The sequence below is a fragment of the Hirundo rustica genome, chromosome Z (assembly GCF_015227805.2).
Source record: "Hirundo rustica isolate bHirRus1 chromosome Z, bHirRus1.pri.v3, whole genome shotgun sequence".
Lineage (NCBI taxonomy): Eukaryota > Metazoa > Chordata > Aves > Passeriformes > Hirundinidae > Hirundo > Hirundo rustica.
In genome coordinates, this window is record NC_053488.1 from 73,192,466 (window position 1) to 73,264,178 (window position 71,713).

At 41.1% G+C, this 71,713-nt stretch overlaps 2 protein-coding genes across 7 annotated transcripts; one reads left to right on the plus strand and one right to left on the minus strand.

Moving 5' to 3' along the window:
* Positions 1-1,878: 1,878 nt before the first annotated feature.
* Positions 1,879-46,996, minus strand: IDUA (alpha-L-iduronidase). Of its 2 annotated transcripts, none has more exons than XM_040089509.2 (14): positions 46,852-46,996; positions 43,584-43,724; positions 15,600-15,682; positions 14,893-15,000; positions 14,153-14,248; positions 13,356-13,558; positions 12,750-12,929; positions 10,906-11,122; positions 10,088-10,303; positions 9,368-9,474; positions 7,972-8,097; positions 7,276-7,352; positions 6,393-6,493; positions 1,879-4,825 (listed from the first exon to the last, which is right to left on the minus strand). In XM_040089509.2, exons 1-14 carry the CDS (start codon positions 46,974-46,976, stop codon positions 4,725-4,727), a joined length of 1,881 nt encoding a protein of 626 aa, XP_039945443.1. In that variant the 5' UTR covers positions 46,977-46,996; the 3' UTR covers positions 1,879-4,724. The 2 variants fall into 2 exon arrangements, with proteins under 2 accessions (XP_039945443.1, XP_039945442.1); XM_040089508.2 differs by having other exon boundaries at positions 9,353-9,474.
* On the plus strand, positions 4,684-41,381 carry SLC26A1 (solute carrier family 26 member 1). 5 transcript variants are annotated; one of them, XM_040089506.1, is made up of 8 exons: positions 4,684-4,839; positions 5,197-5,297; positions 22,575-22,678; positions 23,951-24,017; positions 25,436-25,518; positions 27,570-27,649; positions 34,493-35,143; positions 36,548-41,381. In XM_040089506.1, the coding sequence occupies exons 7-8, from the start codon at positions 34,523-34,525 to the stop codon at positions 38,066-38,068; spliced, it is 2,142 nt and encodes a 713-aa protein (XP_039945440.1). In that variant the 5' UTR covers positions 4,684-4,839; positions 5,197-5,297; positions 22,575-22,678; positions 23,951-24,017; positions 25,436-25,518; positions 27,570-27,649; positions 34,493-34,522; the 3' UTR covers positions 38,069-41,381. The 5 variants fall into 5 exon arrangements, with proteins under 5 accessions (XP_039945440.1, XP_039945439.1, XP_039945441.1 ...); XM_040089505.2 differs by having other exon boundaries at positions 4,723-4,839; positions 22,497-22,678; XM_040089507.2 differs by lacking the exon at positions 23,951-24,017 and having other exon boundaries at positions 4,723-4,839.
* Positions 46,997-71,713: the final 24,717 nt, after the last annotated feature.

Consider the following 71,713-nt stretch of genomic DNA (forward strand, 5'->3'; position numbering starts at 1 on the left):
CACATTCGTGTTTCCTAATAATAAAAATACCAGTCTAGAACACCCCAGCATCCTACTGAACCCTGCAGTTTGTCAACTACACAATTTTTCACAAGTTACAATTACCAAGCACAGAGGTAAGACCAAGCTGAACAGCCCCTACTCCTGAGGCTTCCAAAAGGTGTGTGGAACAAGGCTGATGTTGATTGAAGACCTTCTGAGCACTACACTGTTAAACAGCTTCTGCAAGATGCTTGCACAATCTTACCTACAATAACCAGAAAGAGTACAGAAACCAAAGACCAGAGGTACCCTCCAAGACCAGAGACATTATTCCAGGGATGCAGTGAAGTGTCTCAAACTTGTATTTCCCAGGATTTCCTGGCAATACTCGTAAGGCTCTAAACCCGCTTGAACAAAGGTGTCCTTGCTCTTCATGTCTAGGGAAAGCCACCCTGACAGGGAATAAGACTGTGAGCTACCACATAAAGCTAATGACAGAAACAGAGGAGCACTAGCAGGGTGTGCTAACAGAACTCCACATAGACAGAAAACTACTGAGTGTGGGAAAAATATCAACCTTTTCTGCTTGACTGAGTGCAAGGTCAGTGTATCGATTGAATGTTCTCCACTTCCACCCTTCTCCCACCAGGAAGTATTGGGGTGGAATCTGTGACCTTAGGACTTGTATAACAACTGATTAGACAGCGCTAACCCTTTGCTGAAGGAGCGTGGCCTTTGGCCAAAACTGTCAGACTAATACTACAAGGCTTAGCGAAGTGGCATTTTTAATGTCCATGGTTACACTAGTTATATGACCAGAGCAGAAGAGAGTTATAGCAAGAAGAGACAATCAATATGCAGGACCCAGTGCATCCTTATTGTGCTTGGTGTAGTCTGTCCCAGATGAGATAGGCAGTGAAATTCCTCCTCAGCCACACGAGGCAAAGCCTGCATGATCATAGAAATTTAGTGGCAATTCTGGTTGAATAAGCCATAGAGTTCACATGCCCCAGGAATTGTGCTTGGGGGAGCATGTTTCCATCAGGACCACAAGCAAGCCCTCATTGTATGATGTAGTATGTTAATGAACAGATGGGAGTTACATCATATCCATTTGTCTCCAATAACTGCAGGAAATGTGAAAGACAAGCTAGGATAGGGCAGGCAGTCATGAGTGTATTCTGATGAGACTTAAACTTCTCTTGAAATTCTGTTGAGTTCAATGTGAAACATCTCAGGTGTGTCTAGAGGCAGACATCTTCTGTCTGCTGTTTGAGCTGGCTGATGAAAGGCAGTCTATTATTTCTGGGTTTTAAGTGTGTGTATAGGTCCCAAGTCATAATCTCTGTCCTGAACAAATTTTCCACTAACAAGACAAAATAAAAAAAATTGTTTATGCATTAAAAGGACTGTTGTTTTGTCCTCAAAAGGTCCTTTAGTGCTGGCAGAAAGACTATGACTGTGCAACAGCAGGGGGGACCCTGCACGGATATTGTCCTTCACACACTAGTGAACATCGTCCAGCAAGGACACTGCGAGTCCTGAGATCAGACACTGTGATATCACCTTGAGTTTGACCATTTTTCCCTGGGTTGTGGTAACTGGGGCAATCTATGTGTTTAGGTTTCTACTTCAGCCTTGACATTTTTTATGGTAAGGTTCCCTTCATGCTTCACTTTTATGTAATGTTGGAACATCCGCAAATCGAGCTACCTTTTACCCCTTGTGCTGGTAGCCACTGCGAGCAGCTGTGTGGGTACTTGGTTGCTGGCTGGAGTTAAAACACAACACTCCTTGAGAACAGTCCTTTCTTTCCAAGATTGTGTTGTCAACATAAAAATTGTAAGCAGTTTCTACAACACAATGATCAGATTCTTTTTTTACAGGGTTCAAGTGAAAGGTTAAAAACCAGTTTTATTTGCTCTCACAAAAGATGGTAACAAATGTAGCATATACACAATTAGACAATGTAAAATACTCAGTTGAAAGGTTCTTTCAGTTGCAAAATGGTTATATAGCCTCACAAGCTTTACTTTGAAGCGCAGGCAAATAATCCCATGTTGCAGTTGCAGTTACATATTCTTATTTGGATTAATGAACAGCAGAAGACATACATGAGTGCTCTGCAGCCTTGCTTTGGTTATGATACTACAGAACTACTAAGCACCTGCTATTCACACCTGGTGCTATGGGTACTTGGCACTTCTGAAAACTCAAAACGGTAATGGGGGGCTGATGACTACATGTAACAGAGAAGGTTAAAACATGCAATTTTGGAAACGCTATCGGAGTCAGTAACATATGGTTACAGAAATCTCAACTTTCAAGTACTAAATAGCGTTTTTCTGTAGATATTAAATGATTAAAAAAGAAAACGCCATTTCAAAACTTTTATATTTTGTTAGAAATAAACTCATACCTGGAAATACCAACTTCTCTTCTCTCTGTAATTGTTAATACACACTCATTTCTTAAAGGAATGAGTTTATATCATAGCAGCAAAGAAGATTTTCGGAAGAAATCTTCTATTTTTCATGGTTTGCACATCTATATATTTTTATCCCTGCATAACAAAATCAATACTATTCACTACAGCTATGTTTCTTCTTCTTCTTTTTTCTTTTTTTTTTTTTTTTTTTTTTTTTTTTTTTCGTTTTTAATAAACCTGTAACTAGTACATTGTCTTTGGTTTGATAAAGACTGCTATATTCGGATTGCCAGGGTGGGAAAATTTTAAGGTAGAAGGGCTACTCAGGTAGGACATCCTAAACTGCCCACTCAAGCTCCTACATCTTCCCCTGCTTCAGACACACTAAAATCTCTCAAAACCCTATACTTAGTATTTCTCTAAGTAATTTTATTTATGGTTCCACCTCATAGTAGCAAAACAACATGTGCTAACCGCTAGATTTTACTTAACTGTGTACACTGGTTCTTCACTCAGGGGCAATTATCACAAGTTCAAAATCTATTTTTACTATCTCCATCCAAGTAGAATGTCTCAGTAACTTTTCTTAAATTGAGAGGGTTTTCAATTCAGTAGGGCCCATGGCCCTTTTCTGTTCTGCCTGTATGGACAAGGAATTGGAATACTAGGATGTGATAAGTGCCCCTTATTAAAACTTAAAAGAGGCAAGAAATATTTCATCTAAATTCTGCGACAGAATAAATCATCTAAGGCTAATTTTCAGTACAAACACATGAACAAGTAACCAGCAAGTAAGGAGATACAAGGTCACATCTCACATGCGCTGACATTTTGCATATGTTTCTTTTCTGTGCTGTACAAATAGAGGGTATTTAAGGTAGTTCAGTTCCCTCCTACTGTGCAAACTTGGGCAATTCTTTTTTCTGAGACCTGAATGTTTCATCAAATATGCAGTTTTGTTGTTATGTTGGTGAGGTGGCTGATGTCAGCAAGAGAGCAGTAGGGGATTTGTTTGTGTGACAAAGTCACTCCTCTTATGGAAAACACTCCAGCTGTTTTCACTGGTGTTATCATTCTCTCTGCAAGCCTGTTAAAGGTACAGCTCAAACTGTGCCAGTTGCGAAAAGGGAAGAGTAAAGCAGCACCCCTGCAATTTCAGGGGACTCTGTGCTGTTTATATAAAGTGTTTGGCAGCTGCAAGCACAGCCAGTGGTGATATGTACCCTGTGATCTAGGGCTATCACACGTTTGTGCACATGCTTTGCAAAGCACAGGAGCTCAAACTGTTCTTTGTTATTTCTTAAGTGTCCTAAGTAGGCCCTGCTACATTCAAGAGTGTGCTGTCCTGTTGTATGAAAACACAAAAGGCTCTAACTAGTATTTCAGCTTTCTCCTGATCATGCAGACCTGAGTGGCCACTTACAGTCTGTGAGGGGAGGTGTTAGCTGTAAGGGCTGAAGGACACCAGGCTAGGTGACAGCAATGGAGAGAAAGAGGGACTTTCAGGGTTAGAGCCTCCAACACAAAGAAGCATCAGCTGATGGCCAAAGTGCAAACAGGTGACTTGGGCAAAAACAAAGAGAAAGGGCAGGGAAGTCTGGAGGCTAGGGCTTTCTTTGCCTTCTCCCCTTCGAGAATGGGCCGATACCTCTTCCCTTGCCTCTGGGAAATAGCTCTGGCATCCATGTAATGGTCACAAACACTGAGAGAGCTGGGTGGAAACCCCTCTGCGAGAGACTGAAAAGCCTCATACACCTGAAGACATGGCAAATGTTCTGAAATAACCCACTGTGACTAACCAGCAGGGAATCAGGGATCCTTTACTTCATGCTCTGAGAGTGTCTCGTTGCTGTGCACTTTTCCATCAAACCCTTAAGTCAAGACAGCCTGGCAGCTAGGGCAGCCAGTTCACTCTCAGACAGGTAATCCATGTGCCTTTGCTATCATCCTCACTCACACAGTAAAGCAATGGTTCTGCTCCTGCTGCAGTTTGTGACCTCTATAAGTCTTAGCTTGCTCTGGACACTAGCTCAGTGAAAAATGGAGAAAAATAAATATTTATTCCCATAATTCCTATTTACCAGGCAGAATCCTTGTCCTAAGGCAGCCTCTTACCAGTTGTGGTTGTTTGACAATGCTGTCTTTTGTGCTGTGAAGAGTTAATGGGGCAATTGCTTCTAACTTTCATTCCTAACCTCATCAGGTCATTTCCATATGCCCTCCTCAGCCTGGGAGGAGTTTATTTTTCTGGGGAGTTGTCATTTGCAAGGAACATACACCACTCTGACACCGAGCCAGGCACCACTCTTCAGCATCACTTGAAAGCTTCAACGTACCCCACAGGAAGGGAGGACAGGCCTGCCTTCCCCCAGTAGTCAATGGCACGCACTCTGTAAAAGCCGGAGACTGAGCTTCCTGCAAATGAAAAGGTTAGAAATGGTCACTGTGAAATGCAGACACCTGTGGTACTGGGAGGATGTGAAGCAGGCACTGCTCCTGTAAAATGTAGGTTTGTGGAATGGGCTGGGGAAGTCAGTTCTGCACCCTACATAGGTGTGTCTGTGCCTGTCTGGTTAAAAAGGATAAATTACTCATGGCCAAGTACTGGCTTTTTTATCTTGTTTCAGCAATGATGTCCTCTCTGCTTACTAGGATTTGCAAGTACAGCTACAAAACTGCTTTTCCAGCAGTTCCTTTGGAAGAAGGCTGTGGCATCTGCAACACACAATTAGCAATTTCCTTTTTCTCTGACTTACTTTTCTGCCTGAATTTTGCCTTTGGAACAGGTTATGTGGGGACAGGTTCAACAAAGAAGCAGAATAAGAAGCATGCAGGCTGACTGAAAACTCTCTGCTCTACTAAGGAAGCAGCACCACTTACTTTAAAGGTATGTGAGCTGATCTTCTGTGGTTCTGCTGCTTTTTACCCTTGATCCTGTTCAAAGAACAGAGCTTTCCCTAGCAGAATCTTTGAATGCACAAGCAATATAAATTTGAGGGTATTTTATCTAAAATCAATCTAGAATTGATTTTTATGTGTGTTTTAGTGTTTTTATTCTAGAAATAAAAGAATGCTAGAAATAATGGGTGAGGATGAAGTTCCTAGCAATAAGGGCTATGATATTTTTTCAAGCAGTCTTTTGTGTTGCAGTTGGTTTTGAACTATTAAAACTGGTATATAATATTATAATAATAAATTATAAATTATAATTTCAGAGATTTGTCATAGCCATGATTCACAGTTTTTGCTTGCCTGTGTAGGTTTACACTGGAATAATAGTTCTGAACTTTTATTATGCAACCACTGCTGATAAGACTTTCTCATAAGCCTTTGTTTCTGGTAAAAACATCTCTCAACTGCTTTTTAATAGTATCACTATAATGCAAAGTTTATCTGTGTTTCACGCAGTTCTCATCAGTGCTTATTATCAATATCTGTTGGATGATCATGCTGCAGACTAGACTGCATTTGCTTAAAAAAGAAAAAAACAAAGCAAACAAAGAAAAAAACAACAGCCACCACCCTCCAACTGCAGATAAACAAAAAAATATCCAAATAAAACATCACTATCTTGCTTCACTTGGATGTTTCGTCTGAGTACAAGGCCTGGTTGTAGCTTTTTTGTCTTTTTTTTTTTTTTGTCATCATTTTTTCGTATCTCTACACCAGCTGCAAAAGTGCTCCTTAACTTCTCAGGGACTTTGCCAGGCCTGCAGCTCAATGACTGGCTTTTGTGACAACGAATTACACATGGCACACTACTAATGATGTCCTCATGACTACTTTTCAATCACTGTTTGTCCTTGAGAATAAGGCTCTTACTGAGAATATGATCCTAAAGGAAGGGATGTGCTCTTATTTGTTAGGGACTGTACGTTACTAGCAAGTTACTTGCCTTCAGTAGTTACTAAACAATGGTTCACACACTCATGAGCGGCAACATCCCATGACAGATTACCTAATGCAAGTATTTTTGCCATACCTGGACTGTAGACCCAGAGAGTGAATATTGTGTCTTTCGCATTAATCCGCTGGTACTCTTTTCCATCCAATGAGAATTCCACTTCAAATGTCTTTATACACCTAAAAAAGAGAACCGAGAGGTTTCTAAATACAACTGATAGTGTGTAAACTACCAAACACTAGTCTCAGGGCTATTCCAACAAGAAGAAAAATAAGAAATGTTCAGTTGATTCATTCCTACCAAACGTAGGATGGCATGAATCACCACTATTAGGAAGAACTAGGGCTCCAACAGCCCCCAGAAAAACACCTAGACTGACTTGCTGCTTTGGGTATATGCAGCATCACAAAATGTCATGCATCTTTCACTCAGACACTGGGGTATCAAGAACAAAGAATCTAGGGAAACTGGCTTGAAAAGGAGCTAAGTCATTGCCTCCTGAGGCAATCTGGTTGTACATTGGATCACCTTTCAGAGTTCACCTACAGAGGGTTTGCAGTTGAGTCCAGCTTGCTGAAGCAAGCAACTGGAGTTTTTCTCTTCCAGTTCACATCCCTTATAGAGATGTCCAAGATCCTACTTAGGCATCAGCTGATAATGTAACTTTTACCATGAATCTTCCTGTCTGTTATGCTGAAGAGAATTCCCTCAGAAATGCCACTGAATGCTGGTGAGCAACAGGCAGATTCCTTTGAACATTCAGCAAATTAGGCAGGCTTGCTCTTCAGTCTGTGCACACAGGTTCTACAGTTCATTTTGTCAGACAAATGCACTGTATCATCTATCAAGGAGCAACAATTCATAAATTTGTGAACTTGTTTTACTCTGTAGGGCTTGTGGAAACTTAGGGAGTAGTATGTTGGTAACTTATTTGTATCCATTTTATTTTAAAGCTACTTACTTTGATTTTACACAGTCATCATCCCACAGTACAATGACCTGCCCCTTTGTGAGAGGGATCAAACGAACACCAGTCACCTGTCCAAAGACACAAGCTCATATAAGAAAACTGTACAAACCAAACAGCCAGGTCAAATTTCTGCGTTCATCCTTCCTTATTAATTACTTGCTTTGATTTTTTTTCCATTGATATCAGGTGTAAAACAAAATTCTTGGCTCTGTAGCTTTTTGCAGCCTATGTCTCCCACTCGTCAACGTTGCAGAGGACCTTCAGAGACTATGGGTATGACTATGAACCTTGGTGAGACTGAATGAACAGATACAGATGTCTAATATGGCAGCTATGATTCCATTTTAGCTTTAGCTGTCAATTATTAACTGGAGAGATGGTGTCAATCCTTGCAGCATACCATGTGAGTTTTAAAGAGACCACTGCACTTTTCAGTACTGCATTACTAATTTCCCATCATGGGAACTTCCATTCATCTCAGTGATGGCTCCTATCACTAGCTATGTAGTACTTTATCTTGAATTATATCTTTGAAAGCCTTCTCATCAAAAGAGAGAAGGACTGTTTATTTACTTATTCTTACATGGTACTTGTAACAAAAAAATAACTCAAATAGTCTTCTTCTAAGATTTAAGGCAGGAAACAGGTTCCATTTTGATGTGTCTGATGGTAGAATAAAACACATACTTGATCAGGAGCTGATGCAGGTCTTGCACAGATGTGGATAAGAAAGACTGAAGGAATGGGAAAGTCTTGCTTCATTGTCAGGATGCCAGCTTCAGGAAATGGGAATGGGCCTGTAACCAGTGGGTCCTGCAGAGCCACAGAATAGTGTTGTGAAAAATCTTTCATTATAGCACCTGAGGAGCACCTGAAGATTAACTGTTAAACCAGTGTAAAGTGCCTGTGTATTTACTTTAGGACTCTAAATTTCTTATAGAGTTGGTACTGCTAATGCCTACAGGCATCCTAGTTCTCCATGCTGGGAGACTTTATACTCACCTGTTTTCCAGCTCTTCAGGAAACAGAGGGTTTGTCCATCTCACAAACTGGGTTGATCACAAATGCCCTTAGGAACAATCTGTCACTTCTGTAACCTTCCATGGATGCCTTTCAGGCTAGAGGTCTTTACAAACCATTGCCCCATACCTTCCCAGCACGCGGAGCAAGCTACTGCTAGCTACAACAGCTACACAGCTGGTCTCTGGGAATGAGGCTGTACCAGACAGCCATGAGCATCTAAAATTTTGTTGCTGCTCTTTTCAAGGAAGAACTGATGTCTCCTACAGTATCCAGCAGGCCTTAGCAACAGTCAGTTGCGGTGACTGGGAAGAGAAGACACAGTACTGTATACCAAAGTCAGAAAGCAAGTACTCTCTGTGGGCCCTGGAGGGGATAAAGATGACCTCCTTTTTTTAACGTGGGAGTCTCAATGCATAGGGGAAACTATGGGAAGGGTAGCTAAAGTGACAGGCTGCTCAGATATGCTCACATACAATAAGTAATCTCCACATGGCTTTCATCCATAGGGAGGAGAGTGGCTCTCAGAGAAGACTTACTCCTTAATTACCTCTACGGTGCACTCAGCACTAGAGAGGATGAGGGAAAACTATCGGTCTTCCTGTGAGCCTCTCACAGTTTTCTGAACTTGCATTGGGTAGTTTTCACCTCAGGGAAGTGTTTGTTTTCTATTATTAAGAGGATTCATTGCAGCACTCTAATGCAGCAATTTGGCCATTCTGTAATATACACAGGGCCGTGTGACTTACTAGAACACAAAGAGCCTCAACGCTCATTGAAGATTCAGAGAGAAGGCAGTACTTCCCCAGGAGCAACTGTGCCTCCTTATTTTATGGGTAGGCCCAGAGCAAAGAGGTTGTATGACAAAAACACAAAGGCATAAGTTGTGTATGAACTACACTTTTCTGCAGGACTGCAAGTAAATTTTTGTGTGTATATGAAAAGTGAATGACCGTGGGCTAAGGAAATTTTAACTATGGGCCTGATTTCTTATCTTTTTCACAAGCACTTTACTTATACAACACTTCAAGCAAACACATAATCATACCTCAGCATCCCTTACTTGCTGGAGCTGTTCTGGAGAAGGAAAGTCAGGGCTTCCTAGGTTTTTCCACTTCAGATAGGGATTGGTTTGGTTGTTATCCATGTAATATGTCACATACACCAGCTCTGTAGGAACACAAACAAGAGAAAGTAAACTCTTTACTTGGATTTAAAGATTACCAAGAATAAATTTAGCAGGTGTGTAACCTTTTCAAAAGTGATTTCAGCACTTTGGAGCCTGACTTCCACTGGAAAGTCCCATGGCTAGCACTCTCATGAGGCTCTACAATTTACATTTGACAAATTTACGTTTCAAATTATTACTTCCGCAACAAGAACTGAAATCCTCTTTTTGCACAGGTGCTGCACGCATTTGTTGGCTAATTGCATCATCTGTGCAGTTGTGTATTCATGTTGGCTGTCACGGAGTCATCTCATCACCATTACGGGAACTGATGCCTGGCAATATCCAGCCAAGTACACTGAGATCAATAGTCGTCCAAAAAGGCCACACTTGGCAGTTGCCATTAAAGGCAGGATCAAAGTGTAGGTATTAGGAATGAAACTTTTAAAGAAGAACACCATTATACCTCAGAAAATCTAGGAGTGCACAAAAGATGAGAGAGGAAGTTAGGAAATTAAATTCACTCTTGCAATGAAAGGCAACTCAGTAGAAGTCTTCCAGCTGATATTCTGTCTTAAGGATCACTTAACATGAGCTATCTATATATTTCTTTACCTTTAAGTTTAGGGAAATCGGTGGCATTCACTGTGACAGTGCTGATGTTGGATGAAGTCCTGATATCCTCACTTGAATATATCAGTACTGTAGCTTGCCAGCTGTCTGAGGGCTGTGTCTCACTTGGGGTGTGCACAGATGCCAGCACGCCAACTGTGCTGTTTTGAGCACTTTCATCTCCACTAATCTTCACTTCTGCAAAAATCTGCTTTTCTCCTTTAAAAAACATGACAACTGTAAGCATCACTGTTAGTCAGTCCTGTGGCAGAAGTTGAAGGGTCAAAGGATGCAAATAGACTGAGCAAAGGTTGAGCTGTTCTGCCTTATTTTACCGGTTACAGCCTTCAGTCAGATTTATTTTACATCAGCAGAGTATGTACGTACTACAGCAGCTCTTATGCTTAGCAGTTCAGCTAGCAACATGCAAACAGGTGACAGTGAATGAGGTTCCCCCTGTAATATGTTGAACAAGTCTTCCAGCTGCAGGGAATTCTTAAAGACAGTTGCAGCCTGAGGGGATGTACCCCTTCCATCATAAGGGGGAAGTACCAGTCAACAAAAAATGAGCGGTTGGCACACAAGGGGTATAAACAAAGCAGTAGGTTAAATCAAATGGATAACAGACTCTCAGGAATATTTTCTGAGCTAAAATCTCTCTGAGGAAATGAAGTTTCATTTTCTTAACAGAGCTAGTAAACAGGGAGTAGGAGAACACATGCTTTTATGACTAGTGAGATGGCTGGAACAATCTTTCATAGGCTGGAAGCTTCTAGGTAGGAGAGCTTATTGATTTGCTCTTTAATCAGTGGTTACTATACCTAGCAGTGCCAGCAAGCCCATGGCAGTCAGCACTGGTTTCCGCACCATCTGAACATGAGGCGGCTTTGTATTGTTCATCTGAAAACGTGCTGTCAGAGTTCGCTGGGTGAAGTAATGGGGGTAGTAGCTCAAGAAGGCATTGTCATTACTCAGCAATGAGTAGTTGATGCTATTGTTGGCTTTGGAAATGAGCAGGTTTTGGTGCTGGATGATTACCTGCAAAGTCATAGAGAAAATGAAGCTTCACCTTGGAGAACAACCAACAACCAACAACCAGTCCTTGTATTTTCTTAAAAATCCTTACAGCATTCTGTAAAAAACTGTCACTCTGCCTTTTAGAAAAGACTGAAGAAAAAAACTGTTCGTCATAAGTCTTGAAAAAACCGTACTTTAGGTGATATATTAATCACTAAAATCTGAAGTACCTGTATAATTTTGCCAGTAGTAAGTATCTGAAATATTACTAGTACTTGTCATAAACAATGAACACATTTCCTTGTCCATTGCACTACAAATGATGCTCCTCTGTCTTGAATACTTAATCAGTAGTCAGGATTTACCATCTGAATTAATTCTAAATGGTTCTCCAAATCTGGAGTTACTTTATACCCACTACACCAGTGTCTGTGAGCTGGTCCTGGATTCTGTTTCTCAATTAGTTATTTTTTCACACTTGGTGCTAACTTGGAATTAATTCTCCCGGAGTTTCACTAGTTGCTGAGCTGCTCTCCAGCAAAATATCTAAGTTCCCAAGTTCTCTGTTTATTAGATTGTGCCTGAGTATCAGAATTACGCAGAACTTCAGAAGGCTGACAACTGAACAGTCTCACAATTGTGTCTCTGAAGAAACACAGTGCTTCAGCTTCTATATAACCAAGTGTTAATTTTCTATTGGATGTGTCTTTCTTTCTCCCTTCATATCACCACATCATTATAAACACTGTTATTTTGTCTGGCAAACCTCTGATGCAGTCAATAACTTGTTGCCTTAGAGAAGATTGCTTGTATATGAAGTCTCAGGGAACTGGGAGCCTTTGTCTCCTCAGGAGCAGCTGATAAGATGCATCTTTCTTTCTGGGGGACATACATACTCCTGTGTTTGGGAATGATTCCTTTGCACAGGAGCATTTGGACTCTATGTGCTGTTTAACATAGTGGCTCACAAAACATCAGGCCTGCAGTGGAAATTATTGCTATGCAGGTAAGAGCTGAGCTTGCTCTGGGGCCAGGGTGCAATTACTGCAAAGGTGGGAATGTTGAGCATTCCCTTCTCCTGCTTTTCTGGTCAACATCAGTAATTACTAGTAGTAAGTAATAAGATCATGTGTACAGCCAGAATCCCAAACCAAAGAACAGGCTATGCAGAGAGCACAAGGAACTTCTTTCTTACACCTGATGTCTCTTGATGGGGTAAACTTATGAAGGAGCTGGGAAATAATTCTTGTATGTGAGGTGACAGCCAGCCGCACTGACACCAGAGCAGTAATATTCCATGGAGAGGGCATGTGTGGTAGCAATCCTATGAGATGGAACTAACATGGGGACTGTATACATTCTTCAACTCAGTTCTCTAGTGCTTCTCTGACAAGTTCTCAGTTTGGTTCTGGGTTGGAATTTTTTTTTTTTTTTTTTTAGGAAAGATGAAGAAAACTAATACAAATTAAATCAAGCTACTAAAACCAGACTATTCAGGGAAACCCCCACTGTTTTAGTGGGGAGATCTCGGTTTTTAGGATCTATTACTCTGAGTAGCTGCTAAAAAATTAACTGTTAAGTCTACGTTTTCAACTGCATTAACACATCAGGGCACATTACTGTGTCAAAACTATCAATGAACTGTTACCTTTACAACCATAGCTGCATAGGTCACATCAGCTCGCCACAGTTGTGGAATGGACCATCCAACCATTGGATCTGCTTCATCATTATATATGTCAACAGAAGAAAAACTTGGAAACAGCTTCTGAATTTGTTGAACGGCTTCTACTTCTTGTTGCAAGATGTAGAGAGAATTCCCATCTCCCTGCAACAGTATTTCATATCTGCTTAATGGTAGTGAGAAAGTGGTAAACAAACAGACATAAGCTAGAGTCATAAACAAAAAACATATTCTGAAAACATATTCCTTAGTCACCAAGCTGCTGTGGACCAACAAAATTAGTACTTTTACCTCATGTACTACAGAATGTTCTATTTGCACGAGCTCCTCCTAGAATATAAAATGGAAAAGAAGAATTTCCCTTTGGAAATTAGGGAAAGACAAATTTGCTTTGAGCTAAAGTCTTGTAACTGAACATCTTCAAAGTTTTGCAAGAACAGGTAGCCATGCTTCCTGCTATAGGCTGGACACTCATCATCACCATAATCATCAACTTTGTAAATCAGAATGAAATGTAACTTTGATTGAACTGATTGAAAAAATGGCTTAAAACTGAAATTTTGGACTAACCTTCTTATGGAGAGAGATGTAATCCAGCCTTACACCAGTCTCCCCTGTGAAGAAGTTGGTCCCATTGTAGCAATGACACAGAAGACTCCAGCACATGGGTGACTTGGGTAAGGGATGGAAGGAATCCCCAGGCCCTCCAAATTTTAGAAAAGGACTGGCTGCTCTTAATCCTTCTGAACAAGCATCATAATAGTTGAGAAACCCTGAAGTCCAAGCAGATGAATATATCAAAGATGATAACTCAAAACAGAAACTGGATCTAAAACTTCAAGGAGATGTTATAACCCTATTATTTGATTTATTGGCAAGGCCTCACAAACTGGAATTACGCTTTCCTATGTACAGATAACACAAGAAGACATCAAAACCTCAGCTGCCTTCACAAGTGCAGCTTCCTTTCTTCTAAAGATCCTGTATGAGCATGTTCCTAAAGCATGCAATTTCAGAGAGGTGTTCTCCTCTTATTCCACCCTTCACCTCCTGTTACTAACTACACCTTATATCAAATAATTGAACTGTATCTTCTTAGTGTAACTCCTGTTTTATTTCTTCTGTTCCACTACCCCTGATACCCAAACAGGAAATAAAGTGTAGCCAGCAACATCACCTTAGCAAATCAGATCTGGTATACCTGTCACATTCTTTATCACTCTTGCCCTTCTTTGTCCGCATAACTGACAGTATACTTACACCTTACTTCTTTGTCAGTATAATTTACATCTCACTGTCACCCCTCTGGTCACCCCACACACCTGTCTCACTTCACCACACCCACAAGTGCTCCAAAACATGCTCACCTTTTACTGTCATAGACACATTGTCAAAGTCGTGGTGGTCTGGTTCATTCCATGTCTCAAAATTCCATTTAGCAACATGCTCCAATCCGTACCTATCTGTTAGAGAGGCCTCATTTATCAGTCAGCTGCATATCCAGACAATACTATTAAAAAGTGACTTATAGAGACAATTCTATTAGTTTGGGCTACAGGTGAGGCTCAGCTACCACTACATCATTTCCATCGCTATTTTTAATAATGAGGGAAATGTAATTTTGGAGTTTGCAAACAATGTCTCTTTTTTGATGAAATGCAGCAACATTTGAATAAGATGGAAGGTGAGAGGGAGATGACTTACAGCTTTGTGATTAGGTCACTCACCTACCCTTAATTCAGGTTGAGCCTTCTGCCTTGTTAGAAATATTTGAAGCTGGCATACAAGAAGTATTCAGGTTATCATGCTCCAGTGGAAGCTAGCAGTTTACAACCACAACAATATAACAAGGTTAAAAGTCAGTTCTTCAAGGCAGGTCAAATGTGCTACCCAGAACACTCTATTCATTCTGGGTGTTGACCATGGATCAGTAAAAAGAGGGACTATTATCCCATGGTCTCCATGGTCTGTTCTGGCATTTTTGTTTTCTGGTTTTGTGTTGAAATCCAGGGTGTCTTGAAATTGATCATAATACACAAAACTTTTTGAAGTAGCTAGAAAGGACTACAACAGAACAAATAACAAGGCTTTTATTTTTTTAACCTACCTATGTATCTCCTGGCCAGAACAGCAATTAAGTTTCTCCACTGTAATACATGTTCTTTATCTTCAAAATCTAAAAAATATCCTGATGGATTCCCCATTAATTCAAATCCTAAAAAAGACATAAGAAATTGGTCTCCTTTTTTTGTGAATGCTATCTCATTTTTATTAATGAAGAGATTATCACATCATCTGAAACAAGCTTGTTAATAAAGAAGCATCATTAAATGGGTTCTCTTTCCTGTTTCCACATGTTCCCATCAGAAATATTGCAGATTTGAGGTTGTTTACTTGTTACTTGTCAGTGACTGTAGCAGTCTAAGCTAGTAATTGTCAACATAAATGCAGGGTTCAGAGGAAACTTAAAACAGTGAATGTTTGCATAAATTTATGGGAAGTTATACCTGGAGTATCTGCTTCTCTGGCCCTTATAGGTACATGTCAATGGGTACAATCTCCTCTTCAAGAGATCTCATTTTACAAGTTCAACCATCTGAATCTGCCTTCAGAGGCAATGTAAAAGCATTTGTTTTGCCTTAATTGCTAGAATACCATTTTGCTCACACTGATGTACATGATGTAAAGTTAAATAGGTAAATAATGAATTTTTATCAAAATCAGCATTGGAAAAGCCCTCGAAGAATATTCTAAAGATTGTACAATACAGACAGACAGATATACCAAGCTGTGGAGGCAGGGAGCTGGCCTTACCTGGAATGAGCTTATTTTCCCACAGACGATCCATAAGATTATCCAAGGCAGTAAAATCGTAGTCAAGTTTGCCGTTCACCACTCTGAAGAACAAAGGTAATAAAAATTACAAGTGTAAATATTATAGCAGATATAGGACTTGATTAGTAGATAATGAGTCAGGCTTCCTTCTCAAAATTTACATGAGACTTGGGTTCTTGGAACTGTACACAAACTTCCTTCCTCTAAAGTAAGAAGTGTTCAGCATAAGCAAGTCATATCTCTTGACCAATCCATTCCTTTTTTCCTATTTCAGCAGCAATAGAAGCAACATAATGGGTCTGCTTGCTGAATTCTGATTTTTCAAAGAACTTTAAAATTTCTCTCTGTTGAAGTAAAATTTATATAGATTGTCATTTTTTGCTTAAGCTGTTTTTTCAGTTTCCATTGGATTACTCACTGCTAGGCCAGCTCTTTTCACACTGCCCCATACGCAGCCTTTCTTAATGTACTCCTAATCTGCAGTATATAATATAGATTACTTAGTAGCACTTCTTATAGATTTAAGTCTAGATGAATCATAATTATATCTTTCAAAGAATGCTGAATTTATGCACATAGTGTCTGTAACTTTTACCTCACTGTAAGCATTTGCTTAATATTTCTCCTGTACTCCCAGGATGTCAGGCTGCAAATCTTTCATTCAGCTTTGAATAAATGCATTCAAAGAGCTAGCAATCTAAGATGCATTCCTTTGTGTCAGGGAATCTTGCAGAAAACATGTACCAAAATGTGGACATGCACAGGGATGGGAACACTCAAATTCTTTTACTCAGGGAATGAAAAATAGCATTTGCAATTTATGCGATACACTAGAAGATTTTCTTAAAATTCCTGAAAGGCTTTTCTTGCCTGGTATCCAGTACAAACAAATACAAGATACTATGCAGGTCAATTTCCCACAACTTCTGAACTTACGGCCTGATTTAACTGAAATCTAAAAGGAATGGAGATTTTCTTGCCAGTATGAAGTGCCAAATAGGAATTAACAATGAACTTCTGTTGAGAACATTCTGTTAGTGTGACTTACTGCTGTTTGGCCCAAGAAACAGCCTTGGCCTAGTGGCCAAATTCTGTTCTCAGTATAACCTGAGCAGAAGTTTTTTTAAGCTCCCTTGACATAAGTCTAGCCCCAGTTTCACAACAGCACTGAGTGAAGCTTTGGCAACCCCTCTCAAAGCTGATTTGTCCAGTCATGCCAGGGCACTACAACTCATTTTTCTGGTACAGTGCAGCCTGACCATCTCCAAGTCTTGCCTGCTCTTTCCTAGGCACTTTGCCTTTGCTTGGGTGGAAAGCTATACAAGTGAACCATAGATGCAATGCTGCCAGTATGATGGAAGGGGGAGAGACAATCTTGCAACTGATCAATGCTAGCATAGCATGACAAGCAAACAGGATTAGACATTAGAAAGGGGCCTTCAACAGAGCTCTTAAATAAATGCTGGGAGTTACAATTTGTTTCTTTCTTTCTGTGCCTCTCCATGCATTTCTGAGCCTCTTTGATGGAGGCTCTTCCTCTACACTTTCTTGTCAAGGAAAGGTTTCAAAGAAGAAACTGTACTAGTAGCTCCAAATTCTCAGAGAATTAAGAAGGGCTGACAGAATTGCCTAGTGAACAAATAAGGGAACTGTGCAACATGAAGAAGACAAATCTCCGACCAGGATCTAGAAGAGGAAGACAAGGCAGGCAAAGCGTAACATAAGCCATATCCACTATGCCAGCTTCACATGTTATGTAACAAAGCACACAGTCTTAGCCCCAGCCTGGTCACACTCTTTTACCAAAGACCTGAAGCAGGCTTTTTATTTTTAAAGTATGTCTCACTGCCATGACAGAAATTGTAATGTGTGCAGTCACCGATGGGCTTAGTGTTCCTGTCCAAGTCAAACGTTTCAGCTGTAAACGAAGCAAATAGCAGGAAGAATTTATTTGCTTAGTATACTTTCAAGTATTTTAAAAGTCACTGTTGAACTAAAGAATGGACACTTGGAATCAGTTTTTTTTTTTTGCTTAGACAGAGGCTTAAAAAAAATTCTATTCTAAGTTCAAAGACAAGGTTTGTTTTTTTTGGGTTTTTTTGGTTTTTTTTTTTTTTTTTTTTTTTTTTGTTGGTTTTTTTTTGTTTTTTTTTTGTTAAAACTAGTTCTGCTCCCTCAGATCCATTAACTATTTCCAGTTGTACCCTGTGTTCTATTGAAATATTTGCTTACATGCACACTTACAGTCAGTGTGCGAAAGAATGATTAACTACACTGTCTTGTAAAAAGTTAATAATGCCATACAGATAAAAGCGAACTAGGGTCTTCCTGACTTCAGTATAAGGTCTACACAGCATTATGCGAAAATATATGCATAAATAAAACCTTTTACTTGATGCCTGTACATTTAAGATGCCAGGACATTTACATTCTTCCTACTGTACCAATTAAGCAACACATTTAAAACAGGATGCCATTGCTGACTGAGTGACTGAGTGCAACCATGACTGAGTGACAGTACATGACATCTTGTGTTATGTGTGTAGGTGCAGAGGCATTTCTTATGTTCTTTGCCTGACCTGTCACATTATAAGAATCTCTTCTTCCTCCCAAGTGGACCAGACAGTATGCTCCCATTAATAATATGATTACTTGACCAACAGGATTGACACTTCCTCAGATTTTGACTTTATCCTTACCTCTACTACATTTACAGTAGCATATACACTACCGCTAAATCTGGGTTGCATGGTTGCCTGCCATGTAGTGACTGGAAGCCATGCTGTCTGTTGCACTTGAGGCACAAAAACTGGTACTATTTACAAACATTCTGCACGGACAAGATTGGCTCAACTGCCAGGTCCTTCCAGGAGGGCTCTGAAGACATTTTAGGACACTGAACACCAGAATAAAACTGTTACAGGCACATGACAAGGTAAATCCGTGGTGGAGGTAAATCTGGGGACATGGCCAAAGTTGTTCAAAACATCTAAAGCGTTGGTGGAACATCATGTACCTATGGTGGAGCTCTTGGTTGCAAGCCCACAGAATTTTACAGTCTATTTTTTTGCCTGCTCTTCTTTCAATCTTTCTGTCATGGTTTCTAGACACCATTGCCTTAAACACTCAGAAAGTTATGTACTCGTCATTTCATTTGAGTCCTTGCAAGTCTGGGATTGTTCATTGTTTCCTGTCAGGTATTTTGAATGTCAAGCAGCAATCACTGTCCTGTCTATGCCTGGCTTTCAACTGTTCCTCAGCTGGGATTTTTCTGGGAAGCTTGCCAGATAGACCTTCTTCATCTTCAGTAATTATAAACAACTACACTAAAGCATGTTTACTTGCATCTTGGCACCAAGGCCCATAGAAGCACCAGGCCTGAGACCGTTATATTTCAGAGACTGCTGCCTGCTGGTGAGGAATCTTTTCAGTCTGTATCATGGTTTCAGTTTGAGAACCATGTACCTCCTGGAAGCAACAATCATGATCTGAATATGAATAGCAGTGATGTATACAGAGGGGCGTCTGTTGGTTGTCACAAAATCTGGTCGCGCTCTCCCTTGGAAAGGTTTGCTTTGTGGGTAATCCTTCGCTGAATCAAAGGCTACATGCCCATCTTACCAGCTTTCCACTATATCCTATTACTGAAGTAAAGTTTTTTCAAGCATGGAGCGAAATTCTTTTCAGGTGCATAGGTAGCACTAGACAGCTTGCCAAAGTGTTGTAAGACACTCCTGTTGTGATCCTTATCCATGCCACTTTCAGCTTACTCCCATTCACCAACTTAATCTCTTGGGAGGGCAGAAGTAAGACAGCTTTAGCTGTCAACACCTTGCGTTACAGACATATCTGCTCCAGCTAGCACAGCTGCAGATACTACTCCTTAGCCTACAGCTATTGCTTCCCTCCTATGCCCAGCATCTGGTGCTTCTCTTCCGCCTTGCATTGATCCTGTCCAGGAATATAGCTGCATGCCCTGGAAAACATGTGCACACACAGACATTGGACCACATATCTTATCTATAGAGAAGAGAGAACAAAAACCACAGGCAGGGAGTGTTTCCACTCCAGATGATCTTCAGCCAAGTACTGAATCTCTGATAACGCGTCAAGATAACTTTATCAGACTTTATTGTAAGGTACTGAACTACATCTCCTGGGACAGGAAACCTCAAGGCTGACCCCTGGTCAGTAGGTCACAGCCCATTTAGGAATTCAAATGTATCATGCAGGGTAACCATCAACACAGATATTCTGCTGAAGAGAGCCTACAATGAAGACAGTTGGGATGGGAAGTACCAATACACTAGAATAGTACTCATCCTCATCCTGACATTTTCACTCAGCTAGTGTGTTCTCCTTTCTGTATTTCTGGTAAACACAGTTAGCACACACACTAAAAGGTGACACAATCTGGCTTGCTTTCATCAGTATCTGAGAACAGCCTCTCTTTGGGCTGATTGGCAAAAGTGGCTGGCTAATGCCACTCCAACAGGAGTATAGCCTGCTTAAAGCCTCATTGGGAGCTGCTACATGGAAAGCTTGCTCACCTAGTTGCAAATGTAGCCAAGAAGCAGCACAGAAAATTGGCAGAGGAGAGATGCATCTCACATGCAGAGATGCAGAGGTGTTAGCAGAGGAGAGATGCATCTCACACCAGTAAATTTTTTCAGCAGGCTATTGGCCAACCTCACACTTGGAAGGTGGACTCCATGAAGGAGCCACCTAAAAAACCTCTTTTCTCCATTGAAGGTTTTCTGTGTTACAATCTTAGAGAAACAACAGTGCAGTCTAAGAGACTCCCCTGCTATGGCAGTATGTAGTATCTCTGCTGAGATAATGATCATATTACATACCACTATTCACTTGATAAAGCTCCTTAGCCATGTGCCAGACTATCTTTGCCCACCCTTGTAAGGGGGTTCCTGCAGTCATACACTTGTCCACAGTATCCAGGTCCAGGATGTGGACCAGTGGTAACACCATCACCCTTGTTCTTGATGAGTGTAAATACACATGATAATTAAAATTCCCCCTTTCAAGACGAAATGAAAACAGTTCTTGAAGTAAGTAACTACTATAAGGAGCATCCATAGATACAGTATCCCAAGCAATTATTTACCACCTTTCTGGAATCCATGATGCCATTTTAGGGACTGTAAAACTCCAGAACTCACACAAGTGTCCATCTACCCTGGAAAGGAGTTTAGTGACCAAAGTCAAGCTGTTCACTGGGAGCAAACAATAAACTTACAAATGTTCCCACAACAGTAACTGTTGGGGGAACAAGCAACAGTTTGGTCAGTATGCCATTTCAAATTCTTGTTGCTACAAGGTCCTCCAGAAGGAATGGTCTTCAGAAGTACCTGTCTTGTTTTTAGCCACAATAGGCTGTTAAATGGACAGGGAAGCATGTAAGCTTAAGAGGAGAGCATCTACAAGATGAAGGTCAAAAGCTCTGGACAGAAAATGCCAGCAAGTTTATTTTTTTCAGAAGGGAAACTTGTTGCCCTCCAAGGGCCTCTTGCAATACAAAAAGATCCCGCCTCCTTGGTTTTTCTAATCACTTTTGCAGCAATGAGGAATGAAATGAAGTCAGTTTAAAGGTCAGGTTTTTAAAAAGACTGTTTGCTCCAAACCCACCAACTGTCTACATAAGCTTCCTGTTCTGCTGAGTACTTAAAAAAACTCTGGACCTTAAAAGCAGATGTAAGGGACTGTGAGCACTACTGAAATTATACCTTAGAGTATACAAACGGCAGAATAGCCCTCATTACGATTCACCTTTCCAGAGGCTGAATTCTGAGCAGTTCTCTCCAGGTCTCTTCAGTGTCAACCAAAAACCCTACTGTTCTGGTATTTCAGGTTTAAGTACAAGATCATTAATAAATAACTAAGAAACTGGCAGACTCCTGGGTTATTAATAAACAACACTTCTCCCTCCTGAATTGAGTGGAAGTTAACAGTACAGTACTCATTCACACTAAAGATGCTTCTACCTTACTCTTGCTCTGCTCGCTCTGGCTTCCTATGATCATTACAGGTAAAGTGAATTGGCTCCTGTTCATGAAATCCCCATAATCCAAAATAACCATGATAACTTGATATTTTTCAGGCTGATGAACACTGATTGCTCCTCCCTGGTGGTCCCCAAGCAAAACACAGCCTGTGTTTTTCACATGCTCTGCAGACCAAAAACCTAATTCAGAGGCTTTTCCAAAGGCCAAAGACTACCACACCCACACTAAATAACTCGTCTATCTTACCACTTCTGTGTTTATTTATTACCATTAGTATTTTTTTGCAATTGCTTCTTAGCACTGTCATTTGCGTAAGGAGGGTTAGAAAATGTGCTTGCTTTACAATTAAGGCACAGCTTCTGTACAGATGCACAATGCTCAACATCTCAGTCAGTACTGGATCCACACTTGGCACAATTCACTCATCCTAAAGCAAGAATGAGTCAGCCCAGCAGCAACGCTAGGATGCACTACAAAATCACAGAGCCAGGCAGCATCCAGCTTTTGCTGATGTCACAGCCTGTCACAGTTAATCCATCCACACAACCAACCAGCGTGGTACATGCGCAAAGAGAAGGATGGATATGAATCTCGGTGACTTAGGAATAAACTGCTTCAAAAATGGAGAATACATCAGCTGTTATTTACTTGAAATCATTGCATCTCCTACAAGCCAGCAAAGAGACTGTGCATTCAGCTAAATATTTTTATTTTTTTAAAAACATAAAAATAGAATTAACTTTGATTTATACAGCATCTTAATAAGCATCTTTGCTCTTTGAAATCAGCAATATTTGAGCTTCACCTTGCAAAGCAATTCACAAAATTCTTGCTGTGATCTGGCTGAAATCCACAGGCACAGAAGTGCAAGCAAACAATGGATGTTTTCAAGCTGATGCTAATCACGGCCTATGATTTTCCATTTCTCACTCAGCCTGCTTTTGTGAGCATAGTCTCAGTCCTTCTTTCAGCAGAGAGCGTGCTCTGTGTGGGGGGAAGAGAGAGGCAGACAAAGCACCAACATCTTCCTGTGCTGAGGTGAGTTAGCCTCGGAAAATATTGTTAGACTGTTGTGTCTCTTCTCCTCCTGACACCCCTCTCCCCCTTTAAAAAAAATTCCAGATGTAAAAGGGGAAACAGGCTGTAGAAGCAATTTAGGCAAAGGCATATGCTATTTTAGTATCTGACCTCTCTAGACATGTGAACATAGCCAATCAGATCACCTAGGCATGGATAATTCAGTATTTTGACCAAACTGTTCAGGTTTGTTATGCTCACATGCATCTGCAAGGGGAACAATTAAATAATAACGTGAAATAGCAGAAAATGCTTTTCAGCTGATTCTCCACTACAGATTTAAAGGCTTTGCAAATGACTGAAAGGTTCAGTCACTGCATGTGAGCTGACTGCTAGAGGATACCTTTCTGATTGAGTTTGATGTATGAAATTGATTTCCTTCTGCATAACACTTGGCTACAAGTAAAATGTTCATTGTGGTTTGATGCTGCCCTTGATGATGGAACTTCAAATAATGTCACCTATAAGCAAAAGTGTTGAAATGAGGTGACAGGGCGACTAAATCAATAATGAAGACTAAAGATGCACAAGGAAGAGAAAACACGACCAAATGCTAAAACTAACTTACTTTAAGCACATAACTCCTTTTGGCACTGCCTGGGAAAGCTCTCACTGAACTTTTCTTCCCAGGCAGTGACAGAACAGTTCTCTGTACGCATCCAGGTTTCTAATCCAAGTACACACAATACTGCACCTTCGAAATGAGCCTCCATGGTACACATTTGACTTACTGTTTCAATTTCACAGTTCCTCATGTTCACATCTTCTTTTGTTATTTATGCTTCATCTATTATTTTGCCTGCTAGCTGTACGAGGAAATACAGTCCAAAAGTATGTGACTCTAACTATATCACAGAACATAGCTTATTTACTGTTGCATAAATGTAACACTGAGAGGGAATGATTGCCCTCTCTGCTGCCAAATATGCAACAAGAACCAAATTCAGCAATGCTTTACTTAGTGTGCTCTTGCAAGCACTTTGGTTGCTCATGCACATACTGTAACTGGACCTGAAATTTTGCATTAATGCACAATGTGCTACTTTTATCACGTGTTTGAACTTTTTCCATCTCATGTTCTCAAAACTTGTTTCCACTTGTCAAGATGTGTACTAAGGAACATGTAATGGACAAATCAACAGTCTAAGAAAAACATGGAGGTAAATACTGAAGGTGTGAAGATTTGCAGCTAGATTTCTGAGCTGATGTACTTCTCTTATATCTAAAATACAGATAGCACATGGTGTCTGATGAAGCCCAGCAGCTGCTGGATCTATTTGAATATCAGATGTAGTTTCAGGTATGCCTGTCTGTATCAATCCTTGATTTGCCATGAGCAACTTTATGTCTAATTTGAGTATGTCACTTGTTTGCAAAATGATTCTGAATTTATCTTCTAACTTACTAGTGTTTAATAACTTACAATGATGAGAAGGCACAATGAATATGCCTACCATGTCTTGTTCTTAATCCAGAAGTTTTTTTGTGATGAGTGGTTTCTGAGTACTTCAGAACTGAGAAACTACCACTACAAGCCAAATGGAAAGAGCAGCTTTTTAAATGGCATGCCAGTCTCTGCTCTTCACTCTTGAATATAAAACATAATAAACCTATTAAGAAGGTAAAACTAGCCAGTTGCATTTACAGATAGTTTTCTGTGAGATGCAAACCTACAAATCTCTACAAACTGAGATCTGATAATTCTATTTTGAACCTGGGTTTGGTATTACAATTTAGACTAGTGGTGCATTATTAAATATAGTAGTGATAGCTCTTACATTCCATGATCTTCATATTCATGTATTACCCTCTTTCCTTCATTCTTCCCCATCCTAAAAAACTTCCACTAATATGAAAAACATCTCCCCTTTCAATATAAAGATACATTACATTCTGTGTTTATGAAACACGTGAATTTACTTCACAATACAGTAAGAAATCATCTATTTTCTTTGTACCCATAAATGGGTTTTCAATATCCAGTTAAGATTACACAAGATTTCAAGGAATGGGCGCACAAGCTTCAGAATTCCAGAGAGACTATCCTTGCTATGTTAAATTTGCCTCTAAGATACACAAATATCAGTAGCAACATTCAGCAATAAACAGGCTTTGGTTCTACAGTTCTGGCAGTTTGGGGATAAAACAACAGGCAGGTTTTTACAAAAGACAGGAAAGCTCAGACATTTTACACTCAATGTCAGCTGATGTATGTAAATTCTTCCTATATATAAGATTTATCAGCCCCCTTCATGATTCATTTTAATAAAAATCCTTTTAAAAAGAACAAATCTCAATTAGTGACCATTGACAACTAAGCTAAGTGTAAGGACAGTCCCATACATTTCCTGCCCTAATCTCATTTAACACATTAACCGTATTTTTTCATCTAATTGAAGTAAGAATATAAAACCCCTGAAACTGTTAAAAAGACTGTAAAAAGCTACATCAGGATTGCAATTATATTTTAACTCCACACAGTGCAACCAGATCTATTAAAGGAGAATAGCAGAGATGAGTAAGAACTCAGAGGTTACCAGCTTCTGTAATGCAATGATTTAAAGTATATCTTATACCTGCAATTACACCCTATGGGACAAAGATTTTTCCAGTGCTACTGCTTATTTGTGTTATCTCACTGTAAACATTATGAGAGTGATACCCAATTGGAAAGGTCCGCATGCATATCATCATGCTATTTCTAATCTATTCTTATAGAAAGCTGTGATCCTGAGGTTGTGTGCTACTGGGTGCTAATACAAAATCTGTTGTGGAACTACTGCAGCCACTTTGTGCCTTTGGTAAGTGCAATCCATTGGTTCTGTGTTTGTAGCAGGAAATAGAAAGGGGCTTGCATACCGAATGACACCCTTCCTCAATTTTTAATATACAAATCTGCATTGCATCTTTCAGATCTCAGTTTCTCCTATAACAGGGACTACAGATTGTTTCATTAAAAAAAAATCAATAACATGACTCTCCACATATTTACATCATCTTCAGCTACACCAGGCACTTGTCACAGCTAGAGAAGGAATGTGGGATGTAGTGCATAGTGAACTGGAAGGGAGTGGATGTTTATTTCCAGTGTGCCCAGCTTTCCTATTGAATTGCAACCAAATGTGTGCTTTTTAGGCACATCACCTGGTCGCTGTGATATAAAGGTAAATTACAGAGTAACTGAGGCTTGAGGGCATTTTAAACAATGCAAGCATTAGGCTTAAGATTTTTTTTTTAATCCACTGAATTTTTGAAATTCAAACACTTGCACAGAAGGAAGAACACAGCTATGCCATTTGGACTAAGATTTGATATTAGTGACTGTGGCCCAGTAAACAAACAGTTTCACCTATGATTCTGTGATTCTAAGATTAACCATCCATATGTGACTAATTTTGCATTAATTTTTTAATAGTTAGGTTACTAGATATGAATTGTATGAATGTCATAAATTTTTCTGAAATAATCTGAAAATCCTCAAGTAAATACATCAACTAAGTCAAATATATTTTGTCCTTACATAATTTCTTTCATAAATGCTTCTATTCTGTAGAGCACAAGACCAAAGAAACACACTATCTTTGTGACCAGTGTGCAAAATCCATTATGCAGATAAGGTGTAATAATGTGTCCCCTTTTTTCTAAGATGTACTTTCACAAAGGGGAAAGGGATGGGAGTGGTTGACAAGACCTTCCATAACAAAGAAGCAAGAAACAGGATTTTAGTAAGACAGAAATTACCTTCTTTAGATTTTTGGTTTAGAACATCGTAACTACTACCACCAAGTCTAAGTTCCTGGTAGCAGCCAGTAGTTTTAAGAATCCATGACCAGTTTAATAACACAGAATTGAGATGTGAGATGCTTCCCTTTCTATTCCTCCCTCACCTAAGTTTTGACTTTTCATTTACATAATTTTTATATTTCCTTCTTACTTCTAAAAAGCAGCAAACAACTTTTTGCACAGGGACAAAAGACAATGTTGGAACCCGGCCCTCTCTAGTAGTGCTTGTGTGCCAGCAACACAGTCTTCTTCTGGCCTTGCAACTCCCATCTCATATTTTACTGCATGCCTGTTCATCCTTGGCTGAGAAATAGACACATCTCCTCAGCCCTACATAACTTGTAGGCCAGCTGAATACAGTTCCTGTGAGTCATGGCCTTGTGCCCAACCTGTTAATCTGCACTGATTAGTAACCATTAAACATTACCCATCACCTTTGTCAAGGGGAGGAGATGGATGTTTATTTATCACTTGGATAAGCCTGCACTCATACAAAGATCTAAGATAACTGAGAGGGAACTTGGTCATTTATATACCCCACAAGAATGACGCAGACTTTAAACAGAAGCCTATCTTTGTCCTGCTGACCTGCCCACATTATACAGTCTTTGTTTTACACAGAAGCAAAAAATGTTGTGATCTGCATGTGCTGATATGTAGAAACAGAACTCTGACCTCCAGCTCTCCCATCTTATGAACTGAGAAGAACAGGAATTATTCCAGTCTGCAAGGACACAAATCTCAAGCAAGACGGAAGTTCTATTCGTACGCCTTGAACATGTAAAATCAAAAGCTAATGTTACATGAGGATGCATAAACCAGATCAAATCTCAGATGAGAAGTCCCTTCAAAGGTCAGAGATGTGCTTGCCTGAACTCAGCACAATATTTGGATCGGTGCTAGTTAATTAATAATCTTATGCATTATTTAAACTCAAATCCTCAGCTAGTGCTACATATATATCCAGCTTAACAAAGTGATACAAATGACAGCACACTACCAAACAGCAAGCTCAAGATCCAATTACCTTAAGGAATATTTAGCTAATAATTATCCTTTATGCAAATAGAGCAATGTCTGCCTGAAGACTTCCATTCATTCCAACGTGCAGAAACAGAGCTGGTATATTCCTGTCAAAAAGCTATCCAGGTAAGAGATTTGTCCCCCTTCCTCTGAATTCAGGTTAATTTGTTCTTTGACTGTTTTTAAAGGTGCAAAACTGCCTCTTTTTACTTACTTTGCTCATGCTGTTGTTTTTGGTTTATCATTATGTTGTTGTTCATAAATATTGCTTATAAGGTAGATACTGGGCACAAGTTTGTAAAACATACAGTCAGCTGTAAATGGTAAGCAATTATCTTTCCTGCAACCCTTGTCCAAGAGTCCAACTAGTTAGTTAGTTTTATTTCTATTTTAGAAAATGGCATATACGAGGCTTATCTGTTTCTCAAAGTACTACACTGATATTGAAAAGGAGAGCACTTTCTTAGTGCTTAAGTATGAAAGAGTGTTTCCAAAATATTGTCCTTACTGCATGTAGTAAAAACAAGATGCCACAGAGAACAACAGAAAAAACAGGAATAGAGACTATAAATTTGTTTCTCTCTGTGACAGCTTAGTATGACTAAACAATGACCAGCAAAACCACAGGGCTGAAAGAGCCTAGTATTTAACCTCTTGAATGATGATCAGGGTCTTGAAAAGCTATCTTGAAAGACCTTTTTTTTTTTTTTTTTTTTTTTTTAATAACAGAGTTTCACTTTGAAACAGCTACTTTCCCAAAACCAAGAAATCTGATTCTCAGGAATGTTTTTTGAATCCCACAAGAAATGCCTTTTTAGTGGTCATGTCCTAGGATCTTCCTGAAGAATAATGCTATCTTGCCTTCAAGAGCATGTCAATAGTTAGATCAGCATGTTCTGGAATCCTTGAACAAAACCTGTCTCTGGAGTTAAACTACTTGATCATGTATTTGCATGTATGATCATTCCCAAAGATGATCTTGATGGGTCAACCTTAACAACGGGTGCTGGCTGACTGCATGAATTCCACTGCAGCCATCTCATCAGCTCTGGGATAGTTACCTGTCAGTGACTGTCACCTCACTCACTGGGATATGGAACTAAGAATCCTTGGGAAAACAAGATTTGAATCACAGCTGCTAGTCAATGCAGACATTTAACAAAGAACCTAACCTGCCTGGAAAATCCTAAACCAATTCACAGTTGAAAATAAAAATTGTGAATTGGAGATTTTAAATAGAAATACACAAATCTAAAAGACTCTCAGAATAAATCTCTCCTCAGTATAGCAGTTTAATTTGTAGAAGAAGTGATCTGGCTTTCCTGACTTGTAGAGACCACTAAGCTGGAATGCTATTTCCTCTTTCACGTTTGAATTAGTGTAACACTGAAATTCAACATAAAAATGCTTCAAAACAACAATATTTTACCCCAATATAGTGAAAAAACTAACCAAGCCTATCAAGTTTCACATGATTTTCCTAAAAGGCATTGCCATGTTCTGTTCCTGTAGTCTGACGGCTTGCTAGGTCAGTGTATAAATAAATGGTTTTGGTTGCGGGCACCTTGCTTAAGTCTGCTGCCAAGAAGACTTAACTAAGCCTTATATCTTAGTTCTAAAGATGAAAATACAATAGCTAATGCAAGACACAGAGAAACATTCATCTCACTTGTTCTGTTCTAGCACCTGATGACTTCTAAAACTTTTAGGTTATGTTGACATATCTAAGCAACCCTGCAGAACAAAAGCATATTAATAAATCAAAGCAGGAGGTACTAAAGCAGTATTGCCTTACATTATATGCGGCTCAGGGGAATTTATTTCAGACAAGTCAGTTCTTAAAAACATCTGTTCAAATATGTCCAAAGCACCAACTGCTGGCTAAGGTTTTTATGCCACCATAAAGGGTCAAAGTGCACTGGGGCATAGTTTCTAGGTACCTTCCTCTGAAAAAAAATCCAGTTTTCAAGAGTAACACACCCCTGTACATTGAGTCTATGCACTGTGAGGCTAACCAAGGAGTCTTTTTCAAAATTGTGTCATTGTTCAAAACCAGAACAGTAATGTAATCATAGCCATTAGAGCCAAGAAAGATTTCTATAACACGGGAAAGGTTTCTCCCATGGAAGATGAGCAATATGAACAATTTAACTCAATACCTGTGTTTCCAATCAAATGTTTAACTAGACTAATGTCTCTCATGTTTATCAGTGAATTATGCAACAAATAACTACAAAACCCACCCTAATCACATTAGGTTTTAGTGGATTTTTCATAGCTTTAACATGGAGAAAACAGCAAACATCACTTGGGTCAAACTCTTTAAATGGCTCCATCCTGACTTACACTTTAAATCACTATTTTAGCAAGTGAGCAATTGTACTACAGAGCTGTGATACCATCTGACTTCTGTTCTAAATAAAGCATTTAAAATATCTCAGCATAGGGAGTCAGGCTCACTCTCGCTACTTCCCCCTGGGCTTTACTGAGATACGGCTTCAGATTTTTTGGTGAACAATCAGGATGGGGAGGCAAAAGGATGCAAAAGAATAAAGTTTTTAGGGGTTGTGCTGTTTCACAAAGAACAACTCATCCATTCAGGATGGTTATACATGCAGCAGCAGAAACAGCCTGCTGAAGAATCTGCAAAGAAAAATCCCACATGAACATACTGAGATGAATGTTTCTTCCCCTGCAGAGAGATTTTGTCAGGTCACAGGCTTGATGAAAAGATACAAAGAAAGGTGGGACTAAGGCCAGCTGGAAAGTGAGCAGTTTGTTTGGCTTGAATGGTTCTTTCCCTCATTTCTCTTTCTCACGAAATAAACTGAGTCAATGTATTTAACCTGAAAGAATGAGTGTTTCAGACAAGGTTCTCCTCAATTCATTTTGCTCATATGGTCAAGGGAAACTCGAAAAAACTTCACTGTGAGTATTCCAAAGATAAAAGTACAATTAAAAAATAACCAAGACTACTTTCTGTTGTAATTGTATGAATGTTACACATATACACATATACATGAAGGTGCACACAAGTAAACTTTCACTTGTTTTAAACGGTTGTTCCAATACTGACGTCAAATGCAATGAAGTAACATGTTTTACGCTATGTCCTGCTTCATCTGTGCAGCCCTGTTAAGAACAGCTATTTTAGCACATGATGACTTGAATAAAATGCAAACATTATGTTCTGTGGAGCTCTGGAAGAAGAAAGGGAGGAATAGTGGGTTTCCATTTGTTAGCGTGGCCTACGCTGAAAATGGGTCATATGGTGTACCAGTCATTTGGTGAAGCACTTACTGACCCTGCTAGGGCTACTGCATACTGCTCAAGTATTACCACTTCGGAAGCATGGTGCTGTATCTCAGTGCCAGAATCAGAAGGCTGGAGTCTTCTCATGCACACAGCAGACAGATCTCCTCTCCTGCATTCTGTCTTTGGAGACTGCAAGAACAATGGAAGCTCTAAGCTCTGCTAAGCTGCATAAGTGTACAGGGGATAGCACACATGTGGTGGAATGCCATTTCCTTCAGATGAGGCATCAGCAGCCTGACAATCATTGGGTTACACAGCTGAAAAATAGGCTGCTGATAACAATGCCCCTTCCCTTATTTGGTGTGGCTTTACAGCATTCTAAAACCAACAAGGAAATTTTAAACATTATCAGTTTCTGGATACCAATCTAGGTTGAGAGCTGACTGTTTAACAGCTACCATGTGCATTTGACATTGAATCTCACAGCATCTATAGCAAAATAAACAGTTACTTACGGGAAGGAAACCTTTATTTTCAGGGGAAAAAAAAGAATTGAAGAAAATTACTTCCTGACTTCCTGTCAGCTTGAACACAGAAGACACATACTTTACAGTACTACCTTTTTTTTTTCTTTTTCTTTCTTTCTTTCTTTTTTTTTTTCTTGGGGGGGGGGGGTGGGGGGGATGTGGGGAGGCTTGGTCGCTTTTTACAAAAAAACCCCTATTATTCTGATTATCCAGTAAGGCAGTATAGCTAATATGTATATTACTAAACACTCATTCAAACAAAGGATCTCTTAATAGCTTTCCAAAGCAAATATGTTCCAATCATCTTATGTATTAAAAATCACTATTATCCCTCAGGGAGCTGCACAAACAATACACGAACCTGAACTATATTTTTTTCCCAGTTGTTGTAAATACTAAATTACTTAAAGGTAAATTGTGTGAGATTAGAGAGAGGCAGACACCAACTATGCAATTAAATATATGAACCTACTGTACAGAAGCTGATGCAATCTTTTTTTTGTTGCCTATAAAAAGCACTCATTGGATATTGAACTGCCCACTAGCTTTTAAGTATGCAGACAAGGCCACAATACTTATTTCCTGGTTGGCTGAATTCACTTGGCTTTAAGAAGTGAGTGGCATTTGAATAAGGACTTGCTGTCCTCATGCACAAGTCTCTCATTCTCCAAACTAATTTAGGTAAGACAGGAAGTATTGGGATTTTGCCTTTTAAAAATGAGTGTCTTTATTACACTTGCTAGCATTCTGTATTTGGTAAATTTTATTCATATGCTCTTAAGTACTTCATCCGATGTTGCAACTTCATTTATCTTTTCTGTCATCTTTGCCTTTTAACAAAGACTAGATCCAACATATTTTCTTGTCCAAGCAGATCTTGGCTAGCATAACTATGCAGCACATTAGGGCCTAAAGTAAACTTAGCATTGATAAAAAATAGACATGGATCTTCATAAATAGTTACATTAAATGACATTGTAATTAGTGTTCCCTTATGATGGAAATAAACCTTACTTACAAACACAAAGAAATGCATACAGTGGGAGCTAAAAATGGGTTTATATAATTGGGATGGAAAAAACTCTACTGATTTTTTAGAATATATTTATAGTATGAAGGTCCCTTTCAATTTGGACAATCAGTCCACGTATTTCTAATAAGAATCTCTACTCTGCCTTTTACCAAGTTTTAAATGACCGGTAACACCTGAACATCCTGCTTTGCACTGTGGTTAAACTTCGCATAGCCTTAGAAATCATGCTGTATCACTCATCTGTATGCTGTACCATAATACCTGGGAAGTTGTTTAAAAGTTCTGCACTAGTTACAGATAGATGTCTTCTTCTTATTTTCAATCTGGTGGCAAAACATAATTATTAAAATCTTGAAAACTATTTCTAAGCAGGATAGACAAAAGACTTTCTAATAAGCTACTCTCTGTTTGGACTGCTCCAGGTCAAACACTTACAGGCTATTGATAATCTGTTCTTTTGCTTTTCAATTATGTTTCCAGTTGGACTCATTAACGCTTTTTCTAAATTCGGAATTCTACACCTTAACAGGCTGTTACCAAACATTAACAAATCAAAATGTTCTTAACAACAAAACACCCCATGAAATTTACAGAGAATTCTGTCAGTAGCATCTAAACCGTTCATTAGCTGTTAAAACCATCAAAATATACAAAAGAATACCGTGCCAGTAAGTTTACTTCAAGTTTTATGAAACTGATAAGACACAGAGTCTGTTTCTAACAGTGAAAGAGGAAAGAAACAGCTTTTACTTTTAAGTGAACACAAGCTTTGACACTATTGCAATGTCACTCCTGGCACCAAACAGCTTTGATGCAGAGATCCTGGATGTTAATGACACTGGGAGAGGCTGTGCCTAGAGGAGGTCTGCTTTCCTAAAAGCTCTGCATACTCTTATATTAGCACCTAGTATCTTCATCTAGATCAGTATGAGTCACTCCTTAATTCTCACTGCTCATACAGGGTCATCCTCACATGGAAGTCTCCTCTTTCTCTCCACTGCTAAAGAGAAAAGATTTTTCCATTTACCATAGTCTGTTCAACATTTTCCACCTGTGTATTCCTATTTTATTTTTTTTAGCCATGTAAGTTAGGACACTTGCATGTTTTGCCTCTTAGTCAAGTTCCCACCCACCCCAAAATTACTTGTAAATGGACTAAGCTAATTTCAGTTTAATCTGACAATTGAGTAAAAATGCAGAGCTCAGGTTTGGTGAAAATGGCTGTGTCCACTGAGGCAAGAGATATCAAAAACACCCCCATCAAGGGAATACAATTAATCCCAGCCATCACATATTAGAAAACAATCAGGAGAATCATAGGAAACATTGCTGTGTTTGTTCTGCTGTACACATAATTATTTGTTATATCTCATTACTGGGAAAACAAAGTTGGGTAACTGGTTTAAATTTGAAAATGGGTTTAAATCTGAAAATAATAATGTGTAGCACTCTCGCGACATGCTAACATCATGGTGCTCTGTCTGTATGTTGCCAATGTGGTGGCATTTCTGAGTAGATATTTATTACCAGAAGCTGCACATCAAAACAATCCACAATTCAACATGTTCATGTTAAGTAGCAGCTACAAAGAGTCCATCAATGGTTTATGTACATATCTTTTAGTCAGTGTAAGACTAAAATGTTGCTCTCCAGAAAACTCAGCTTTAAAGGTCCTACAAGCAACATTTTACTCCTCTGCATTGACTACTGCAGTGACAGATCTTTATACCCTGTGAGAATTATTAATCAATGATTACAAGATGTATTCACTATACAGAAACACTGCAACCTACCTCACTAGTGCATGCTTATTTCACACCATCAAGTGCTGCCTCTGGTCACAAAGACCTTTAATGAAAGAACATTTAGAATAGATGATGGAAATCTTTGTCACACAAAAAAATTTACTAATTTAACCCCATTTTTTCTGTATTAGAACAAACTGGATTCAGTTTGAAAATACTCCTTAACGTGTACAAGAAAGGGCAGCTTTATTTCTTAGCCTTATGCGTCAAAAAGTCCTGTGAGAGTGTTCTTGTTGGGATGATGCTTCCTTAAAAGCGAAATCAGGTGACAAACTTTTCGTGTTAAGCAACTGTGCTAAAAAAAACCTTCATGAATTGCAACCTGACAGAGGTTTTCTTCACTTTGCAGGAACACATAAATGAAGTAAACACTGGGAAAATGGAAAGACCACTTGAGGCTACCAGAATGGAAAACAACACCTCATCCTGTTTTCTCATGGAAAGAAAGACTCACATCAAGATTAACAGGAAAGAAGTCATGCTAGCTAAGCTGAGAAAGAGCTGTTCCTGCACACCACAGAAGCTGAAGAACTTTCTTATGGACTTTTTTCCTGTTTTACGATGGCTTCCCAAGTACCGAATCAAAGAGTACATTTGGGGGGATGTTATGTCTGGGTTAGTGATTGGGATCATTTTGGTGCCTCAAGCAATTGCGTACTCACTGCTGGCAGGTCTGAAGCCCATTTACAGCCTTTACACATCCTTCTTTGCCAACATCATCTATTTCTTAATGGGCACATCCCGTCACGTCTCAGTTGGCATTTTCAGCTTGATAAGCTTAATGGTGGGACAAGTTGTGGACCGAGAACTTCTCTTGGCTGGATTTGACTTGAATGACGATGTCCCACCAGCCTCAGGTGATGGCTCTCTGCAGAATGACAATCTGTCCAACACAACTGCCTTCAACCTTACCACTGTGGGGATAAATGCCGAGTGTGGGAAAGAGTGCTACGCTATTGGCATTGCTACAGCCTTGACATTCATGGCTGGAGTGTATCAGGTAAGTAAGTGGTTGTTGACATCCAGAGGCAAGGTATGAGGTTTTTTGCATCACCTAAGCTTTGGTTTGACTGTCTTTCAATGAGAATACATCATCAGTTCATCTGAATGTACCTTGGACTGTTTTCTCCAGGAAGCCGAACAGGCGACTCAGAGACAGCATGAGGCAAGCAGTTTTCTTAGTTGCTAGCAAACACAGGTAAAACAAGAGTCTTCTGAAAGACCATTAACATTGTTTTGATACTCTTCTGCTTTTTGGCCTTGTTGCTTTCATGGGACAATGAGGCCCAATACAGATACAGGAAATTCCCAGGCAGCTGTGTATTTAACAATGAAGAAATAACTCTCTTTCCCTAGATATTTTAATAGAGGTGTACACCAACTCAACTGCTTCTACAGGTTCAGAATGTGCAGTTCAGTGTTTTGCTAGAGGTTGCTTATGTTCTATCAAACTGCTGTCCAAAAGATAATTCAAAGAAAGGACAAGAGGAGAAATAGACTGACTAGCTTACTTTTCAGATACTGGCTGTGCTGGACTCCTTGACACTTGTCAACTTGACACTTGCTGCCATCACAAGGATATCAAGAGGGCACAGAAGGAAGCATAATGAACATACTTATCTATTAACATATTTATCTATTAACTCTGTGTGTGTGTGTGTGTGTGTGTATATATTTATTTATATTATATATATGAATGCAGAAAGAGCTAGCTATCTTCCTGATGTAGTAAAAAATTTCAGGTCACATATATGAACAAAATATATGCTCTGTGAAGTTGTATATTCTAAATCCATCTAAGGAAGGTGAATCAACTAATTAAGGACAGAATCATGGAGTTTGTGAGCTGTTCTGCCACTTCTGATCTTAGGCATGCCATGAAGGCAATCTGTGCTCCATTTTCCCTTCTGTCCACAGGGCTAAAATTAAAAGCCATTTATTACAAAAGCTAAAGTAGGGATCTTATTTGTTGTTATTAAAGTTTTGTTTACAAAGAAAAGGCCAAACATTTTAACTTGATTCACTTTAATATAGAAAAAAAAGGAGGAAAATTAACATTAGTATTAACAGCAGTATTTTGAACCCACTGTTCTTTTGCATGGGGAATTAGAATCAGGCAAGTTACTTCAGTGGAGTCACTTCAGACAAATGTTTGATTGACCACCCTATCTCAAGAGGAGTTTGACAATGCTATTGATACAACCACTTGGGTTTGTAGCATTCCACAACAGTAAAAGGATTCATGTTTTATAAGCAGACTGGAAACAAAAAAGGGTAATTCCTTTTTCAAGACTGAAATAGCCAAGTACTATTGGCCTCCAGCTAGCTCTCCCCCATTGGTACCTACTTATTTGCAGCAATGGTTACAGCTCATATTTTTTTTTTTCTGCTTCTATTTCCTCAGGTTCTAATGGGGATCTTCCGTCTGGGTTTTGTATCTATGTACCTATCTGAGTCCGTACTAGATGGCTTTGCAACTGGTGCTTCCTTAACCATTTTAACAGCTCAAGTGAAGTATCTGATTGGAATAAAAATTCCACGTAGTCAAGGGCATGGGATGCTTGTTATTACTTGGATTAACATTTTCCGGAACATTTCTCAGGCTAACCTTTGTGATGTCATCACAAGTGCCATTTGTATCATGGTGCTGGTCACTGCTAAGGAACTCGGAGATCGGTATAAGCATAAACTGAAATTTCCTCTTCCCACAGAGCTGGTTGTTATTGTTGTGGCAACATTGGTGTCACACTACGGTAAGTTAAATGAAGTGTATGCATCCAGTGTTTCTGGAGCTATTCCAACAGGATTTATCCCACCAAAGGTACCAGAGTTCAACTTAATGCTCCGAGTTGCTCTAGATGCTTTGCCTCTTGCCATAGTCAGTTTTGTCTTCACTGTATCCCTTTCCGAAATGTTTGCAAAGAAGTACGCTTACACCATCCAAGCCAATCAGGAAATGTTTGCTGTGGGGTTCTGCAACATCATTCCTTCTTTCTTCCACTCTTTTGCAACCAGTGCAGCTCTGGCAAAAACGCTCGTCAAAACATCTACAGGCTGCCAGACTCAAATCTCTGGAGTAATTAGTGCAATGGTGGTTTTGCTGGTGTTGCTCTTCCTGGCACCCCTCTTCTACTCCTTGCAGAAGTGTGTCCTGGCTTGTATTATCATTGTTAGTCTTCGGGGAGCCCTGAGGAAGTTCCGAGATGTGCCAGCACGGTACCATGTGAATAAGGTGGACACACTTGTTTGGGTAGTTACTATGTCTGCCTCTGCCTTGGTCAGCACAGAAATAGGGCTCTTGGTTGGCATTGTTTTCTCCATGTTATGCATCATTGCTCGTACCCAGCGGCCACGGACAGCCCTGCTTGGTCAGATCCAAGGCACAAGCTTTTATGAGGATGACTTTGAATATGAAAATCTCTCTACTGTTCCAAAGGTCAAAATATTTCGGTTTGAGGCCCCACTTTACTATGCAAATAGAAACTACTTCCTAAAGTCTCTATACAGATTGACCAATTTAGACCCTAACCTAGAAGCTGCTAGGAGGAAGAAATATGAGAAGAAGGAAAAGCAGCATCTGAAAAAAGGAAATCACAGAACTGCTAATGGACTGGGCATTGGAGAAACCACTTTGCAACTAGTTCCTAAGCAAATTGATTTCCAAGCCCTTGTTGTAGATTGCTCTTCCATCTCATTTTTGGACACCACCGGAGTTAATACTTTAAAGGAAATCCTGAAAGACTACAAGAATTTAAACATTTCTGTTCTCCTGGCTTGCTGCAATCCCTCAGTGATAGACTCTCTGAAAAGAGGGGGTTACTTTGGAAAAGATTTTGGATGTATGCAGGAAATGCTATTCTACAGTATACATAATGCTGTGCTGTTTGCAAAAGACCAAAAGCTTCCAGCAGATTGCTCAGTTTAACCCTGTGTCCTCCTTGATGATTCACTACAAAGTGACAGATGGAGAGGGATAGTTTGCAACAAGTAAATTATCAGACAGAGTGTTGGCTGTGTAAAGCCATTCCCCCCAAAGAGTTCCACTTCATGCAATATGCCACATAGAACAGCCATTAGGGAGGCAGTCCAGGACAAGCATGGAAAGGTTAGACTACCACCATCACCTTAAAATGCAGGCAAAGGCACTTTGGGATTGACTCGTCCATCATACCATGATCATTTGTGACTCAACATGGATGTCAGGGGACTGTTGTGGTGGAAGGCCTGGCCAGGGTTACTCTACCAGGGATTTAATGGCTGGTTTGTGTTAAGAAGGCTAATCCACTTCCATGAAAATACAATCAGCATGGCATTCTGGACACATAATAGTTTAAACTGTGGCTTGCAAGGCCCTGCCCCTTCCAGTCATTCTAGGTGTACACCTAATCAAGTCTCCGCTGTTTGCATAAAAATAAAGTGTCTAAAATATTGTGGAATGTAGAATATCTCTCCTCCTTGATCACACAAGCTTAATAGCTTAACCTGCCACAGAAGAAACTATGATCCATCACAGGTTCCTCTCAAAATCACCATTTTCAGAAACTGCTGGCTTTGGAGTCACAGGAGTGATCCATTTTATTGGATTAAATCTGTTGTAATTAGTTACTTAAGGTTGTGATACCTCTAATCATGCTAGAAGAAATATGACTCTGATGCACAAATTTGTAACTACTAAAAGGATAAACAGGATTAAGAAAAATGAATGGCTTTAACTGGCAGCTATGCAGCTAGTTGTACCATCCTGTAAAATAAATTGCCTCTGGTGGGCAGATGCAACTCTAATTCAGGGATACGTAAGGACCATCAAACATAAAACCTCAGAGCTGTGATGCAGCACATCATTACCTTCCTACAAATGCCTGCCTGGGTTCAAAGGAAAACAGGAGAAAATAAGGGTAGGGTGGGAAGGTAAATCTCTGAGTTCTCTTGAAGGGGATTGATGGATCAGTCAGAACTGCCTGGCTGGTCTTCTCTGATGCAATGCTAATGAAGTATTACAATTAACATACATGGGTCAAGTAAAGGGAGCAACGCTTTGTAACTTGTGTATCCCTCCATGTGGAAAAACTTTCAACACTGTACATACTGCAGATGTTGTGGGGGTTCTGTTTGGCATTTGGTGGATTTTTTCCTATCATATTAATCTTTGATTTGAGGTTTACTAGACCATGTTTTCTGGGGCTGGTTACTTTCTATAATAATTTGCATTAACTGCGGTTCATTATGCTTTATGTTATCAGTTGTATTGTTGTATATGCACGTTCTCTCTTCACAAATAAGAATTGACTTGGATTTTGATTATAATACGGTATTCAGTGTTCCAGCCCATGGCATGGGCAGAATATTCTGTCTCATACTCAAGTCTATAATTACCTGCATAGAAAGTAAGACAGCTGTGCTCGCTCTCTCTCCTTTGTCATGTCAGGTTCACACATTACCAAGCATGGAAGGATGTTCTATTACAGCTGTGCCTCTCACAACTAACAGACTCTAGAAACAGGTTCCATATATGCAGAAGCCATTTCTTTGCTGTTCCATTTTAAAAAAAAAAAATCAAGTCAACATCATATGACTTGCTCATTTCAACTTTTTAGGTCACTGAATGAAAGAACAGAGGTTCTTCAAGTGCCCCAGAGCCTGTCTGGCTCTCAGAAACAAGTATTTTCTTAGAGGAAAAGTAGTGCATTTCCAAAAGACCAAAAATATCTTCACAGGGCCTACGACTAGCACAATATTAGGTTATTCAATGCTGACATTTTCACATACTCATTATGAAAGAAGCCTATCAGCTGCATGCTGTTAGTACTGCTAAAGCAGCAAAATCTCACAGATGCATCAAAGAACTGACAACGAGCACCATTTTCCTCTCATAAAACAATCTAAATCTTACTTAAATCGTTGAGTTGGTATGATTAGCTTATTTCTGTTCTAAGAGGAAGCGAGCAGGGCCTTGCTTTGCACATGCTTTTGTTTGTAACAATTCTTTGGTCACGGAATACCTCTTTTAAGGTCTGGCTTGAGCCTAACAAGGCAAATGGGTTTATAAGAGTTACTACCAGACGGTATCAATACACACACTCTTAGGCCACTGTGCTAAAGCAAGCTGTCATTGGAAATCAAGTAAAACATTCTACCGATCTACACTTTTTTAGCTTTATGGATCCAGCTACCAATATAGAACACAAAGGGAAAAAAAAAAAAAAAAAAAAAAGGCAAAGATACCCTTAACTCTATATTAACTTCATTTTAAAAGACCAAAAAAAAAAAAAAAAATCCAATGGAAGGCGTAACCTTGCAAAAGTCTCTGGAGAATAATGAAAAGGATAAGAAAATAAGAGTGGAAAATCTCTTTTTCACCATATTTAAGTGTGGTACTAAAGGATACCTAAGTAAAGGAACTTGACTACACATAAGAGAGAAGGTAAACTTTAGAACTTATACTATGAAGAAATAAACTATTGGCCAGAAGAAATTGTAAGAACAATTTCCTGTTTTGGTTTTACCAGCAGAGCTGGCTCACAAACACATCAATGTGTTGGACACTGTCAAACACAGCATGGAAGCAGCTTCAGTGCTGTGATGTAGGGATGCAAGCAGACTGTGAATTATTTCTAAGGAGTATGTAAAAGGTAACTAAAAAAGCAAGCCTTTTTCTGGTACATCTATGTTTGCTATACTAAGTTAAACTAAGATTAGGGATACGAAGATTGAAAATTAACAAAATATGCTGATTCTCTTCTAATCCACCAGAAATCAGTTATAGTGTCTTGGAGAGGAGCTGGGGATAGGCTTGTAATTCCAACTAGGTTAATACTAATATTGAAATAAAAACCATTATATGCCTTCTAGGAAATGTTATAAGCTTCATGTAGGTTGACTGTATTTTTGTTCACTGTGCTGCCTTGTGATTTACCATGTATCATGTATACAAGAGATTTTAGTACTGCTACATAAGAATGGGAAAGGATTCTTAATTTGTTAACTGTGTATGTCCCTTGGAACTGGGCAAGCAGCAGGAAGTCTTCCGCTCAATGTGTCCTGTCTTGTTGACTACTGAAGTATGGCCAGAATGTGTGGTGTAAGTGTCAAAATAGCTCTATTTACTGGCACTGGTAACCAACAATCTGGGAACTGTCCAGCCCATGAAAGACACCCTGGATTTCCCCACAATCATGAATATTCCTGTGTCACAAGACCAAGACCAAGAGACAAATGTGTGCTATTGGTTGGAAAATAAAACTAGGAGTTCTTGGAAAACAATTTGCTTGTGGTATCCTTTCACATGTGGGGAAATAATGGGCTAACTCTGAATAAAGACAAAGATGAAGAGGGAGGCTTGCTGTACTAGAAAAAGTTCAAGTAAAGGGATGCACTTGATATTGAGGGATTAGAAAACGTAATGAGAAAGACCATTAGAGAAGTGAGAAGGGGAAGGTAGCAGTTTTTTATTTGAGCACATCTATTTCTTGACAGAAACATTTATGGCACCTTTTTTTACAAATGGTGGCAACTGTGAAAAAAAGCAAAGCCTCTACCTCTTAGACTTCCACAGAGGTCCTCTGTTTTTTCTCAGCGCTCTTCTTCAGTCAAGTGCCCCATGTCCACATTCCAAGAATTGTTCTCCACTCATCAACTCCATAACATAATACAGTTCTGCACAAGATGGTTGCACTCAAGGCCTCCCTACATCCTTCTGGAAATCAGTGGTTCAGGAAGAGATTTACACATGCACAAAATTAAGGATCAGCACTAATCTTCTCTGCTCAGACTCACATTCCTGCTCCTGCTGGTATCTTCCGTCCCAATGTTTGTCTGCAGGCTCCATGCTACATCCCCTTCCAAACTGATGACACTTAGTCCACTGGTTGTCCTCCCACAACTTAAAAGTCTTCTCATCCTTGACAGATGCACATTTTTTTGCAAAATGAGTCATTCTAGCTTGGCTCTAAACTGTAGGAGCTTCTAATTTCTACATGTCAAAGACGGGCTAAAGACTGAGGCTAGTAGGTTAGAATCCTACCTTTGAGACGCTAGGCTAGAGCTTTTTCGGGGCCTTCTTGATTGATTACTGTTTCCACGGTCCTAGAATCTTGATTGTGTCAAGGACTGTATCCCACTTTTTTAAAAAGACTCAGTAGCTCAGTCCCCACAAAGGCTGAGTAGAATCCATGACAGACGCATTCCTCTCCCTCAGTCATGCGGAAAGCCCAATTCAACACAATGGCACAGCTAAGACAGGCTGCCAGAAGGGATTCTGGGCTCCAACTGTAGATGTGGCTGCTTTCTTTCCAAAGGTACTCAATGTTTTTCCTAAGTGAATTGGTTACAGAAACCTGAAAGACCAAATCCATCTCCCAGGAGAAATCTCTAAGACAGGGACTCAGAACAGCTGTCCTTCACACTGGCTCACTCCAAGAACTTCCACAGGGAAATATGAAAGAGAGGAGCTCTGTTACCTGCTATACCCATGCATGGACTAACAAACAGAGGCCATCCTGGGGTACTGATGCAATACTTACCTGTGTGCAGGACTTCCTTCCTAAAAAACTGACATACACAAGCACACCTTAATATCAAGAAAGAAAATTTCTGTTCCTAATGCACATTCTTAAACTCCCTATTCCTCTGCTCACACTCCATTTTTAGAGTTTGAGCTCTCCTCCCCTGTTTCTCCCCCACAGTGGTGAATTCTCGCTCTTCTTTGTCTGGGATAGTAAACGCAACAATGATGTGGATCATAAATACACTCAGCTCAGCAAGAGTCTGAGCCAGGCAGAACTTTTAAGAGCTATTACAATTTTTCATGGGGTTTTTATGGTTTGTCTTTCTTCATAGACCAATTGCTCCTGCTCTAGGTATATGGCTATTTGGCTGCTCCCACTGGGCATATTGATATGAGTGTGTCCAAGCTGAATTAAAAGGGACTTGAAAGGCAATGAATTCCAAGTGTTCTCCTAAAATCTGACATGTATTTCCCTGAAACTAAAAATGCTGTTTTGAATATGAAACCTTTTGGAACAGAGTATTAGCTGTTATTACCTGAATCCACCCTGTTTTAATTCTTACTACCTATCAATTAATGCAGAGCACAGGTAGCTTCAGGAGGCAAAGAGTAACTCCTAATATAGGCAGAAGGACTAGTAGCAGCTTTCAACTGGACCTCTCAGTAAGTCGGACTTTGCTGGACTTTTCTGCTGTATCATATCTCCTACATTAAAAAGTAAGCCATCTTTCTAGTCCCTCAGCTTCTCAGTAGAAATTGCCTTTCTCCATCTCTTAAAACTCCAGATGATTCCCATCTGGTGGAACTTAGCTGACTTCCACAGAAACAAAGATATGCCCAGCTTGCAATTCGGCTAAGATAAATATCAAAGTGAGCACCTGCTGGACCCTTTAATGTGTCACATTTTCCTAGACTTCAACTTGAGGTGTTTGCTTACCTAAGAGCAACTAATTCCAGTAACCAGTGAATCCGAACTTGTTCAATGCCGCCATGTGGAACAGAAGAAATGTAGGCAAGGTTCAGCTCTTGGTCTTTGCTCAAGTCAAACAGATCAGCACGGCTGTGAGGTAAAGGAGGGCTTCAGGAAAAGACGGACAGAAAAGAAACACATTGAAATATTAGGTAACAGCTTCACTGGGCATGCAAAATACCTATGCTACATCCCTACACTACCTACATACACCTGCACAGCGTAAGGAGCATTGCCTAACATGAGACAAAAGCAAAACGGAGTTGCAGGTTATGTGGGACCAACTGGCTATACATGTTGTTTGGCAGTGTGGAATACAACCTGGGTGCACCTCAGGTGCACCATGCTCAAAGGAAAACCTTGCCAGCAGTCACTGCCACACAGACAGTGATCTCAGGCAACAGTGGCCAGAGGAAACCATACAGTGACAGATGCCTTGTCTCTGAGTAGCTAATCATAAAGGAGCTCACTGTCTTTTAGGCTTTTGAGTGGAAGTCAGACTTGCTGACGTCAGCAGTAAGAAAAATATGGGCCTGACCTTCCTGCTGAAGTTCATGCAATGACATAAATTCTTTGTTTGCTGTGAACCCCACTACACTTTTTAGCAGAAGAATTAGATACTCAGAGCCTTCGCATTCTTCAGTCATGTTCAGCTAACCCTTAGCATCAGAGAGCACAGGAGTGTGCAGTTTGAGGTTTCTATGCTTGATTCTGCAAGCAGTTTAACAGGCTCATAGTTATACAGCAACAATCATATCAACTTGACTTTGATGTCTGAACTTACTCCACTGAAATTAACATTACACTGTGGCAAATTTCTGTTGTTCCTATCTCCACAGATAAATACTGCATGATGGAGATCTCAACCCCACCCTTCACAAGTCAGCAACTTAGAATGCTGCATGGTTCAGATGCTGGGTCTGGGCATCCTTAGGGACTTTGATTAAGCCTCCTCATATTGTGCACATTCTGAATAATAAAGCATTTTATGACAAGAAGGATAAAACAAAACTGTCCCTCAGGCTCAGTAAAATACATCCATGTGTCTTCACCCTGCAGCAAGAGATGACTTTTGCTCTAACTACACACTATATACAAACTGTTTAAGTCAAAAACTGGTCTAGTCTATGCCTTGCCTGTTACATGCCAATGTGATATTGCCTCTTATGAAGTCAACCAGACTTCTGCTGACTGCAACTCAGCTGGTCATTTATGTCATCCTTGCCTACTCTGTACCCATCCATATAATCATCCTGCCACCAAGGGCCCCACCAAATGAAGCCGCTACCTGTGTACAAAAGGAGAAATGCCTGACCCCACTGGACAAGAACTTGACACAGCTGAGATACTGCCTATCCATTACCCCATCTCCTGCATCCTTACCTGAAAGTTCCAGTCTTTACACAAACCACATCCATTTATAACACCTATTACAAATCAGCCAGTTTATGTGAGCCCCTCTCTGCAGTTTCACCAGCTACAAGGCAATTAAAAACCATCTCGATAAGACAGCTTCAAGTCACACAAGTGATGATGCAAAATTATCAGCTTCACTCTCACTGAAATGTATCAGCCATCTCTTTAATTGTTCCAGTAAATAATGACAATGTTAATGATCAGATCCTGATGGGGTGCTTTACTACTACTCCGAAATTCAAATCGGCTTCCATTCAACAGTGGCAGAGACAATTATTTTTTCTTACTCCATGTTGAACAAACACTCTAAAATTCACACCGTTAGAGAGAAGTTTTGCAGAAACCATGTTGGGATGCAAAAGAAAGCCGACAGAACAGTGGGTGTTGTTAATGATGCCGTCAGTATCTATCCTTACCTGTTCTGAGGTAAGGTGCAAAGTGCCCATCCAAGAGAACTTCAAGCCTTGCTCCCTGGTTTTCTCAGCTGCTGATCCACAGCTGGGCACTTGCCCAGAAAAGACACTTTAGCAGCTGGAACTCAACTGCGCCACTACATGAGCTTTCAAGGGATTTTCAGAAATACTAGTGTTGGCCAGGTGTTATAAAAGAGTAACCGCTGACCCACAGATAGCCTCTGCTACTGCTCCTGCTGTCTTTCCTTCACATGTCTTTCACGTCTGCAGCCTTCCGAAGTTTTCCACACAATTAAAATCATGAGTGTTTTATAGGCTGCAGTTTAAATGGGCTAAACATACTATTTTTAAGGCAGATTTTCATTAATGTTTCCTAATATTGCAAGAAAATTTTAAAACAAAAGAAGCAACAACAACAAAAAAATCCTGAAAGCCCAAACATTTCTCTTCAACAGAACGTTTTTTGGTTCTGTTCTGTCTCCCCTGTACAACCCTTCCCCCCATGGAAAACTAAAGAAAAATCTTGCAAGTTTTTTTTTAGGGGGCCTTTATGCATTATACAAAAAAAGTGCACAAATTCCTTTTTTTAAGGCACATGCTCATTCCATATTGCAACTCCTTTTCAAGTGTTATTTAAACCACTGTATGCCTAAATGGAAGACATCACAACCACTTTAGAGTAAGATACAGGCACGGCAGTGGAATACGCTTTCATGCCTGCTAGAAGCTTTTAGTAGTCTCACAAAACTTAAAGGCTGCTCCAACCCCAGTCAGCTGAGCAAGAGGAGGCTTTCTACGAGAAGCAAAGCATGACCAGAATACAGGGATTTCTGCATCGTCACCTCCTTCCCCCTAATGTGGGTCAACTTGACCCACTGGCTGCAGCTGGTGGTGCATCTGGAAAACGTCTGTCAAGAAGAAAAAAAAACTCCTAGAACTATGAGTCTTTTGTTTGGTAGTACTAGAACTATCAGAAGTTTTTCCTGGGGCCCTTTAGGGGCCTTGGCAATGGAAACACTGAAAAGTAAAGGGAAATTATTTCCAAGTATCAACATATGTACTGTGCTGGGGAAGAATATGGACTTTACATGTTCGAAGGGCAAGGAAGCAAGTCAGAGAAGGGGAAGGAATGTCGATTAGGCCTATTTTTTTGGCCAGTTCACACTAACTGACCACATCCCACATCCTGCCCTGCACTGTGGAGCCGGTCCAGCAACCAGGCTAAGCAGCAAGGGGCAACAAGGGCCCTGTGATCCCACAGCAGCAACCTCAGGAGAGTCTCGGTTCCTCCTGGAAGGCAGCGTCCGCACGCCCTGGGAATCGAGAGGGGGGGATGCAGCCGAGACGAGGGCCGAAGAGCCTCTGCCCAGCGGCTCGGGGCCCGGAGCCAGGCGGTGCGCGCTTACCAGAAGCCAGTGCTCCTCCAAAAGTGGTGCAGGGGCCGCTCGGCTCGCCGGGCATCCACGTACACCTCGTACGCCGCGGACCCCGCGCCCAGGGGCACCAGCAGCAGCCACAGCAGCGGCCCCATGGCGCCGCGAGGGCCGCGGGGCCGAGAAGCGGGGCCCCACCGCCGCCCGCTGCCGGCGCGCCAGGGCACGCCCAGGGTCCGAGAGGCCCTCGCCCTCCGGAGCCCCGCGGCGGGAGGGGGCTCCTGCCCGCCGCGCTACTCACGACTAGCAGCGCTGTGGCCGCTGTCCCGGTGCCGCCGGTTCCCGGGACTCTCCCCACGGCGGTGCCGCGGGGAGGCGGCGGCGGCTGCGCCTCTCCCGCGCCCCACACGGGGGCGGTGCGCACCGCCACGCCCGCGCTCCCTTTGCCCGGCCCGGGAAGGCCGCGGTGACGGGGGCGGAACCGCCTTCTTTCCCCGGAAAAGCGTAGAGCCAGGGTGGGAGCTGTGTCCGCTGGCTACGTGTAAACCAATTTATTGATCTTAGCATGTCGAAGAGGAGTGTGCGCTCCCAGCCCAGAAAGCCGGCCGCATTCTGGGCTGCCTCCAAAGCAGGGTGGGCAGCGAGGGAGGGGAGTCTGCCGCTCTGCTCCCCTCTCCTGAGACCCCACCGGGAATACTGCATCCGGCTCTGGGATCCACTACAGGAAGGACGTGGACTTGTTGGAGCAAGTCCAGAAAAGGGCCGTGAAGTTTCTAAGGGGACTGAAGAACTTCCCCTACAAAGACAGGCTAAGAAAGTCGGGGCTGTTCAGCCCTAGAGATTAACGGATACAAACTGGAAGGGGAGAAGTGTAGCTTAGTTATTGGGAAGAAATTCTTTACTGTGGAGGTGGTGAGATGCTGGAACAGGTTCCCCAGGGTGGTTTGTCGATGTCCCCTTGCACTGTTGCAAGCCAAGCTGGACAAGGTCTTGAGCAACCCAGTCTAGTGGGATTTGTCCCTGCCCCGGGCCAGGGGATGTTGGGACTAGATGACCCTTAAGGTCCTTTTCAACCCTTGACATTCTGTGATTCTGTGAAGAGCTTAAAATGTGCTTTGTTACACACAGCCTGATTCCTGATTCTCTAGATGCTTGTTTGTTACCATGTATACCTGAGGAGTTTGTTTTCCATGGGGTGTGACTTATCTTCAGGATCATTCTCGTTTATCTATTATTGTATCTTCTGGAATCTTGTCAAGCCTCCCAGGCAGGAAATCCCATTCTATGCTACTAGCTGCACTCTGAGCTGGGACAAAAGCTGGCTTTGGGTGGGTGCTGCTGCCTGGGCTTCAGTGAGGGCTGATGGCATTTTGCCACTTGAAAAAGGTGATCCATGAGAGAAGAACCTAGCTGTGATGTGGAAATTATCCGTTGCAGAGGAACCAATGGCTCAGTCCCCAGTCAAAGACTTGGCCACAGACTTCAGCAAAAGTTGTTTTCAAGGGAGAATTCCCCTGAACCCCATAGGTTCTACCATGACAACTCCTATTGACATCAGGAAGGCTTGAACCTTGGAGACCAAGCTGGCTTTTCCTCAGAGACTACTAAAACAGAACTGTTGCATTCAGCTTGGCTGATTTCAAAGTCCACTCTGGAAGACAAGGTGTCAAACCAATACTATGCTCTTTTTGGCCAGGAAACTTTGGCTGTCCTCAGGCATGTTGTAGAATGTCCTGAAACACCACAGAGCCATGGATGTAAAATGGTGCTCTGTTGTCATTTTAGAGAAATCTCTCAGAACTCCAGGAAAGTCTCTTCCCTGGGAGTCTGACAAGAACATGACCTCCAGAGCATTTCCAGGAGGATCCTTCTCAGAGATTGGGGTAAGGGCTAAACAGAACGTCCCCCTTGTTTTCTACAGCTTATCCCAAGGCATGGGCGAGTGCTACATGTAGCACACTGGACACACCAGGCCTGAACTTGGAAGACAGAAGGGAAGTCAAAACACCTGCTAGAGGAGAGACTCAACAAAAGGCTTTATCACCCTTAGGTTTCTCTTCCATGTCTAACAAGGCAGCTAACAAGATTTTTTAAGGTACTTCTGAAGAACTGCAGTTTCCACAAGAAATCTTTCCTGCTCACCACCTGCTGCACCTGCTGCTATGGTGCCTCCTGCCAGACAAATGAAATGCATTAGCTATCTACACCCTGTGAAGGAGCCCAATACACCTCTGTTCCTACAACATCTGAGGGCTGCTGCAGGCAGAGCAGTTGGGAGCTTATGGCTCGTGTTTTCCCAGTCAAGGTAGTCGACTGGATCAACATGTTCTGGCAGCATTTGCAGGTCAGGTGCCAGGCTACACTGGTGAAACTCAGTTGTCTGCTCTGCAATCCTCCCAATCCTCTTCTTCCAGGGGAAGCACAAATGCCAAGATTACCTCAGATTACCTCCAACATGCAGTTTCCCAGGTTTAAAAATCTGACTCAGAGCTAAACCCATATGCTTAGGTTTCTATGAGCATGGTTTTAGAGAGACAATCAGGCAGAGCCGTGATGGAAAACGTTGGTCAAGGAGATATTCCCCTTTTTCCATTGACTTTCTGCTTCTCCAAGGCCGGGAAGTTTTTCTGTGCAGTATTTTACAAGATTCCCCACAGCTGACACTCCCACCTGAAGTACACTGGGGATTTTACCATAGCCTCCTCCCACCACCCTGCAAAGACTGAGAGCTCGTCCTGTACTGAGGCATTCCTGAGGAGGCACACAGGCATGAGGAATGGAGAGCAGCACTCTTCACTAGTCCTTTCCAGTATATTGAAGCTGACCCTTCCCAGCTGTCTGGCCAGCTTAAAATCCTCCAGTGTCTCAAACTGGGCAGATGAGAGATGTAAAACCTGTTACCCCTGAGCTGAGTCAATCCTCTGAGAAATGCTTAAGACATTTAGTCCCAGCAGCACTCCCTGCAGCATCCCTGCAGATGTTCTGAGAACACAGACATTCCAGGTTCCTTCAGACATGTCAGGGAGCTGGTAACTTCCTGCTACATTTTCTTTCTTTGTGAGGAGTTACTTGCACAATGCACAAGAAATTTGGGTGTATATGTCGAGGGGTTTATATGTGTATGTCTGTGTGAGTTTTGAGTGTGTGTGTGTGCTTCTCTGTTCAGATGCCTCCAGCTAATTCAGTACTTAATTGAATTATAAATTGACTTCAAAGAACATCCCTGAAAATGCCAAGATGGCTTTGTCACACAGCCATCTCATGCCAAATGGCAAGAACAAGATTTTTGCTGTAGCATATGGAACTTGAAGCCTAGAAAATCATCTGGAGTTATCTGGATATTTTTGTAATAACCACTGTTGTAAATAACTAACTACTGATGAGGCTGTTGGGGATTAGGTTTGGTTTGGTTTTGGTTGGTTTTTTTTTTCCTATAGAATTCTTGCCCCATAAGATGCTAAGAGACTAAGTACCAATGCTTAGAGGGTGCTTGACCCACACAAAAAAAATGGCTGAGGGAGGGGGAAGATCACATAAGTTTGGGGGAAGGAAAAGGACAGGGCTGGAGGAGCTGTTGGTTCTTCTGGCTCTCGGCATCAGAGGGGATGGTCAGGCTGCTGCTTGCTGCAGGAGGAGTCCACTGTCCACAGAAAGTCTGGTCCTGGGAATTCTGCCATCATCCATCATCTGCTCATGTGCCCAGGAATCCTGAGCCCCTTCGCCTGCCCTGCTGGAGCTGGGCCAGCCCTGCCCAGCCATCACAGCTCCTTCAGCACTGCTCACTTTGATGGGACACCCCCCTGCCTGTCGGGGACATCCTGCCATTCCAGCCACCAGCCTGGGAGTTTCCACCGTTCCACCTTGGTGCTCTCAGAGTCCCAAGGGATCAGACTGCCCCGGGCTTTGTGAAACAAAGCCCCCTCGAGGTTCCTGGTTCTGTTTATTATTAATGCTGTAGTTGTTGTTGTTTGTTTGCCTTGTTATACTTACTAGTAAAGAACTGTTGTTCTTTCCCCGTAGGTCTGACTGAAAAGCCTCTTTAATTTTCTAAATTATAATAACTTAGAGAGAAGGAATTGGAATTTCCCACTCCTAGAGAGGCCCTGTCCCTCCGTAGCAGTTACCTGTCTTTCAAACCAAGACGGAGGCCGTCTAAGGTTTATGACAGCTTTTGCTTCTTGGATTATTTCACTTTCCCACATGGTAGCAGCTGGTCTTTAGGCAGATAGACTCAGCCAAATAGTCTCAAGTTTTGTGTCACATCTAATCCAGTCTATCCAGGACTTTTGTCCTGCTCTTCTTCCCTGTCACTGCTTGCCGCTTGCTGGTGTTTCCCATGTGTCAGGGAACAGCACCAAGGAAGCTGAAAGGAGGATAATTTATCCAGCTGACTGTCTGGGAAACATCTCCTTTTTTGATTCAGTTTGTTTTCTTGTGCATAGGTAAGCTGCAGAGACATGACACTGTGTAGCCTGGTAGTCCACAACAGAAGAAGCACAGGGACAGAGGTAGGAGAGAATGAGAGCAGCCCTAACTGAACTGCCTGGTGGTAGGCTGGAGAAGGTATAGTATGAAATTGTGCTCCAAATTGTGCATCCTCATGGCTTTCATAGCATGGTCAGCCTTGTAAAATCTAACTCTGAAATGATCCTCTTTCTTGCAGGAGTCTAGCAATTCTATACATCCACTCAAATACCAAACTGCCACTGCGTTCATAATATCTCTGCAACATACTGAAGGTATCAGACATACATATCTCACATCAGGAATCTTACCAGTAACACAGCATGGATCTTAGTTCTGCTTTTCTTATGGATGGCTTGTTTTCAAAGCTCAGCGTATGACAGTGTTGCAGCTTTTACCCATGATCTGACAGGCTTTGTGAGCTCCAGGATTTCCTTCTTCCTCAATTTATTTCCAGCCTTTGGAATGAGTAATTGAACTGGACGTGGCCTGCAGCTATCTGTTGCTTTTCCCCTCAGTGGGACAGTGCTATGCTGCCTCGAGACATGCAGTACTTCTAGCACTAAATTTTTGCCACAGGTTGTGCAGGTTGCAGACAGACATAATACCTGCTCCCTGGTCATGATTATCTGTGCTGGACTTGCTTTTCTTGTAGTGATCAGCCCCAGACAGGAGCACATGATGCAGGAACATGAATGCACTCCTAGGGGAGCTTGAAATCTTGAAGGTGCCTGGGACCTGTCATGCTAGTGTTGCATGGGATTATTAAGGGTTGATCAGTTATATAGGAGAGAATTACATATTAGTCTGCTGTAGGGTGGGATTTACTTTTTCTTCCCAAGGGCTTCAGATTTTTTAGTTTCTGCTTTCCTGGTGTGATGCCATAATTTTTTTTTCCAAGTCTAGACTTTTGGTCTAGATACAATTCTGACAAGTTCAGAAGTGTTTCATGGCTTTTCCCATGGACTTTCTGGGCTTCTGTCCTAGGGTAACTTTATGATGCCTGTATCCCCAGTCGTCTGTTCTGTTTGTGCTGTATATTGAGTCCTGTGCCTTTAAGACTGGTTCTAAGAGCAAGGAGAAGCGCAGAGTTTGTTTTGAGAAAACTGCCTGACTCCTTCACACTCTTCTACACTCGGGGTGTTCGGCAGAGGCTTGGAGAGACTGCAGGACAGAGATCTTTTTTTGCTTTTAGTTAGTTTCAGCTAGCTAGGGCAGAGAAGTTCCCTGGACTGTTTTTTTCCCTTTTTCTTGGAACTGTTTAAACCTGCTCTGGACTGAAAACCCAGGGGAGCACTGGGGGCTGCACCTGCGGCCCACCGGGGCTGGACCTCGGCATTTTCCAGCAGCGCCAGAGGGACTGGGACTGAGGAGAGGCACTGAGAGAGAGAGCCGAGCTACACCCACGGCAAGGACTTTCTCAATTTGCCATCTCACTTCAGAAGGAGAGGTTTTATTGTTTCATATTATTCATTCTTTATACTTGTATGCACTTCATTTGTTTAGTAAAATAGTTTTTTTCCACTTTTCTCCAAAGGTTTTTTTTTTTACCGGACCAGTTGGAGGGAGGGGCCACTTGGGTTTGCCTCCTTGGAGGGATCCTATACAGGGGTTTTCTCCCAAATTTGTCCCAAACCAGGACAGCTTCATAGCTAAGGTGGAGGTGCCCTGAGGAAACCAAGTTCTAGTATACAACATAGTCTGGGTAAATGCAAAAAGCCTCAGAGTGATGAAAATACTTCACAGCCCTTTACAAGTGCTTTCCTCATAATTACTAAGAGGTGATTAGTCTTGTTATTATCTCTGCTTGCCTTGGTTTTGAAAGACAGTTGTCTGCCAAGGAAAGCTAGAGCCTCCCTTGGAATGGAGAATGTAAACCCCCTTCCCTCCAAATTATTATAATCTTGCAATTAGGAGCTTTCAGGCAAAGATATGGGAATAGGAGTAACAGTTCTTTACTAGAATATTTAAAACGACAACAACAACAACAACAGCAACAACAAACAACAACAACAACCCAACTGTAGTAGTAACAAAAAAAACCAAGCAAGGAAGCAAACAAAAATCCTGGAAAAAACCCTGTCAGAGTCAGGGATGCAGCCTGGCAACCTGGTGGTCAGGGTGTTGGAAGCACTCCAAATAATTCCTCCTGGAGTAACAGATATGGTTCTGTGGAGTAGAGATGATCCTGTTGAAAGTCCAGTGGTGATGAGATGGGTCCGGTCTTCCTCTGGGCATCCAGTGGAAAAACAGGATACCTTGTGTCCTTCAGTGCCAGTTTTTATCTAGCTGGGAACAGTTGGCTCCTCCCCCACTGTGTGGAGCATCTCACAATGGGATGATGGAATGTGTCATGTCATTGGTGGGCCCTAATGGCCCATTATCAGAAGATGTCCCCCTGGAGGATGGAGGGGTGATGGAAGAGATATGAAACACTGCCTCACCTGGATTTAATGGCTGGGCCATTATCAGCAGGCATCTGCCCCCCTCCCCCCTGGAGTTAGAAGGATAAAATATCTCCCAAAAATCAGCTTTCAACAGATGAAATAGAATACACATTTTTAGGTTACATAATCCAAGACACTGCTGAATACAGCAATTTTAACAAGTACTATGTGAATGCTTGAACTTCTAGACACCATCAAGGTGCGTGTCTATAATATCCCAAAGCTGGCTATATTCAAGGCCGGGATTTGACATCTCCCTGTGTTTGTGATACCCCAGTATATTTCGTTCAGTGCATGTAGCCTAGGGTTATTTGTTAAATTCTCTCTCGTTTTTCCAGGGACATGATCCTTATCACCCAGATGTCACCTTCCATTCCACCATGATTGAACATGACTCAAGGGGATTGTTTTGCTGCAGTTCAGCACTGTACAACTACTTTTGTCATCAGATGTAACCTGGTACATTCTAGTTCTGTCATTATGACTGTTAGGCTGAGGGCTTTACATTGGCCTAATTGTGTTGTCTCAGGGCTTGTCTTGGCCCAAGACTGTTTTAGCTGTGGTAAGGTCTGTTTGATAGTTTTGTGACTGCTTCCTAAATTTTTTTCAGCTTAGCTCAGTGAATAGCATCCAGGGTAAAATGTGACAAGCCTCAGCAAGGGCAGTTCATTGCTGAGGAAACTGGTATCCTCAACACCAGCCCCATCCACTGCTTCTAAACTGCGGAGCAAGGCAGGTGCTGAGTGACAAATGTGGTCAGCTGTCACTGAGACACACAAAGCAGTCACACACAGACAAGAGATTTTCGCAGAGGTCCTTCCGATCCCAGCTCACAGCTGAGAGAGCTGAGAGAGGAAGAGAGCCCTTTTGTTTATTTTTTTTACTTTTTATACATTTCTGGGTCTAGCAGAAGATTGGCTTTTTGGGGTTTCCACCCCTCAGGCTCAGTGGCCAGACGAATTGTCAGTTACAATTGTTTTCAGGTTAGAAATATGCAAACAATGGACAGAGAATGAAAACCAAAGGATTTGTTTATGTTACATCTGTGAGAAAGGTAGAAAACTGCTCTTAATATTGTACAATAACTAAAATGATCTGACTCCATTTAAGAAAATCAAAAGGCTCAGAAAAAACAGGGTAACAGTTAGCCCAGAGTCCAGGTCATTAAATAGGACCAGGCAAGTGTTGTGACAGGGCAACTCTGAGGCCAAACTACGAAGTCAGTCTATGAATCAGTCTAGATCAAAGGTCTGTGGCCAGATGTAGGCAGTACTCAGATCAGCACTCATGCAAGATAGCTAGGGTAGAGGTTGAAGCCGTTGTGAAATGGGGCTCTTGGGCTGAAAGGAGAAGGTTGTGTTGCAAACAATGACAATATTTAGTTCTCATAGGACTACTGTAAAGATGCAATGTTCTTCCTGTACTGGATTAAGTACCAATTCCTCCGCTTGAGGAAGACTGGGACTCTTTGGGCCTGAGGCTAGTGTGTATTCCATCTGCACTTAACTTGGGAGGGAAATAAATCTGAAAGATTTTACTGCCAGTAGTAAAGTTCTGGATTTGCTCCATTGTTCCAGAGCAAAGAGGAACACTATGGCTGAGTGTCAAAGTTTAGATGGGAGCTACTCAAAGCAAAACAAATTTTATTAAAAAACCATCCAAAATAGCCCCAAATGGGGCTCGGGCAACCACACTACAGTGACCAAGAGCCTATATTTGATGAAGAAATTGTCATGCCAAGGACTCAGTGTGACACCCACTTCCTGACTGGGGAGAGTTTGTGTCCTCGCTGAGTCTTAGGACTCAAAAGGACAATGGTAGGCCAAATTTAAGGACAGAGAAAAGAGATAGATAGTAGGAATTTAGTATGTATCAGTCCCATTCTTATTTTCAGAGTGTTGATTTTACCATAACTGAACCAAAGATAGTGACCTCCTGTATTTTAGTTAGACTGTGGAGATCCTAATTAGACTAACAGTAAATTCTGAACTCCACATATAATCTGTATTCTCTTTTTTCTGTAGCAAAATTTATTTTAGAATGTAAGAAGAGTGTTGAAGAGCTACCAGAGAGAAAGGCATTGATGTTAATGGCAATCACATCTGTTATGACTGGAGTCAGGCAGAAAAAAGGCAGCACTATGTTGGTTAGCTGAGGATGATACACTGCCTTGCATCTTTCTAATAAGCCACTTTTTCTTCTCAGTTTCTGTAGTGGTGTGGGATTTGTTTTGTTTTTATTGTATGTGCTGTTAATTTATTGAACGGTTCCTCCTATGTACCCTTGCTTGTTGCCCCCAATGGTCTTTCCCTGTTCTTCTTCCCTCCAACCATTATATGTCAATCCCCCACTCCCCCATCCTCTGGGGTCTGCCTGTCATCTCAGGGCCTTCCCCTGGAGCTAGAAAGTTCTTCCAATGGCATCGAGTGATAGGTCAGATCCAGAGGGGGTCCCTCCCCATCAGTTATGTTTGGTTTATGAAAATATCACTCATCTGTGTGACCCCCTCCCTGGTGATCCCTGATTTGCTCACCCCCTGCCTCTTCTCCTTGTTCCACCCCCAAATAAAAGGTGCTGGCAAGCAGCCTGGGGCACTCTGCCTGGGCAGGTACCTGGAGGTGCGGAGGTCCCACGCCGGGGCTCCAATAAACTCTTGTGACCCGCTCAGCAGAGTCCGGCTTTCTATCTCTGCCGTCGTTGCTTTGCACCACCTGTGCCTACCGCCGAGGTTGTGTGGGAGCCAAGACCCCACAGGATCGGATTAGCTGGCACAGACAGCTGTCCGTACCTTTCCACACCACGGTGCCTGAGCTAGCCTGGGTGAGCATGGAGACCATGCATTAGGCACCGTGACAAGTTTCCTCTTTGGCTGCGTCAGCTCCTCAGGGTAAAAATTACCATGTATTTGTGTGGCATTTCTCTTACAGAGATGAGTATTTGTGTGGCATCTCTCTTACAAGAAAGTTATTTCTCTTACAACTCCTTTAGGTCCCTTGGTGGAATGAGGGTTTGCGTATATTTACCTACGGCCAGAGCATGTTCCACCTCTTGCTTTGAGGAAGGGAGGTTGAGTGTGGAAGAAAGAACAGATTTATCCCTCAAACCCCAATAGTCTTTGGTACTGTCTTTGCTCCTAGAATTGGCATCAGTACACAGGATGGACAGAGCAAGGTGAGTTGACTTCCACAGCTCACTCTGCCAAACTCATTTGAAAATAAGTCAGGGTATACAACATCAACTGCTCTTCCCTTGTTCATCCAGGTCTTTGTTTCATTGTTGAAGGCAATCAGGTTGGTTCAGGCATGATTTCCCTTAAATGAATCCAGGCTGACTACTCCTGACCACCTTGTTGTCCGTGTGGATAAGATGGTCTCATTTCATAATGCGGTGCTCCATCAGCTTTCCAGGGACTGAGGTAAGGCTACTGACCAGTAGTTCCCTGGGTCCTTCTTGCTGTTTATGAAGACTGGGGTGACATTTTCTGTCTTCCAGTCCTTAGGAACCTCTTCTGACCACCATGATTTCCCAAAGATCTAGGGTATAGTTGTAGGAGAAGATCACGCTGTCAGCAACTCTCTGATACCTTACGTGTGCTGGGCCTGGATGAGAAAGGGTGGTGGGTCTATTTCACCCTCTGTCAGCACCCTTCTTCTACATGGTTGGGAATAGCTGAAGACCAGAAGGGAAGCTTTCAAATTCTGTGGTTCAGCAGCGGTAGTGGCTGTGAGCTACCATGCAAAGAACATTAACCTGTGAACCTTTCTCAGCAGTGAATTGCAAGTGGAGGCTGTGATCAGCCACTGATAGCTGGGCATCTATAGTTACAGTTTCCAGGTACTCCCAAATGCTACAAGCCATGCATGCCAGATTTTATTTTGCAGCTGATCCAGATGAGAATATTTATTATTTATAGATCTGGTTTAAATTGATCAGTTAACTTATCACTTGTCATAATGCTCTGTAAACAGAATCCAAGAGTTTTTTGGGTTTTTTTGTGAATTAGAATTAAAATCTTCTGTATTTGGTATGAAAGCAAGTTTTGGAAATCTGTAATGCTGGTTGTGCTAGTACAAAGGATGACTCATTATTAGAACTTTAGGTTCAGGTTAGATGCCAGTCAGCAATTAATAAACATGTTTGGAAGTCTGTCCCCAAAATGGAAAGGCACACAATGTGCACATCCTCGCTTGTTTGGGCCACAGGACATGGATTGTAACTGATGTTTTGTGTGGGCTGTGGAGAGGCAGATGCAAAAATAGTAACAAATTGAAGAGTCCTCTAGAAAAATCAGAATGGCCACTCTGCATCCTCTGAAAGCTTACGTTGGCACTTTTGTCTAAACAAGTCAACCCAGATGTACTCAGTCAAAAATCTATCTCCTTTACAAAGTTATTTGCAGCTTTGACACCAAGTATAGCCATAATTTCTGCGTTAGTCTTCCCTAACATAGCTATCACGTGAGTTGGTGAGTCAACCCATTAGAAGCTTTTCCAGTTATGAACCATGTCAATAACTGAGAACATAAGTACTCTCACAGCACTCTGCTTGTTGTCTTGGTTTGAAAGACAGGTAACTGCTAGGGAGGGGTGGGGCCTCTCTAGGAATGGGGAATTCCAATCCCCTCCCTCCAAGTTATTATAATTTAGAAAATTAAAGGAGCTTTTCAGGCAGAGCTATGGGGAAAGGAATAACAGTTCTTTACTAGTAAGTATAACAAGACAAACAAACACCAACAACTACAGCATTAATAATAAACAGAACCAGGAACCTCGAGGGGCTTTGTCTTACAAAGCCCGGGGCAGTCTGATCCCTTGGGACCCTGAGAGCACCAAGCTGGAACGGTGGAAACTCCCGGGCTGGTGGCTGGAATGGCAGGGTGTCCCCGGCAGGCAGAGGGGTGTCTCGGCAAAGTGAGCAGTGCTGAAGGAGCTGCGACAGCTGGGCAGGGCTGGCCCAGCTCCAGCAGGGCAGGCGAAGGGGTTCACAATTCCTGGGCACATGAGCAGATGATGGATGATGGCAGAATTCCCAGGACTGGACTTTCTGTTGACAGTGGACTTCTCCCACAGCAAGCAGCAGTCTGGCTGTCCTCTCCGATGCACAGAGCAAGAAGAAACCCCCAGCTCCCCCAGCCCTGTCTTTTTCCTGCCCTAAAACTCAGGTGTGATCTTCCCCCTTCCAACTTTCAGCCACATCTTTTGTGTTGGTCAAACACTATCTATCTGAGCACCAGTACTTAGTCTCTTAGCAACTTATGAGGAAAAAAAAAAAAAAAAAAAAAAAAAAAAAAAAAAAAAAAAAAAAAAAAAAAAAGGAGAACAAACCTAACCCCAACACTTGGCATTGGGCCACTACCCAGTTCAAAACAAGTAATAAAAATGTTTTCCTCTGCCTTCTCAGCTTTATTGCTTTTAACCAGTCAACCACAGTTCAAAAATAAGTGCTCTTTCATTCTGCCATTGCTACAGCAAACCTGTGATTTGTCTCTAATACCTTTTATGTCTATCTTGTATAAGCCCTAGTTAATGTTTAATTCCTTACTAAAGTCTTCCATTAAGGATTCACTTTATTTCTGGGAGGCATGGGGACATCACAACTAATATGTATCATTTGTTTGACAGTTTTATGGTTCAGCTGGAACAATTTGCAGAGCTGTCCATCAGTATCTTCCCCATAGCTTTCCAGCTTTTCTATTTTAGTCATGAACTGCAGAACAGAGCAGAGTAACGGCCACTAAGTGATATTTAGAAATGAAGGATTTAAGTTCCGGAAAGCCACTGGAAATACTTTGCCAAGTAATTTATTAAGTTATTTTGCAAAGGTTTAATGTTAGTGCATTAGAAGAGGAGTTGTGCTTCAGAGATATCTTGTCAGCAGCACAGGACTTGAAATATTTTTTGTTTCATGGGTTTACACAGTTCTCTCCATCAAGAAGTAGCACTGTTAGTTCTCTGAAGTTGTAGACAGGATGACAGATATCTCTGCTGTCTTAGCATGCACATGCCAGTGCACTGTGAAAGGCTGGTAAAAGCCTTTCTGTGCTCTCCCAGTGTTTGGGCATCATCTGATAAGGCACCAGAAGGGTGAAGGGATGTCAACAACTTGATCTGTTGTTGTACCAGCTCCACAGGTACATTGCCTTGCAAGACCAGAACAAATCTATGCCCTCCAATGTTGGGCAATCTCAAACTGTCTGTGATGTGTCTGTGCATCTCCTTTAGGTACTTGCATATAATTCTTTGGCATATATCCTCCCCTGCACTACCTGTCTTAGACTCATAACAGACCTTGTATCTTGATAGAATTACCTGTGGTCACAGTTGAATATGAGCCAGTAGCAAATGGTGACAGTTTGTGATAACATTCCCATTTCATTGCCGTTCCAAATGATAGTACAGGATATGCATGGTCAGCATTTCATACAGCTTTCCCATGAAGTCCATTCTTCTGCAGGAGCAATGACCAGCCCCAGGGCAACAGCCTCTTTCCAGCTGCTTGACCATTTTATACAGTGCTCCCTAGAGGCTTTTTGTAATGGCAGGAGTCTGCTAAAACACAGAGTACTGTCATATGAAAACCCCAGGGTTTGCACCTCAGCCTTATGGCCAGGCTTAGTCTGATGCAGACTGAGAAAACAATCCTGAAATTATGTGGGCACAGTGAGGTGGACTTGTTGCATGGCTTGAAAGATTGCTGCTGTGCTTGCCCATGGGTTTCCATTCAAGGAGAAGATGTAAGTCGTAATTGTGGGTAGATAATGGGTAATCTCATGTAAGGTTTTCTTATTTGCACAGTGGAGGAGTAGGTGTGCTCAACTGAGTACTTTCAGGGAAAGGAACTCTTAAAATAATGCATGTTAAAATCGGCTGGTTTTGAGGATCACAAAACTTATTAAAAGAGAGCACAAGGTCATTCAAATTCAGGGGTTTGCCGCTGCTTCCCACACAGAAATGTGAATTCTTCTGCACAGTTAGAATTCCCAGTTTTACTTCCTTCTGAAAATGGACTGGTATACTCATTGAACTGGAGCATAACTGCTTTCCTCCAGAGCCCAAAGCACATTTAGCAGCTCAGCAGATATGAGCATTGTACACTCATTTGGGATTTTATGGATATATGCATCTGTACCATTACATTCTGTGGTGCAGCCTAATCTGAACAGAACAGCATTATTGGGGGGATGACATTACCACAGTTCATCCATTTCAAGTAGTCCTTGCACTTACCCTTCCCTATCTAGCAACATGATTAGTAAAAATGTATATGCATGCACAGACACAAACACATGGGTAGATATTCCTCTTACCATGAGAGTCAATCCTCAGTTTCTTGTAGGTCAGTGGTTACTGTCTGCAAACAGGTCTCCTCAGAGTGGTGACATCCTACATTATTTTTCTACATGGTGGCTTCATTTTTCTTCATGGGGCATATTTTGCTGCTCACAGATTTCCATCTGACTACCTTATATTTTCCAAACCAGATCCTCTTCTTTGGCTTGTGTTTTGCAAACTTCAACCATACTGACAAAAATTTCTTCACCGTTGTTGGATTTTTTTTGGTTGAAGGTGGAAGTGTAGTAACAAGAGAAACAAAATGGAATTGAGAAATATCTTTGATAACTACTTATGTAAGAAGTAACAAAGTACTCTGTGGATACAGGCTACCAAGGCAGTAAAATTTAGAAGTGTTTATCAGACTGACTTTGAATTTAAATAATTTTCCCTTCCTAAAACTAACCATTTTCTTTTCAAGAGAGGTAACTTCAAAATACTCCACAAATTAGAATTTAAACACAAATTGGTTTACCTGAAAAATTTCTGCTGGCCACAGAGGTGACCAAGAAAAATTAGGTGCTCTTTGCAAAAAATATGTTTCGTTTAATTTTTTACCTTCTTGCAAACTTTGACCTTTTCTGAATTGCAAGTCTTCTAGCCATCTCTAAGCAAGAGCATCCTGTTGGCTGAGCCAGCAACACTTCAGTTCTAGCAGATGTTAGCTGTCACTGCTGCTCACTTCTCATGGGTCTGCTCAGGGAATCTTACCCTTTACTCTTCCTTGTCAAGCTGCAGCTCGTTGACAATGTAAATATGTCAAGACAATCACTGACACACTCTTGGTTGTCTTAGTGCTGATGTTTGACATGGCATCAATGTGCTGTGATGCGCAGTTGACACTGTGTGTTGTTGGAGTCCAGGGCATTCCTTTGGTTGTCCTGGAGGGTCAGAAATCTGGACAGGGGCGTCTGGGACCCCAGCCCAGAGCTCAGAGAGACAGAGGTTTTGATTTCAGTCCGTGGGAAAGGCTTCTTGCACTGCAGGAAGCATTGCAGGCCACAAGAGTGTCGGGGGCTCTTTTTCAGGAGTTTAAATTCCCCGGCATTCAGGTGGTTTTAGAGTTCTGGCCCTCTGCAAAGCTCTGTGCCAAACGCAGGAAAAGACGGAGTCTTCAAGGTTACATGCTTCGTTTATTAGTTTTTATCTTACAATTTTCTCAGTGTCTAAAAGATGTTTGCTGCGGCTTGGACATTTGGTGACTCCTCCTGTCTCTGGGCTGTCCTTATCTTTTATACTAATTGCTACGTATTCTTTATTTACTATTTATTACTAATGTCTATCACTATTACTAAAAAGGTCATCTTTACTCTGACCCAATCCTCACTAACTACTTTGTGCCAACGTCACTGCAGAAATGGAGTGAGGGAACAAGAAGGAAGAAGAAAGAGACAACGCCCCAAATTCTCCATCTTGCCCCATTCACTTCAATGCCAAAAATCCCAAACCCACTGTTTTTTCATCCCGTGATATACTAAACTACTATTTTTACACTCTTGTGGCCTGCAATGCTTCCTGCAGTGCAAGAAGCCTCTCCCACAGACTGAAATCAAATCCAGTGTCTCTCTGAGCTCTGGGCTCTGGGCTAGGGTTCCCAGACCCCCCCTGCCCAGGTCCCTGACCTTCCAGGGCAACCAAAGGAATGCCCTGGACTCCAACATCTCCCCCTCCTGTTTGAACTAAGAACACTTCTTTGGCTATTCTGTCTATGGTTTGCTGTATACATGGAAACAAACACGGCAAAATCATGAGAAGGATTACAAGCTTTACTAAAATATATATAACTATCTTTAAAATTTTTTTCTACAATGGTGAAAGGTTAAACAAATTGAAAACTCTATCTATCTATGTCTTAGTTACCCCCTACTCCAACACAAGAGTGTGAAAAACAGTAGTTTAGCTTATCACAGGGTGAAAAAACAGTAATTTTAGATTCCTAGCATTGAAGTGAATGGGAGCAAGATGGAGGATCTGGGGCGTTGTCTCCTTCTTCTTCATTCTCCTTCCCTCACTCCATTTCAGCAGTGACGTGGTACAAAGTAGTTAGTGAGGACTGGGTCAGAGTAGAGATGACCTTTTTAGTATTAGTAATAGGTATTGGTAAGAAATAGTAAATAAGAAATACGTAGCAATTAGTATAAAAGATAAGGACAACCCAGCTCGGGGTGAGACGTGAGAAGTCCAAGCCGCGGCAAACATCTTGTTGGACTGAGAAAATTGTAAGATAAGAAAAAATAAACAAAGCATGCAACCTGGAAAAATCTAAACCTGAAGACTCCGTCTCTTCCTTCGGTTTGGCTCAGAGCTGTGCAGGGGAGCAAAAGACTCTGAAACCACCTGAATGCCGGAGAATTAAACCCGACAGTGTGTCAGTTTTTCCTCTTCATCATCTTCCCCCTAAAGTTCACCTTTGTGGCCCTGGAACATTTTAACTGAATTTGCACCCTGAATCCAAGGGGTGTCCTGCCAATTTATATTTACCTTCTCCACCTTCGATTTTAAACTGCTGCATTTTCCGCAGTATAAATGAATGACAGTTGAAATTTTTGTGCACATTCCTTTTATAGACATTCCATCTCAAAACATGCTCTGGCTTCAATTATATCTGCATATTTACATCCCTCCTTAAGCAGGTAATGCAGGATGATTTAAGATGCTTTTAGTAATGGATTAAATGAAAAAAAAAAGAATCACACTACTTAGTTAAAGCACTTAGCTGCCCAACTCTATTGGTGATTGTTATCATATGTTTTGCACCAATTTTTGCTTCATCAGATACTAATATAGATGAGTCATTACCTCAAATACCATACATGTACAATATTACTGGTACAGTGCCATAAGGCATCTATCATATAAAGTTCAGATAAGACCTGCTGCACAGCCTCTGGAGGCCTGGAAAGGAATTGTCTTTTTTTTTCCCTCACTTCTGTCACCCAATTTTGCCCATAAGAACAAGCAAATTATTCTCATTATCCATGATTCTCATTCATCCTACCCTGATTATTATCTCTGTGAATGTCTTCCTTGTTACTGCCTGTGTTTCAAATTTTAGAGGGTGTTGAGTGGTACAAGCATATAGTAAATGAATTCTGTGCCAGTCTCAGAGCCTAGAGAAGACTGAGATGCAAAACTTCGTTATCTTGTTGTGCCAGATGAAACAATGGGAGGAAAAAGGATGGGATCTAGGTAGCCCAACCTAAACCACCCAGAAGGCAGAGTTAGCTAGTTCCTGCAGAACAAGCTCTGAGATGTCTCCATCTGAAGTCTCTAGAGCAGCAAACCTTTCTCTACTGATAGCAGAGAAAGCCTTGAAATGGATGCCTCATTTCTGTATAGCTAGAACTAGACTGAATGAATCCCTATTAATCAGATTATCTACTTCTGCCTGAAGCAAAGACAGGACTATCTCAGTTCTGACCAAGTCTAAAATTTCATCACAAGGACTGTGGCATTGGCAACAGATCACCAAACACTCCTGGTCTAATCCTAAGGCTGTGTACAAAACTTGAAGCCTTTCCCCTTTAGACACTGCCTTTTGGGATAAATATCCAGTGGCAATCCTTCTGTTACTGAAGCAGATCATGTTTTAAATTCATTTTTCCACTTCCTCCCTCTCTCAGTCACAATGCCCATTATGAGGTTGCTGGTATTCCTTCCAAAAGCTTTTTCAGACAGAGCCCAAAAGAAAAGATGGTCCCTGACCATAATGACATCAGGCTTTCTCTTACACTTTTTGGCCAGAGGCATAAGCGGTATTGATGGCTCAGCCTGTCCTAGAAATGTCAGAACACATGAGGTTCACAAAGCCATGCATTAAATCAAGTGTACAGAACTCTGCAGCTGTCAGACAGTAATTTAACAAAAATAAAGCTTTGCTATATAAAGAAGAGTCCGTCAACAAGAGTCAGGCCTCCTTCCTCCTTCACTAATACAAAGTTATCCATAAGGAGAGATGGACAAGTCCTCTGACCTACCAAAGGCAGGATCTTGCCACTTAGTTCTTGTTAACTTAAATGCTTCCATTTGTGCCTTCAGTTACAAAATGGCTGTTTTCTTAGCAGGGCTGGTCTTCACATAACAGAGGATGAGGTGTTACTTTTTTTCTTTCTGAATTACCAGTAGATTTGGATCTTAATTCATTATCTATTTAAATTGGAATGGTCTGATAGTCTCCTTTGGCAGACTTGAAGTGTTCTCCTTCTAAATGCAAACTTAAGCCAGACCTGAAAGGTTAAAAAATAGTGTTTCAGGACCTCTGGAGCTTTGGTCACTTACACTGCAGGGTCTTCATTCTTTATGATGCTGCTGATTTAAATTCTGTCAGTCCCACAGCAGTCTTTTTCTCAGCATACTTCATTTGAGAGCCATCCGTTAAGTAAAGAATTAAGGGGTTCATAAATTATTTTTTTAAAGGATTAAAAATATTCTCTGCCAAGGAAATGGTTTTTTGTCCGAATGGTTCTGCTTATAAAAGGATGGCACCATTTTCTAAGGATAAAAGAGTCCTTTCCCTGTCCCTCATATAAATCAACTGGCAGTTGAAATATTTTGCAGAGGAGATATATCAGTATGAGATTTCATTGGATATGTCACTTAGCTGCTTGCTCTTCTGAGAGTGTTGTATGTCACTGCAGTCACAGGATGCTTTCCCTCACTGGGAGCTCTCTTAGGGAAGTTTAGGTTTGGCCAAACACTCCTTTAGTTCATTTTTCACAATTTGCCTAAAAGGAAATTAAAATTTCTTGTGAGAATCTGCACAGTTTTTCAATAAACTGTAGGAATGGCTCAGGTAAATAGCTTTGAGCTATTTAAAACAGCACTACTAAGGCATGTCAGCACAATCTGAGTACAAGTTTATGGCACAGTGCAGACTATTTTTATCATGGAGATAGCAATTTTCTCTTTCAAAGAGATCAAAATTCTTCAGAGACTTGCACCAGTTCCTTCTGGAGGGTAAAAATATCCTCTGTGAAGAAGAAGAATTCTGACAAAGGTCTCAGCTGATGAGAAATCCAAGCACATTAAATGTGCTTTATTGCATGTTAAGGGTCTGACATCAGTGCTGCTCTAAATCTCTGTGCTTTGACTGGTCTTCATGGAGTCTAAAGAAAAACATTTACATAGTTTCTCAGCACCATATGGAATCTTTACAGGACTATTGAGGTCTGAAAGACTAAGTTCCTGCCTGTTTTTGTTGTTGATTTTGCTAAAATTTTTCAAGAACTTGTGTCTAGGAGCCCCTAAAAAGGCTCCCCCTGACCAATTTCCAGTGAAATCTGATGAAAAACAGAAAAAGAGGCTTATTTTCAGACAAAATTGTGATTGTGAACATGCCTGGGTGTCCAGAAAGTATCTCTTAGTGGTTAGTGCATTGTAGCCCACATTTTCATGTTCAGTTTTTGTTGACTCCCCTGTGTGACAGCTCAGTGTTTTGGCTGTTCCAGTTGTTCATGTGACCACTGAACTCTTTCTTTTCCTCCTTGCCTTGCCTCTCACGCCAGTTTAGAAATTGACAACTCTGAAGACTGTCTGCCTGTCAGTGCGTTTGTACAGAGCTCTTGCAAAGTATATTTTTTGACACTGAAACTTTTTTGACACTGAAATTTGCTTTCCCATGTGTTATATGACTGCATCCTCACTTCCCACTGGCATTAAGGAAGTTCAGAAACCTTTAGTGATGGGTTGGGAAAAGAGGCAGAGAGGGAAATACTGGGTTCTCTCAGGCATAAACATTTTTACTACTACTTTTCTTGTTCCAGAGTTGTGATATGGTCTTGTCTTAGGTTGCAATGCAAGATGTAACCAAAAGTATGTATTCTATTACCACCTGTATTACCCAGGTGGGGCAGTGTTCTTTATCTCTTCCACACCCATCCTCCGCCCAGGAGGATATCTTCTGTTAATGGGCCATTGAGGCTCATTGCGTGACTGATAAAATTACATCATCCCATCGGGAGATGCTCCACCCAGGGGGAGGAGCCAAATATTCCTACCTTGATAAAATCTGAGATTAAGAGCACCAGAGCAGCTGCTTTTCCACTGGATTCCCAGAGGAACACTGGACCTATCTCCACCACCACTGTACCTTCAGAGGAAAACTTCACCCTTCTACAGGATCACTGTTTCAACAGAACCACATCTGTCACTCCAGCAGAACTTGACTGGACTGCTACCAACACCCTGACCAGCAAGGTGTCAGGTTGTATTGTGATTCTGTCAATGTTGGGTTTTTTTGTACTACTGCATTTTTGATTTATTTTTTCTAGTAAAGAACTGTTATTCCTATTCCCATAACTTTGCCTGAGAGCCCCTTAATTTCAAAATTATAATAATTTGGAGGGAGGGGGTTTACATTCTCCATTCCAAGGGAAGCTCCTGCCTTCCCTAGCAGACACCTGTCTTTTCCAACTAAGACAGGTCTTTAGAAGCAAAAAGGGAATAAGCTAAGTTAATAAGAGTAACATTCTCACCAATTGCAAGGGTTTGACACTACTCACAAAACCAAGCACCGATAATCCCAAACAAGACTGTTTGTTCAAAGTTTACAGGATACTAAGTATCTCACAGACTCTGAAATGAACAGGATAACTTAAACTTCCAGCCCTGATCTTATTTTTTTCCATTCGTTTGCATTTAATAAGGCAAGATCTCACACAAAAATTTGAATATGTCTTGAATATATTGCCTTTTTTGCCACGTGCAAACATCTTTGAAGTGTCCATAAAATGTTGTAGTATGCTGGGAAATGTTGGAGAGCTGGACATTGAAGAATTTTTAAGAGAAATATTAGTAGATCACATCAATGTTCCAACATAAGGAGTAAGGGCTGAAATCTTGAGAACTTTCCAACAAAGCTTACAACCTCTTTTTGATGAGTAGTAGCTACGTCCTTCAACTTTTTCGTCACCTGGGGAAGTGTTTCAGATTTCAGGCCAAGGTAACATAGATATTTTCAAAGGGACATTGATTAGTTTCGTTATGGTGGAAATCTGAGAAGTAAACGGCAGAATTCCTGCAGACACAGATTATTTAATTTATATATTTACAAGTTCTCGCAAATGTCACTTTTTTTTTCTTTTTTTTTTTTTTTTTTTAATTGGAGAGGGTGCCTGCTGTGAGCTCAACTTTCAGATTACTGGCACATTGCTAAGGGCTTCCTCTAGCATCAGCGAGGTAGAGGGGTTTACTTCATTATCCCTTCATTTAACCCTTTCCTGGCAACCTGAAGCTTCCAAAGCCTAATCCTTCCCTGAGAGAGAAAAGAAAGAGACAGAGCGAACATAAAGAAGAAACAGCATGAGTCAGTGGAGCGAGAGTGAAAAGACTCTTGGGACAGGGGTTTGAGGAGTTTGTCATTCTATCCTTATTGAGCCACAGAAATTAACTTTATATGTAGATTATCCCTTTAAATCAGGGAAAGATATGCATTTGGGGAGATGATTGTTTACATCTATGTGTGGATTTGAGCAACGGTGTTTGTGATGGACTAAGTGATATTAATCCCATAAGATGCTTGAACAGAGTTAGAGATGAGAAGACCTCTGTGCCAGTGAAGAAGTGAGAAGATATATCTATTCCTTGAGATGAAGAATCCTTTGCCTTTGGAGTTATTAGTATTTAAAAGCTGACATCCCAGTATGCAAAAGTCTAAGACGCATGACTCATAAGCAGCTTGGGAACCTGCTAATGGGAAGGGTCACAAAGGCAGGTTTCCCTGGGTGGCTGTTTTTTGTGACAGTTAAAAGTGACAAGAGAACTGTTCTAGGTTATCAGTGGGATCCGTGACTCTAAGAGAGACTCCTCTCCTAAAGAATTGATTAAAGACTGTTTTCAAATGGTGAAACTGACTGAAAATTACAAGTTTTGTCTCTTTACGTTGTTTTGTGGGAAAGTTAACAGTTTGTAAGGGGAGGGAAGAGTGCTTTTGGAGTTTCATTCTGTTCTGTCTTAGTTTTTTTCCCAACTTTCTTTTTCCATTCTTTTAGTGTGTGTTAATAAAACTATTTGTTCATTTTTAAGCTTGAGCCTGCTTTGCTTTTCTCCTAATCTCTCTCCTACAGAAAAACAAAACAAAACAAAACAAACTAAGACCACTACACTAAATTTGGCAACCAGAATTTGGTGAACGTGAAACCACTACACAGAGGAATGTCAGGTAGCCTGGTCTAGACATGGTCTGTTTCTGAGGTTTTTATCCCAGGTAGAATCTGACATGTAATTATATAAGTGGATACAGTGTTTATCACGATGCAGTCAAATATTCGTTATTTCTGCTGCACTTGCATATGTTGGGGTCTAAATGTTCCAGAAGATAAACCTTATTTGAGAAGATTTACCCTTCATCTTCAAGCTATTTTTCTTGTTACTTCAGATTTTGGATAAAAATTAGGACAGGTACTGTATTTAACTCATTTCTTGTCCAATGGTTTTGTTTTCTATATATGTTGCTAATGGTTGAAGCAAGAATAGAACTGTACTTTATCTCACCTCTGCTTCCTGCTAAAACAATGTTTTTTCATTGCATATTTTTCTGTCTACTCACTCACCCTTCCAAAGGTCAATTTGTTTAAAAGAAGTTTAAAGAAATTTAAAGCTTTAAGTTTTAAAGAAATTAAGTTTCGCTAAATTTGCTGTGAATCAAAAACTGCATCAAGGAACAACTCAAATGAGATTTGCCCCATCTGAAGAAACAACAGACAGACTATATCTCATTTGGAAGAAGTCACATGGCTTGTCAGCCCATATGCATTGCTCCTGCCTAGCTTCTATATGTGCTGCTTTGTACCACTTAGGGATCTAAAACTGAGCAAGCGGAATGGTCACATCTGTTGAGATACTGGAAGTTTGGAGGGAAAAGATGCATATGCAAAAAATAAGGTTCAATCACTCCTTCAGCTCATTGACCAGCCCATTGCCCAAATGACAACTATGGTTCATCTTTTTCAGTTGTTAGGGGATTTTTTTTCACACTAATTAGTTTAAAGACTCTTCCACTCCCAATATTCCTGCCCCTCCCCCCCCCCCCTTTTTTTTTTTCTTTCTTTCCCCAACTGCCAAGTTCTCCATGGATTTTATTATTTCTTTGGAACACACCCACAAATTTGCTAAAATATTGTTAAGGTTAAATCTCAGTCCACTGAGCACAGCCTCAGAGTTGTTATTCAGCCAATGTATGACCCCAATCATAAACTGTTGGATCAACATGAGCACAGTTAGGTATGCTCAGTTCACATGATGCTTGAGTTCCTTGCTCTTTCCAATGGTCTATTGTTTCATGAACTTGCAAGGCCTAAAACTGGGCATTTGCATCTTAATCTCTTTTAGGCTAGGCAATTTCAGACATTCAGTCTGGAACACTTTACTGCAGTCATATTCCCATCATTCATTAGCTCAGTCTGGCCCTGTACCTTATGTTAATGACCCCTACCCTTTCCACTCATCACACTCATTGCTAGAGTATTTGTATTTTGTATTTTGCCTCACATTATCCATTATCCTCACTACAGGGAAAGGACATGAGGAGACACTGCCCGCCCCCACAGTCACTGAATCCAACATTTTCAGGATGTTATGTCATAGCATCCCTTTAAGCATTCCCATTTGTACTTCTGCCTGACTTGTTGGGTTTTTTTCCTACTTAAGAAATGCTAAATTTCTTAGAAATAAAATGTTGGCTATACTAGCATCCCTGGAGGCAATGCATATGTCAGTATAGAATTTGGTGGCTTCCACAAGATCCTATTTAAGGTTGTGTGGTCTTCATGTTATTTCTGCTATCACAGCTGTGTGCATAAAGCTAGAGATTTCTGCCAGCCTCTCTTTGTTATTGCTCTTTAGAATTTCTGCAAAATATTTTGTGATTTCCATTTTGGGTTTGAGGGGAAGTGGCATCTATAGCAAGGAGCTCAAAAGAGGGTACAAAAATATCCAATGCACCCTCCCTACAGTGTCAAAGTATGCTTGCAGCAAAGAAAGGTATTTACATTAGGGAAGTGTAGAAACATATATATCACATGTTCAAAACCTAGTCCCATGAACTGTTGCTTTAGTAGAGAATTCTAAAAAAGCTGAACAGAGGTGATTATTTTGAAGTTTATTTCCTTGAAATGGATCAGGTTTTATCAGCCTATAATCTCCATCAAGTTACAAGAAGATTTGGTCCAAGTTGAAGATCAGTGAAGGTAAAAATAAGTGATGCTGTTAGTGCAATGGAAGGTGCTTTGGGGATGTTGCCATCAGTGATGCTTTAGCTTATAAAAGATGGATCTTTGTGTTGTACTCTGGTTACTGAATCTGCTTAGCAGACAGGATCATGGGCATCCATAGGCATTCTTATTCTTGTGCTTGGCTACTCAGTGTGTATTGACTGTCTGACTTACTGACTGCCCACTTCATAGCTGGGGCAGCAGGGGCAGACTCACAGAGGTGCTGCGGTTCAATCTCTTTAACACAAAAGAAAATATAAGAAAGAACTTTATTACAAGGCAAGCTACTTGAACTGAAGAAATCCTGTGCTCAGTTTGTGGAAATGCCCTGATCAACACAAGATTCAAGGCCTCTTCCCACACATCATTTAAAACAAAACAAAAAACAAACCAAAAAAAACCCCCAAAAAACCAAAACCAAAAACAAAAAAACAGAAACAAACAA

Coding starts and splice junctions, on each gene's coding strand:
- SLC26A1 (XM_058424037.1), top strand. CDS start 27,560: ATGCAAATAGAGCAATGTCTGCCTGAAGACTTCCATTCATTCCAACGT. Junction 27,650..34,492: donor CCTGTCAAAAAGCTATCCAG/GTAAGAGATTTG, acceptor TTCACTTTGCAG/GAACACATAAATGAAGTAAA. Junction 35,144..36,547: donor TCATGGCTGGAGTGTATCAG/GTAAGTAAGTGG, acceptor CTATTTCCTCAG/GTTCTAATGGGGATCTTCCG.
- IDUA (XM_040089508.2), bottom strand. CDS start 46,976: ATGGGGCCGCTGCTGTGGCTGCTGCTGGTGCCCCTGGGCGCGGGGTCC. Junction 10,304..10,905: donor GGGCTTGCTGGCACTGCTAG/GTATAGTAACCA, acceptor TGTTTTTTAAAG/GAGAAAAGCAGATTTTTGCA. Junction 8,098..9,352: donor AGCAAGTAAGGGATGCTGAG/GTATGATTATGT, acceptor GTGGCTCTGCAG/GACCCACTGGTTACAGGCCC.